The sequence below is a fragment of the Vitis riparia genome, chromosome 10 (genome assembly GCF_004353265.1).
Source record: "Vitis riparia cultivar Riparia Gloire de Montpellier isolate 1030 chromosome 10, EGFV_Vit.rip_1.0, whole genome shotgun sequence".
Lineage (NCBI taxonomy): Eukaryota > Viridiplantae > Streptophyta > Magnoliopsida > Vitales > Vitaceae > Vitis > Vitis riparia.
This window is the reverse complement of record NC_048440.1, coordinates 9,180,725-9,251,547: the sequence shown is the minus strand read 5'-3', so window position 1 is coordinate 9,251,547 and position 70,823 is coordinate 9,180,725. Positions and strand designations below refer to the sequence as shown.

At 31.4% G+C, this 70,823-nt stretch overlaps 3 protein-coding genes and 1 pseudogene across 6 annotated transcripts; 1 reads left to right on the top strand and 3 right to left on the bottom strand.

Moving 5' to 3' along the window:
* Nucleotides 1-35: 35 nt before the first annotated feature.
* On the bottom strand, nt 36-6,758 carry LOC117923068 (annotated as a pseudogene).
* Nucleotides 6,759-20,405: 13,647 nt separating this feature from the next.
* On the bottom strand, nt 20,406-22,254 carry LOC117923445 (mitotic-spindle organizing protein 1A-like). Of its 4 annotated transcripts, none has more exons than XM_034841732.1 (3): nt 22,079-22,254; nt 21,857-21,955; nt 20,406-20,901 (listed from the first exon to the last, which is right to left on the bottom strand). In XM_034841732.1, the coding sequence occupies exon 3, from the start codon at nt 20,829-20,831 to the stop codon at nt 20,610-20,612; it is 222 nt and encodes a 73-aa protein (XP_034697623.1). In that variant the 5' UTR covers nt 20,832-20,901; nt 21,857-21,955; nt 22,079-22,254; the 3' UTR covers nt 20,406-20,609. The 4 variants fall into 4 exon arrangements, with proteins under 4 accessions (XP_034697623.1, XP_034697622.1, XP_034697624.1 ...); XM_034841731.1 differs by having other exon boundaries at nt 22,141-22,254; XM_034841733.1 differs by having other exon boundaries at nt 21,878-21,955; nt 22,141-22,254.
* A 462-nt stretch (nt 22,255-22,716) lies between these two features.
* Nucleotides 22,717-37,862, bottom strand: LOC117923000 (pentatricopeptide repeat-containing protein At1g30610, chloroplastic-like). The gene is given in 10 exon segments (XM_034841257.1): nt 22,717-23,160; nt 23,664-24,095; nt 24,685-24,734; nt 24,737-24,841; nt 24,913-25,003; nt 28,608-28,721; nt 30,168-30,359; nt 30,805-30,886; nt 34,510-34,701; nt 36,818-37,862. Coding segments are annotated over 10 exon segments (2,544 nt in total). The 5' UTR covers nt 37,699-37,862; the 3' UTR covers nt 22,717-22,755.
* A 25,534-nt stretch (nt 37,863-63,396) lies between these two features.
* Nucleotides 63,397-67,793, top strand: LOC117923401 (protein CHUP1, chloroplastic-like). Its single transcript, XM_034841664.1, has 7 exons — nt 63,397-64,361; nt 64,585-65,529; nt 65,847-65,978; nt 66,467-66,648; nt 66,718-66,829; nt 67,032-67,175; nt 67,492-67,793. The coding sequence occupies exons 1-7, from the start codon at nt 63,597-63,599 to the stop codon at nt 67,615-67,617; spliced, it is 2,406 nt and encodes an 801-aa protein (XP_034697555.1). The 5' UTR covers nt 63,397-63,596; the 3' UTR covers nt 67,618-67,793.
* Nucleotides 67,794-70,823: the final 3,030 nt, after the last annotated feature.

The following is a 70,823-nucleotide window of genomic DNA, read 5'->3' as shown; positions in this document are numbered from 1 at the left end:
AAATAGCACATTTTAATTGGAAATAAACAAGTACTTTATTTGACTTTCACCTGTGGAGTTTGTTCTGTAATGGGCATCTTTTCAGGTTCTCCATATGTTGCACATGTACTAGAATATATCAATGTATTTACACCATGGGCTGCCATCGCCTCCAATACTACCAACGTATTTGATGTAATATTGTGATAATACCTGTGCAGCATCATCAAATATATCATTATTAAGAACATAGTTTTCAATTTTCCATCATAATATGAACCATTCTACTTATCAAGGAAAGGGACCAGAAGAAGATAATTAGAATCCTAATGATATGATGTTAGCAAAGTAAAATGAAAAGAAAATGACATGGGAAATTAATGGTTGATTAAAAAAAAAATCTAAAATTTGGAACGTTCAAGCTGATGTCCTAGAAAAATATTAACATTTCTAAATCCTCAAACCATACAATGTAAAACCAATGCTTGCATCAAGCCATAACCTCTATGATAATAATTCTGAGATTAATGCTGCTGTACAGTATGTAGAAGTTTAGTATTAACAAGAAACAGGTGTTGATGAAAGGATGTTTCTCACTATAATGTAGTTTTTCACAGTGTATTACTACTAATAATGACAAGGTTTGCATGCATGGTACTGGCTTTATAGAAAACAAGTGGGCACAGTTGTTGACAGCCAAATGGTAGTGTTATGGTATTGCTGGCAAAGGAGGTGAAGTTGTGGTGCTGTTATGCCGGTGTGTACATGCTTGGGCATTAAGTATATCAGTGGTAATGTATGGTACAGATAAATCGGGCGAGATCAACCTAACCACTGTATAAGTTCATCCCCTATGATGGATCAACATCAAGATGCAATTTTAGATACAAAGGAGGTCAGAATCCATAAAGAATAATTTGATAGTTCTTTAACTTCTATCTTAGAAAGGGTATGTAAGTTTAGGTATCTTTTAGTCTATAAGGCATTTAAGGAAATTTGTTAAGCTTAGAATGGGTTTTTTTGTTAGGATTAATTATACATTTGATCATCTGTGAGTTTAGGTAGAGTCCAGTAAATTAGTGTTCAAGTGCTGTGGGACTGAGCATGCTATGTACTAAATGACTATATAATGTTGTGTCTTGGAAGGTTAGATTTTGGAGAATAATTTTTCAAATTGTTTTATTTCTACTTCTTAGTCCTTCCTCTTCTATTCCTGCCATGGGCACGAATTTTCGGAAAATAGGTTGTGATTCCAACTGATAGGCTGAACTCTCTAACAAGGAGCTCCTAGCTAGCTATCAATCTGCTACCTGATTGTTGATGGCTGCCTCCCAAAAAAAAAAAGAGCATCTATCTCTCTAGAGGATAAATTTTACACAACCTAGCAGCTATTTCCAAAGACCTCTTCCACACCCAAGAAATAACCATGACATTTCCTCAGGAAAATGATATTTACCCTCTAGAACTTTTGCTACAGACAAGCTTTCCATGAAAGCTAGAATCCCTGCTTTATAGCCAATGAATCAAGCATTTGGGAAAGCCTAAATATAAATACAACCATTCTAGTCTAGTGAATCTTAACTAAAGGGCAAAGTTAACCAAAGCCCACAAGTCGCCTAGCTCAACCAACAGAAACAAGTTTGAGTTTGAACCCATATCCACTTGATTTTTAATTTTTTATTATGCTTAATATTTTTCCTAAATTTTTATAATGTTTCTTATGGGAACACTTTGAAAATAGATTTTATGTTCTCTTAATCATTTAAAAAAAAATGATTATTATCTAGTGGTAACAAGTCTGAGTATGCCCAAGCTGATTTGTTGCCAGGTCTAATCTCAAACATGCCACTAAAGGGTTTTTAAATACTAATAAGGTTACAATTTTTTAAAAAGCTTGACTACTCATAGAGGTTACATAAATTTTTATGGTAATGACTGCTCCAAAGTTCCTATGGTTTTCCTAAAATCTGAAACGGAATAATAGTTTCAATGGATTCAATAATATCTTCCATGTCCTGGTGTACAGAATATATTTTCGAACACGAAAAAACAATCTCAATTACCTGATACAAAAGGTCCAGAAGCATAAGGAATTGGTTTTACAGATGTCATCAGAGAAAAGCACTGTTTTCAAAATCTTTCATCCAAAATAACTTGACATGGTTTAGGTTATTTTGCCACTCTATCAGAATATATATAAATTTCAGTCATTTTCATCTCAGGCATCCTTTGCAAAATCCTCTTCTTTCTTTGCAAAATCCTTTTCTTTCTTCAAAAACAACCTATTCAAGGAAGATTTGTAGAGTTTCAAGAAAAATGAATAAATCAGTTCCCCCAATGAAGCATTTCCTTAAATGAATTTTCTACAACTCAGGTGCATATCTACCTGCATTCTATACAGTGCTATATCCACATAGTTATTCGGAAAATTTTATGTACATTTTATTTTCATAATTCTGAAACAGGAAATGACCTAAGGTCTATGGAGATGGGGCTTGCCCCTTCACAGATGGTGTTTTAATTCCTAAATACCATATTTTGTAGTATTTTGTCATACCATTCAATGAAGATTCTTCAACTTCTATTGTCACACAATTGGGACATTGTATGCAGCCTAAGACTGATCAAAAGACCCTCTAGTATGGTCTAGTCCTAAGATTACATTGAGTTAAATTTGTGGATGTTCTATGGATACCTGAAGGCACTAAGGATTTGAAGGAGTATTCAAAGACCATTAGAATAAATATAAGAGCTCATTCTAAGCCTGTGGAGACTGTTTCACTACTGAAGATAGACTCTAGCTCTATGAAGGGTCTTGTAGAAGCAAAATTTGGCCTTTCAATCTTCTGTGGAAGGAAATCCATCTATTATTTCTCAGGTGACTAGAAGAAAAGTGCTCATGGAGGTTTGATGGTGACTTTGCCAAGTTTTTAATACCACTACATAGTTAGGTATTCTTTCATTGGATTCTTCGCTTAGTCAATCGAATGACAAACTTTTTAGCCAAAAGACATCAACTTTTGGTTTCTTTGTAGGGAATCTTTGCCTCCCTGAATTACAATTAGTAAATCTTGGTTTGATCTTGGACTGTTTGTCTTTTCCTTAAATGGGCAGCTTGTCTTGCTTCACTTTCTGTAGCTTTTCTTTTCTTTTTTTTTCTTTTTTCTTCCCTCTTTCATCAGCTTTGTATACTAAGCAAGATGTCTCATCCTTCTTGACCTTTTTATTAATAAAATGAGTCAGTTTTGTTTTGATAAAAAAAAAAAAAACAAGAAAAAAAAAAGATAATTACCAATATTATCCAATCATTAGCTGTAATTCTAGTCTTCAATGAGTAACAACATAAGGTATCTTAAAATCGAAACTTTTTTATTTTACAAACTGTCACATGCAACAACTACTGAACACTTCTCACAAGAAGAACAGCTTGTTTGCCGCACGTTAACCAGCATTAAAACTAGATTACAGATACATACCTGAGGTTCAAGGGTGCTTCTCCAACATAAGCAACAGCTGCAAAATGCATTACAGCATCAAATGCATTTCTGAAATATTTTGTTACCTGAACTATGATAAAGGAAACAAATGGCATTATCCATGTTGACTGTTCATTTAAAGACAATCTTAAGCAAATATATCTGTAATAATAGTGTGATTAGATACAGCTTTTGCATCTCCGAGGTCAGCATAAATAAACTGAAGCCTCCCAGTTCTGGAAATTGTTCTTGTAAAACCTAATGCGCTAGGTTTCCCCTCGAGAGGTTATCCTGTTGAAAGGAAAGTCCTTTTCATGAAGATATCAAGGAACAAATTTGACAAGTGGCAAATGAATGGAAAAGAATTCCACAATTCTGAAAGAGAAATACCACTATAGTTACACGGTGTGAGTCTTGAGAGTCGTAGTGCAGCATGTGAACCAATATAGCCAGCACCTCCTGTTACTAAGACATGATTACCCCTGGTTCATGACGAGAGAACTGGAGGAAACAAAACAAGCAAGAGAGAAAACTGTTAGCCATCAAAATGAAATAAAGCTCATTTGGTTGCTGAAGATTGCAGAAAATGGAAAAAGCAATTGTAATCTTATAACAGCCACAACACACCACTTGCAAGAATCTAATTTTCATTTATTTCCAATATCTTCTTGCGATCTAGAGAGCATAAGTGAAATGAGAAAGAATATTATATTTGAAGTAAGAAAAAAGGTTTAAATAATCTGTAGAGTGCAAAGCAACACTTAGAAGAGCATACAAATTTCTTATCTCCTGGAGGGAAGGGAAAAAAGGAAAGTTACTGGCTACTTAATTCTATGCTAATTACAGTGAAGGGCATGGTGTATTTTGATGCAAGCTTGAAGGAGAATGAATTGCTTCTAGATAAATGCTCTCAATACCATATGCACGTGTGTGAGAAGCAGTATACATACACACAAACACTTGCAAAAGTGTCAGGATCATGTTTCTGTCTAGTGTTAACAGAGAACTCACACTTCCAAATGTTTCAGGATGATGTTTCTCTTAGTGTTATCAGAGAACTTGCATTTAAAGTGCTTCTATAACAGGCTATTGCATTCAAGTGTCCTATGCCTCAGTCATTGATAAGCAACAAATCTATCCTCTGAATTGATAACTACGCCTCCCAGTTCAACACTCATTCTCCAGACTAAAATCGTAATGTGAATAATTTTGTCATTCTTAAGCCAGGTTGGTCATGCAGACAGTAGTAGCAGACCAATATGATGAGGTTTGACATGGTATCAAACACAAAAATGATAGAACAATTTTTGGTAGATTTTCTGCAATAAATGGCTCATCACGAATGGCTTACTGAATAGGAGGAACCCTTCTTTGAGTGCATCACTGTTCAATGATAGCAGCTTAGCTATAAAACCTCCTTCACTTTTACAATCTAATAATCTCCATTCAGCTCACCCCTATCCCTCCAAAGCTAAAAAGAAAAGAAATGTGAGAGAGACACTTATATACAATCTAACAATTCTCCATTTAGCTCACCCTCTCACTCAAATCCGAAAAAGGAATGCACACACGTGCGAGAGACAATAGTATCATCAAATTTTTTCATATATCACTACTTCATACTCTATTAACTTTTAAGTTCATACTGTAAGGCTTGCCTCACTAAAACAAAAATGGGCTAATGCTAAATTATTGCAAGAAGAGCTGTTAAATATATCTTATAAAGAAATAGGTCATTCTGATATAATGGGTACTACATGCTACACTGATTTAGAAATTGGGTCAAGGAGTTACGACTTGGTGTTAAATTTGATGATTGCTTTAGCATTAGATACATAATGCTGTTAGAGTAGCAGCCAAAAGAATTTTTCCTACAACATTGCTCTTCCTTTTGGGTCTGCGTATTCCATACTACAAGCACCAAAATATAAACTCATAAACTTTTAAAGAAATGGATTTTATACACGCAAATCAAATTAGAAAGCCTTAAATCATACATGCCTAATAAAAAACAGAACTATGATCATATCATCAAGCTGATTAGAATCAACATATATTGGTAACTTCATTAGCAGTTAAAGCAATTTCCAAGTATTTATTTAACTTAATGCTTTGGATTACATGGTTACATTAATACATAAATTGAGTTTTGGTGGACTGTTAACCATGCTGCACCTGTTGCAACGTTGCATACTCACTTCAACACAGAATATACTTACTGTATTAAAAACCGAGCTTTTAAGAGAACTAAATTGAGTTCAACCAGAATAAAAGGGAAATATAGAAACAGTAACAACAATCACCAAGAGGAATTTACCAAGATAAAGATGGAGAAAAAAAAAAAAAAAGGAGAGATTTAAATTCAAAGGAAGCCCACCTCCAAAAGCATGGATCTACTGGGCCTTGGTTGATTTCTGCTCCTAGTAAAATTTAGCATTTGGAAACCTCTTAGATTCTGCTCCTAGTAGTGAGGGTCCAACTAAATGATCAAGTAAGACTCTCCTTGAAAGCCTTTGGTGTAATCTGCAATGCAAATAACCTATTATTAATAATCTTCATAAAACTAAATCAACTGCAAATCCAAGATAAAGCAACAATAAAATTGAACAAAAGAAATATGGCGGATTAAAACAAAATCAAACCTTAAACTGGTAGAAACAAAAAGTTTTAAAAAAACATACATACACTCAACAACCATCACTCAAATTCAAATATCCAATCATGTTTATGAGACACATTTAAAGAATACCAAAACAGAATTACAAGGAGTTACTCAAATTTTATAATCTAAAAGCAAAAAAAGAGGCCCATAAAGGCGAAATATGAAGGCAAGGGACAACCTATGATGGATCAGAACTCAAATATAAATATATTATCAGGGAAGGATTCAAAACAGTTCACAAACACCACAGAGGTGAAGCCATCAAGCCAAGAGAGAGCCCATGGAGGATCATCAAAAGTCAATTTCAAACATCATCATATGAAAAGGCATTGAAATAAAATAAGAACAAAACAAAACACATCCATGATAGAAACAGAGGAAGAGAACAAACACAAAATTTGAAATTTCAAGATCTAAAGACACCATTCGAAAGCCGACCTCAAATCACAAAAACAAAACCACAATCAAGCATACAAACCCTGCCTGAGAACAATCCTGACAGCATACAAATGGGTCTTTCGAAAAAGTAGACAAAAAAACCCAAGAAACAGTAAATGGTAGCCGACCAGGACGAACCCCCAAGCTTTAATAGCCAAGAAATACCACAAGGACAAAGCATTTAAAGCCTCATAAAGTACCATATACGAAGAGAAATTACCAGAAAATAAATCATACAAAAGAAAATTAGAATTTCCAAATCAGAAGATCTGGAACTGATCATTTTATTCCAAAGAAAAAAAGAAAAAGAAAAAGAAAAAAGCTTGCAATGAAAGGCGAAGAGAGGAAAGGACTTAACCAGAAAAGTAGAGAGACGGAAGGAGGTCTCCTGTCTTATGGTACGTTTGAAACAAAGGAGAGAGGGGCGTTCTAATAGCGGAGAATTCTGCTTCCATGTTGTCAAATGTGAAGGTGGCTACAAAATCAAAACACTCTTTCCTCCCACCTTTTTTTTTTCTTTTAAAAAAAAAAAAATTCAAATCGACATTATTTATTCGGGCCTTTCCGTCAACCCCATCAATCATATACAGTCGTAACATGCCGTGCGCGAAGATCCGTGTTTCCCCACGAATTACATGCCCACCCAGCCTTTCATTTCCCCAACATTCAAAGAAAAAAAAATATCTGTCCTCATTTTTGTGGTAAATTCTGATATGCTCACATATGCTGCTTCCAAATACTTCCAATTTTTTCCTTTACCGGAAAATACTAGGAAAAAAAAAATTATTAAAAAAAATATTTCCTAAATTTATAATAAAAAATCAAACATAATTAAATTTAATTACTTTCAATTTTTTTTTCTTTCTTCATATTTCCTTTTCAAAACCAAACATAATAGTAAAATATTTATACAATAAATTTGTACCACTAGCTATTAATGAATAAAATTAAAAATTGGACAATAAAACATAAATCATGGTTTAACTATTTTATTGGCTACTTTTTTTTGGTATAATACCTGGTATCCCACAAGTGATTTTGGAACCATAGTAAGATTCTTTTATAGATTTCTGAACTGTTTTTTTTTTCCATTTTTGGATACCATCTACCTCTATCATTATGGAAATAAAAGAAAAGGGAGATGTTGTGTATAAGCCATAATAAGAATTTTTTTATTATTATTAAAAATTGGATGTGAAGGATCCATCTTGATATTATCATTTTCATTAATATGGAATAATTTTTATATTAATTAAAAAATAAAATATAAAGAGTATTATTATTAGTCGAGACGCACGAAAATATGAAACACGAAAACTTAGAAATTGTGGTACCATCACCTACGTCATATGTACGTACCCCTATCATAGTGTCACAGTTTAAGGCAAGGCACGTGACGTATGTCACCACTCGTTCATAACGTGTGTCACAGTTGATCAGAGTGTGTTGTTCGTTGTATGATTCATAGAGGATTTAAGTCTTTTTCTTTTTTTTTTTATCAAATTTAGGTCAATATATTTTTATTAAAAGAAATCATATTTTAAAAAATTATTTTAGAAAAAGATGTTTTGATTTTCAAATGTGGGTGGGAGCACCAAAATTACGTCATTTAAAGAACATAATAAGAAAACCAATTATTGGAAAGTGAAGCTTCTTGTGTTATGATTAATGGGAAGACTTGGGGGATTGGGAAGACATGAATGTATATATAAGTCACAATTCCATCAACAATTAATTATAATAAAATATTAACAAATGTCACTTGGATACGCTTTCTTAAACACAATCTAATATTTTTTTTTAAAAAGTTATGAAATTAAATAAATTTTATCATCTCAAATTTAAATTAATTTTTATACAGAATGTTCCTACATTTATTTTCTTTCATTAAAAAAAAAAAATGAAGTGTATGTAACACAAACAATAGTTAGCAATGAATAGGGTAATATAAGGACATCATTAAAAGAAAGAACCATTTATGCTTCTGACTGGCGATTCCTTTTTGTTTGAATAAAAGACGATGGCTTAGTTAACATTCCCTTGATAAATACTACAATTAATCTTATAATTAAAATTAATAAGATAGTAATTGAAGGTGGGTATCCCAATGTACATTTCCTTAGACGTGTATGCATCAAAAGCATATGGGGGTTGGGTAGAATTGTTTTAATAAAATGCCAGAGACTTAGGTTATACAAATTTATTCTAAATTTAAATAATAATGAGGACAACCAATGTACCTTTTTTCTCTCTCTCTCTCTTTCTATGTGTCAGCTACAGCTACTGCATGTTCTGTTCATGATCGTCGGTATATAATATATACTTTCTTTTTTTTTTTCCTCAGGTCTCAAAAGTTCCGAGAGTATTTGAAGTACAAGAGTGAAGCATCCATGTTACCCATGAAAAGTCAAACAGAGAAAACTCCATGGAGACTGAGGAGGTCCCGAATCATTGCCAAACAAATGGAAACATTTACTCGCACCCAAGACTGGTCCGGTTCCTTAAAATATAATGAGTACGCATGTTGAAGTGCCCGATCCCAACACATTCAAATTTAGTTTGAGTTTGAAGTAATATATACAAATAATTTATTAATTTTAATTTTTTTTTTTTTTCACTTTCATTCTCTCTATTTTTTTCGTAGCATTTTTTAAAACAAAAAATAACCTAAAACATAATGTGGTAATTGTTTTCAAAAATAATTTTGAAAACTGTCCCTTATATTTTACAAAACAATGTTAATTTGAAAACATGAATATTTTTAATTTATTTTTATAGTTTTAAATGTATTTAAAAATAATTTTATATGTATTACTTTATTTTTAATTATTCTTCACATTTATATAATTATTTTTAAAATAATCATAAAAAATAACTAAAAATGTTTTTAGAAAACATCTTACTTCTGTTTTTAAGAGAAAAAAAAATGTCTTTTTAATCAACTAACATATTTTTTTTAAATATATATTAAAATAATTATCAAATAGATCCTAATACCCTATTTAGAATACTTTAAAACAATTCTCAAATATAAATTTTGAGAATAGTTTTTGAAAATATTTTTTTTAAAAAGGAATAAGATTTCAAATTCAGAATGTCTATAACTTTTTTTTCTATGTTTCAAATATTTTTAGAATAATTTTTTAGTAAATTCCTTTTCAAATTTTCCTTCAATCACACAAGCCTCTATGGGAGGTAGCTAACCGACTTCAAGAAAGACATTAATCACGGTGGCTATGCTACCCACGAGATTTAAGAGCTTTAAAGGAGTGTGAATCATTTGTTCCACAAAATGTCCTTCTGTGAAGGTTGTATATTTTTCCCTTTCAACCTACTCAAATCCAAAACGTAGGACCCAAGGAGCATTTGGATCCCAAAAATGAATAGTTTAATTATTTTTATATTTATATAATTACTTTTAAATAATCCTTCAAAAAAATATCTTGTCTTTGTAAAAATTATTTTATAAAAAAATTACTAAACTGTAAGAATAAAATACCATTTTTAGATAGTTTTGTTAATTGATTAGACTCTACTTAAGGTTGTTTTAGTCCTATTTATATAATTGGTTTTTTTTCTCTTTTGTCGGTTTGACGGTGAATATATAGGTATTGTATTTGAATTCTCCTCTTAATAGATCTTTACTTTACCAAATAACTATTTTAAATTTTTTTTTTTATTTTTAAATCTCAGGTCATTTTCACCCTTACCATGATTGGAGAGGGAAAACAATAGGTTGGGGGACAAGAAAGGAAAGAAAAGGTAAAGAAGAAAGGGTTAGGGGTTTGAATGGCCATCTTGACGTTGAGAGGAATGAGAAAAAACAAAATGGATGGAAAAAGATGAGGGGGCAGAAATCAGATTATGTTTGGTTCTAAAAATATTAGTAAAAATAAATAATATAATTAAAAGTGATTTAAAATGATATATTTTATAATTATTTAGTCTTTATATAATAAAGAAAATAAGTAAAATAAGTTTAAAAAATCTATAAAAATAATTTATTTATTTTAAATTTATTTTTTATTTTTTCTTTCTCTTAGATATTTTGAAAAGCCTTAATAAAATACAAATGAATCTCTACAATTTGATGACACTTGAAAATCTAATACTTAAATGGCAAAAATCAGACTTTGGTATCCATCCATCCCTAGAGGCTGCTGGCTTAGTGCAAGTTGCCCCACTAATTCTAATTTCTAAAATGGTTTTGAATGGTTGAAAACTAGTACTAATATTAAAAAGCCATTGATTTTGTCATATGGCGTGGAGTAGGTAACAGATCACCTTTCCCTTTGAATATTTGAATATTCTTCTTCCCAGTCTTTGTGCATACTGCCTACCAAATGGTGTTGACTTCTCTTCAGTGGCCGGATATCTTCGGAAGCACCCAAAGGGGACTCTGAATTATGATCTACTCAAAGCTCTTAGGACTGCCAAAAGGTTAGGTCATGGGTTTATGATCTTCCACCAATAAACCCACCCTTTCCACTTTTTTTCAAATTCAAGTGAGAATTTACCTTCCCATTAAGACTGGTTAGTTGACTTCTATTTATACCCACTTAAATATTTTAATATCATATTTTTTTAATTAAATTTAAGTTATTTCTATCTAATTAAGTATTGATTGATTAAGGATGGACTAACGGGTTTGGTTTTTTAACTTTTAAGTCTTCAGCCAAGGTGCTTTAAGTATTTTTTGAGCCATCTGTTTTCTAAGTTATCACTTTTTTTTAAGACAATCTCATCTTAATAAAAAATATATATATAAAAAGTTTACTTTTAACATAATGAAAAAGTTACTTTTCTCATTTCACCTTTTCAACTTTTTAATTTCTTGTTATTATACTTAAATTTAATTTCTCATACAAAATAAAATAATTTTTTTGAAAATTTTAATAACTCTTGTTTTAAAAACAAATTAAACTGCCTCAATTTTTTTTACAATTTGATTGAGAAATAAATTTATTATAAATTATCAAAGTTGTTATAAAAGAAATCAACTATACATAATTAGAAATCCTAATTATTATCCAATTATTATTTTTTTCAAATGAAATAATTAATCATTATAAATTTTTATTATGGTAATAAATACTCATATTTTAGGATATTTAAAAACATGTTTGCAAACACCTAAATAAATAAATAAATGAAGGTGGTCCCAATGTTATGACATGTGTGATAATTAGAAAATAATCATATCTCAAATTCAAATAATTATTTATTTGAATTTTTAAATCAATCCATCTTTATCTATAACTCTCTATAAAGAGACAAATTATTTGAGAAATGACAAAAAATTAAAGAGAAAGTTTGCTTAATTTCACAAGTGCAATCAATATTCCCCTAATTTGCTTCAAGCTTAATTTTCTTCTTAAATTCAAAGACGATCCTTGAAGGAGAAAAGTCAAGAATAAGTTTAATCGAACCTGAGTTAAGTCGATCAAAAGTACATGATTGATATTTTTTGAATCATGATCAACTTAGGAGATCACATAAGAGGATTACACATTCTTTGTTTTAAAGATGATCATAGAAGAACGTACTCAAATTCTTTTCCTTTTAAATATGAATTTATCTACTATTTCTTTATCCTTTAATTTCATAGGAACAATAAGTTTTTAGACTTTTCATTTATTTTTATTAGATTTTGATACCTAAATAAGCTTTAACACTATTTCCTTGTTCTTTAATTTCATAGGAACAATAAAATCTAATAAAGCCTTAATTAATCTAATTTCATATTTCAATTAGAATAGGATGTCATATTTGAACAACAGACACATTCTTGGGCATTTGACTCTCAAAATAATGGAAACTATAATTTATCTCAAGACCTACTCTAGGGTTTGCACATAAATAATTAAATTAAACCTCCAAATCAAGCCCTCTCATGGTAAACATTCAATAAGAAAATAAGCATCAAATATGTTTTTGAAACCTTATACGGAGGATTATAACCAAGAAAATACATAGAGTAGATTTGTATTCAAGATTGTCATCATTATAAGGTCTGATAAAAGGGAACATTAGTAGCTAAATACCTTTAACTCGGAGTAGTTGAGCTTAACTTTGAATAGGACTTCTAATGGACTTTTGTTATCAAGAATAAGAGTTGGAAGTTGATTGATGAGATAAACAATAGCACCGAATCTTACATCCCAATATTTTGATAAGAAGGTTGGCTTGAGTGAGTAGAGTGGGACCCCTTTCAATAATGTCTCTATGTTTCCTCTTTGCAACCCCTTTTATTTAAGGGTGTGAAGTTATGATAATTGATGAACAACTCAAAAAATGTGAAATTATCATGAAGTGAGAGAATGAAATTCCTCATTTTAATCTACAATTAAGATGAAGTTCTAAAAATGTTTTGAAATTATGAAAGATATACTTAGATTTTGCTTTAAGGAAGTAGAGCCACAAGAGCCTAGAATAGGTATCTATAAAACTCACATAATAACATTCAAAATCATTTGAGGAGATGATGGGACATCTCAGTGAACAAGATCTAACATAATGTGATAAGAAGTACTTGGAATTGGAAAAAAACAACTTATCACTCTTGAAAAGAAAAATGAAAAATGAAAAATTTTATTTCTACAAAAAATTTCACTACATTGATTCAAGAAAATTTTGACAATCTTCACTGCTAGATGGCTAGGTCTTCGATGCCAAAGATCTAAGTTGGATATTGACCCTTGATTATAAGAAATTGAATGTGGATTTAAAATATAACTTAAAATGGTTGTGTAAGCCTTAGAGATTGAAGTTGTGGAAAACTTATTAGCTAAAGGTGAAATGGAAAGGTGATGGCAACTAGCCAAATTGGTGATTAACTAGAATTGAAGGAGGATATACTTTTGTAGAGGATGAAAGCCTTAGAAGAGGAAATTGATAAAGACTATCCTTAAAAGTCCCTTTGGGTACAATGGCTTCAATGACCACATCCTCTACAAAACAAAGAAAGGAGTGAAATTCAAAATAAACCTCATTATCCTTTAAATTGTAAGACACTAATAATATTTTTGGTGATATGTGAGACATGCACTAAATTTGTTAAAATGAAGGATGTAGAAGAATGCAGACTTAAAAATATTAAATGTCTAACATTAGCAATAGGCACACTTGTACCGCTACTCAAATGTAGCTTGTTTTTGCCCTAGTACTCATCTCTTATATTTAGGTTACTAAAGTCATTGGTGACATGTTGGGTGCACTAGTGTGAAAACCATACCCTTTCATCTAGAGTGTTTGGTGTTGTGAGCATAACTTGCATTTGGATTGCATTGTAGAGGGGACGATTCAAGTGAGATTCAATGTTAGATCCAACTTGGGAGAGGGAGCAATGTATGGATAGTTATCTCTCAAGCGTAGGTTGAGGTTTGACCTATGGCTCCTTCTTTAGTGAGATTATGAGTAAATGCTTAAACCAAAATATGTTATTATTATGGATGCCCTATAGATGTCTACTTGAGATTGTCTCTTCACACATAAGTCTTGACATAGGATTAGAATTCTATCTCTTTTAGAGTGATATCTCACTTATAGTTCAAGCCCCCTCGAAAGGAGGCCTTCTTCACCCTCCACCTAAACTATGCAAGGAAGGCCTTGGAGACCAAAAAGAATACCAATGACGAAAGCACTTTGTTGGGTTGACACTAACACTAAGAGATGAAAGTTAGGGTAGTCATCATTGCTTCTTCTTAGAAAAAAAAGTTCATGACTTGAGGGCTTCTACTTTCATGCAACATTGCTCCTCATTAAGTAAATGTTCAATTTGAATTGGGAATTTTTGGTGTAGAGTTGATGATTTCAAAGCGTATTCCCCATTCATTAGAAAGAGAAAATCATTAGACTTCATGATCTACTACTAAAGTTATTCCAGTTCTAAGATCTCATATTGAATTGAATTGGGAATTTTGTGGTGTAGAGTTGATTTCAAAGCGTGTTACCCATTCATTGGAAAGAGAAAATCATCAAGACTCTGAGATCTACTACCAAACTTATTCCAATTCTAAGATCTCATATTGAATTGAATTAGGAATTTTGTGGTGTAGAGTTGATGATTTCAAAGCGTGTTACCCATTTATTGGAAAGAGAAAATCATCAAGACTTCATGATCTACTACCAAACTTATTCCAATTCTAAGATTTCATATAGTACTAGCATATGAGTTAGAGTTGTTACAAAAAAAAAAAAACAAAACCATAAAGAAAAGGTCAAAACAATGGTCACATTTGAGAATAGTGTGGCATGTCTTGCCATAAAGTTGACATGACATTAAGGACTATTACCGCTTTTGCCACCATTTACCTATTGCCTTGACTTCTATGAAATTGTTAATTCTATGTTGAATTACCTTGACTAGGAGGATTGAATTTCTTTTATAGATTTTGATATGCTGCATTAGCTTATGCAATAACACCATAAGAATTGATATTATATTGCTCAAGCCATTTCTCATGTGCAAGCAATAAAGTAATTACATCAAATTATTTATAAACATTAAAAATTAGATGTAATAAAACCACTAATTTATAATCATGGCTTAAACCACCAATAACATCATGTATTTGATCTCTTTTGGATAGAATATCATTAATTAAGGCAAGCGAATACAATGCAGTCTTCAATTTGTCAAGATAATTCCTTGTAGCTAAAACAATGAATTGCAATATAGATCTCCTACTTCAAGAGGAGTAAGTTATCCTTATTGAGCTTTGCTACAATTGGCTATGCAGTTAGATTCACAACTTGAATGAATGAAATTGATAAACTAGGAGGTGTTGACAAAGTCATTTGCTAGATGAGAATTAGTAAGTGGGGAATTGGCCATTGATGAACTTGAGATTGTAAAAAGGTATTGATACCATATAGAGAAAAAAAATGTTAGAAGAATTATGATAAATTTACTATTGTATTGAAGTTCACTCTTGCTTTCTACTATCATATTTTAATAGGAAAGTTAAATAATGAACTTTGATAAATTTTCATATTTTAGAATTGGTTGATTGCATAATCATTATTATTCAATAAATTAAGCAATTTAAGCTTTAACTAGAAAAGAAAGAAAAATATATAAGGCATCAAATTATTCAACTAAAATGAAAAAATATATATAGTAAAAAAGGGTTTTAATTTTACACTAAAAAAAAAATGCAAATTTTGAAGAAAATTTTGAAAAAATTTGGAAAAATAACAAGAAAATTTACTAAAAAGTTTTCAGTTTTCAATAATTTTTAATAAATTTTATAGCAATAAAATCTTATAATAAGAAATTTTATAAAAAATTCAATAATTTCTCTAATAAATTTTAGGATTTTCCAAATAAATATTATAAATAAGTTAAGAGTAATGAGTTTTTTGTTTGCTAATTATCTATAATTTGATAAGTAAGAGTCATTATAAATTCACCATTATTTTATCAGATATCAAAATTTAAAATATTTAAATATATTAAAATTGATGAGAACCTACTATTAAAAAATTATTTGATACAAAATTACAAAACTTTCAATATATAAAATATTTTTTTGGAAAAAAAATTATAAAAAAACAAAAAATTTCACATGCACAAATGAAAAGTTGAAAAGGTTAAATTTAACACTTTGAAGAAATGAAAAATAAATTAGTTTGAAAAGGAAAAAAAATAATAATGATAAGTATGAATATTAAATAGAATCTATAAAAAAAAATTACTTATTTTAATTTTATTTAAAATTTATGAAATTGCTTTTATTTAATATATATATATATATATATATATTAACTCAAAAAACATGTTTTACAAACTATTGATACAATATCGTTTCCTTATAATTTATTTGAAAAACATTTTATTTTTTAAAACAAATTTAAAGATTTGTTTGGAAGCTATTAAATAATTTTCTATTCTTAAGGAAAAAAAAGGGAAAGCATGTTTGACGTCACTAATGGTTTTCTATTCTTAAAAACATAAAATAAGACATTTTTTTGAAAATACATTTTGGGCATTTTAAATTGTTTTTACTTATTTTTACTTATTTTTTAAGATTTATTTTAAAAATAATATAAATATAAAGAATGATTGAAAATAAAATATAATAGATAAAAATTATTAAAAAATATAAAAAACCGGTTGAAAAATTTGAAATTCCCTTAATTGTTTTCACTTATTTTTTAAAAATTGTTTTAAAATAATTATATAAATATAAAAAATAATTGAAAATAAAATACTATATATAAGTTATTAAAAAATATAAAAAAACAAATTAAAATCATTTTAAATTATCAAATAAATTTTTGTTCCCATGTTAAATAGTTCCAAACATAATTCTCAAAAATATTTTTCAAAATTGTTTTTGCAAGCACTACTCCAAGTCTAGGTGTTTTGAGTTGTTTTCTACAAAGTGTTATCAATAATAATTAAAAATATGAAAAATAATTTAAAAAATTTTCATTATAGATGATTGCATAGCACCATCATTAAGAACAAGCCAAGGAAACTATTTTTTATCCTTGAAAACAATGAAAAAGTGTTTTTAAAAATATTTTCAAATATATATTTTTAAGAATTTTCAAAAATCTTCCCAAGCAAATCCTTGTTTTTTGGATTAAGAATTTTTTTTTTTTTTATATAAAAATGTGGTTTGATATGGAATTTTGGAGGAAAAAAAAAAAAAGAAAAGAAAAAGGAAAATATAAAACATTTAAAAATAATTTAAAATTTATATTCTCTCAAATAAAAGTTATTAATTATTATGTATTAAAATAAAAGATAATAATAACAATTTAAAAAAGGTATATGAAGAGATTATGCCTAGTTGAGGTGTATTTTCAAATGAGGCCGTGAGAGAGACCCTTTTCCCACCTTCTACTCCGTGAGTGCTACATCAATGTCAGCTTTTATAAAGACGGGAAGAAAACACACATGATACACCAAGACTCCACTTCATTTTCCTTAAAAATTCAAATCTATGATAGAGAGAGGTTGCCTCAAATCATGACTGCTTCTGTTTGGAGCTCTCAAATCGCAGAGAGTTAAAAAGGTGGTCTGGACCAAAAGGGTTCTGCTTTCCAGTATGAACTTTAGGCAGTGATGTGAAGAGTCGGTTAAAGTCGGGCCTCGCCGTATCGGTCGGGCCAGGGCAAAGAGAGGAGTTGACTTGTTACTTGTAAGTAGAGACAACTGAGTCCAGGGGATGGGCTATTGTGAAGCAGCAATCGCATTTTGGGGTATAACCGTATAAAGGCTTGGGATTGACTATTGCACCACCTCTTCAAGAATAGCCATCTTGGTAGCTGTTTTTAAAAATTATTTTGAAAAATAGTTTTTATGAACCATTTTTGAAAATTATTTTCTAGTGTTTTATAAAATAAAAGTATGTTTGGATATTTAAAATGTTTTTAATTTATTTAAATATGTTTTAAAAATAATTTTTATTTTCAATGTTTTATTTTTAATCATTCTACATGTTTTTATAATTGTTTTTTATGACAACCATAAAAAATAAAAATAATTAAAAAATATTTCTAAAACACTTTATTTTCTGTTTTTAAAAACATAAACAGAAAACAGTTTCTAATTATTAAATAAAATTTTCTTTTATTATTATTATTAACAAACCCTTAATAATTTCTATTACTTAGAGATGACAATCTTTCAAGGGTAAATAATCCTGTCATTTTAAGTAAAACCTTTCCATGGGATCATCATTGGGTAAATTTAGGGTATCATCAATGACATTCGAACCCGGGACCATTTGCTACTTATTGAGATCATATTTTCCAATGTTCGTCTTAACCACTTGGGCTCCTTTGGTGGGTTAATTTCATTAAAAATAAATCGGTCCATGGTTTATTTTATTTTATATAATTTTGATTTATAAAATGGATAATTAATTAATGAAATGAAGGTACTAATTAGGCAAATTATTATTTCAAATAACTAAACAAGATTTGAGAAAAAAAAAATGTTTATATTAATAACATTTGAGTATGAAAAATGTCTAGTGAGATTAAATTAAACAATATTAGCATATGTAGAAATATTGAGATGCATGGCTTGCTTCTTCGAAATGTTGGGGTGGATCTGACAAATATGATATATGATGTTGTAGATTGCACATAACCACTAATTTCAAGGTGTGGATCCAAGTGAAGAAGAGTAGAGGAAAATAGCTTTCTATTTGAATGTAGTGATGAAGCATCCTCCGCTATTCAAGGTGTCTATGCTATGTTTAAATCCATCAACAAAAGGTTGAAAATCATACATCAAGGGTCGAATGATTCAATTGTTGCATGGAAGACAACAAATCAAATCTTCCCCCAACTCCATCCCTTTCTCATGATGATGGAGCTTATGGAAATGATGACAAGGATATCACTGGTGGAAAGGAAGTTCATGGGGGTGACACTCCTAGTGATGATCATTAAGAGGTTGTCTTATGCATTGTTTGTTGATGGAACTTTTTGGTTGACTAATATGGATTATATTAGACTAATGTTTGGTGTTTAATCTAAATGCTACAATATGCTTTTGTTTAGGTTCTTTTATTAAGGATTTGACTCATATGGTTGATAGTATTATGGAGAGACAACATTTCTTTTGGCATATCTTTCAATGCATGTACACTTCAAACCAAACTATCATACCACAAATAAGTGATCAATTCGGTATGAATTAAGACATAATATCGTATTAAATGTGCCTAGTGTTGGAAGATAATTTGAATAAAATCAAATCATTCTAATTATAGATAGATTTTGTTTTAAATCAATAGTCCAATAATTAGCTATTATTTGAATCGTTATTAGACTTTTTAAATTTTAAATAAATGTTGTTGATTAATAGCAACAAAATCTTAGGAGATATGTTTTATTATTTATAGAATTAAGACCTATTTCACATTCTGCTTTGTATGAATTAGGTTTTGTATCTCTCTTTTATTTTTAATAAAAATTCTTGGTTTTTTTTCCTCGTAGTTTTTACATAAGATGCATATATGAATAAAACATATACTTAGCAAAACAAATTGTACAAGTTGATTTCTTCTACTCCAAATTATTATGTCATGTTTATGAAGACATTCCCAAACATAAGTATCGATATGGTATAAATCATACTAACTTCAAGGATGTATCCATTTTGCTATATATTTCATTATTCATGCTATGGTTAATGTAAGATAAAACATTTCTTTTGGCATATCTTTTTGTCCATACATGCTTTGGCCAAACTATCATGCCATGAATAATTGATTAATTTGGTAAGGATTAAGTTTGCCATGAACAATTTAAGTTGAGATAGGGGCCTCTTTTATTGAATTTTCCCTCTATAAATAGATTACATCATTTATGATCAATGCAATGAAAATTTAAAATCATACACAAGCCATAGCATATAACAAATGGAAGATTTATAATTTATTTTATGTAATAGAATCTATATTTGATGCAGCTTGGTGACATGATTAGATAGCCAATGAGGTCATTATTTTTTGGCATGGAAATGGTTTCTTGTTGTTCCCTATGTGGGAATGGGGAATTGCATTAGGGTGGTAAATGGGTTGAAATTAATCATAGATGCTACTCCTTTCATGTTTTTTGTGGCCGCTTGATCATTGTTTCCTCTTACCTCTACTTGATACAATTTTTCATTATCCCAGTCATGAACACTGGTTGGAGCCTTGATCTAACAATTTTAGAAACTTCAGTAGTTCTTGTAGATTTTCTACATTGGAAGAGTTCACGTTCCCAAAGTAGCTATGGTTGGTGTGTGTGTGTGTGAGAGAGAGAGACTAATACATTTCTTCTCGTGCCTCCTACAGTGTTAATACTAGTAATAGGGAAGGAACTGAACAAACAATACATAACAGAAGATATGACTCAGGAGAATATAAGCTCTTAGACTTAATGCATCGGCCCCTACATGCTTGGTGAGTATGCACAGTATAGTCACTACAATAATGCAGATCACATAAAGGGGAAGATGCCCTGTTCTACAACACTGCTTGAAACAATGGTGAACTACAATTCTTTTCTCTGGCAGTTTGCAAACTACACCACAAACCTGTCTACGAAGCAGATGATGGAGTTTCTGGCATTGGGAAAGAGGAAAATGGTTCTCTTCGAAGTTCCTTGACGACAGCAGCCAGTGCCTCAGGGTTCAGACCCAGGTCACAGAGGGCAATGAGGACTGAAACGGTGTGGCGATCAAGTCCTGTTTCAAGAATGTTCGACATGTGAAATGTCAGCTCCAGAGATTCTCGGGCAGTCTGTGAAGCCTCTGGATCCATATGAAGAGACTGAAAAGGATTTCTGTTTTTGAAAGGTTCACTTCAATAAGCCAACCCTAAAAGATGGAGCCTGAAAATTTAAGACAAGAATTGGAATATACTGTTAATGAACTTCAAGACATGAAAAACAACCTAAAAATGTAAGCATTCAGATGAACATATCTATGAGAAGATAAATTATTCTTAGCTAAGGATAGAAAATTAAGTTAATTTAACAAACACTATCCACTAGTTGACAATGGAAATGAGTGCAACATAATTGATGTTGATGGGTATGAAAGAAGCTAAAAGGCTAATTCAAACAGTTACGTCTAAAGAAGGCAACATCAATGCCATCTAAGGGACCAAAATTGAAATAAGCTAAAAAGCTAAGAATCCAGGCAACCATAGCATAGTCATATCACTAGGCCATTTAATCAATCCTCTACGTTTACAACCATACAGGAAATATCTTTGCTTAAATGTGTGCAGCATACCATAAGGCTTCTTCATGCATGAACTTCTAACCCCTCATATCCAGTTTTCTTATCATTAAACTTTAAAACAATAATTTTCCTCCACAACCCAACATCAGCTCCCTCCCCCAACAAATCAAGCCCCTTCCCCAAGCTGCAATCCTAACATTCTATGTTACTGATGCCCTCAACAATGGGCTCCATACAAACATGTGACAGCATCCTATTGGCATTCTTGAAACATATCTGCTAAAGGTCCTTATTTTTATATGCTCCTTACTCCAGCTTCCAGGAAAAAATCAACTAATTTAGACTAGAACAAAATTTAAGCTGTCCAAAATGAGTGTTTACCCGCTAAACCTGGTCTAATCATGCAAGAATTTCTTAATTTGTAGGAATTCTTTAGTTCAGAATCGAGTTGAACAGTTGCAGAGGCATTTGATCTTGAAATTTAAGAACCAACAAACAAAAAAAGTAAATAATGAATAAAGATATTTGAAAAAGGACACGAGGCTAGGTCTCAAGAAACCCTCTGAAAACATAAACCCATTTCTCATACAATGATCAAACCTTTAAAACCTTGATATATACCCTGAATCAGCAGCAATTAAGCAACATTATGAGTTGCAATTGATCGAACAAATGACCAAACAGGATCCCCAATTTCTTCTGCAACCAAAACACCAAAAAAGAAAATGAAAGGAAAATATTCCTAATCTTCTCATCCTTTCCTAGTCTTTCCCGGCAACCAAATCAAAGATTGCAAAAAAAAAAAAAAAAACCTTGGCATACCTTGAACCAATTTCAAAATTTTTTAAGAGAATGAGAATTTGAAACAATGAGAGAGAGATTACCGCCGGCAAGATATTGGCAGGGGATTCGCAGAGGATCGTGTGGAAAAGGGTTTTTCCGTTTTCGTCGAGGGGGAAAGAGAGTGATTGGGCACTGGGTTCCGCTATCCCAACCAGGAGGGGTTCCATTCCGTTTCGGGTTAAATTGATAAATCCAAACGCCCCGTAGGCCTATTTTCATTGCCGCTAACTAATAATAAAATATAGGTTATATAATTCAACTGTGGTTCAATAATTGGTCCACGATCCGATTTTAATCTTTCTTAAATACTAAAAACAAAGATTTTATTAATATTAACAAAAATAATAAATAAATAAAATTTTAAATATTATTATTATTTAATATAATAAATTTTGTTAGACATATTATTTTTTAAAAACAAAACAACTTCTGTGTATTATTATAATTTATTTTTATAACATTTTTTTAGAATTTCTCTTAATATTTTAATAATTTTAATTAACTTCCATCCCATAAAAAAAATTCCCATAATTTTCCGATAATATTTTCATAAAATCTAACCACCAATATTTCACAAATTTTTAATATTTTTATAATTGATTCTACGTAATAGCCAATACAAAGAGGAAAATGAAACAAAATTGTCATTAAGATTTTTAGGCCACTTCAGATTGAATGGCCGTGGCAGTTTCTGTTCGGCTACTCTCAGAAGATACTGAAGATACTGTCATATGAGTCCTCAAGAATTCTTTACAAGATGCAAATAGATTCTGTAATACCGGGTTTGGCATGTCAGCTCTGGCAATAAGGACACTAGCCTCATGCATCAACTCCACAAGACTCTCCGTTTGAAACCGACCAGCATTTTCCGTAAATAAATTCAACCATGCCCTCTTGGAGAATGGCTCCTGCAGCTCCTTCATGTGATGACCCGTGATGCTGGATACAGCAGCTGCACAGTCACCTTTCTCCAGTTTCATGCAAAACCTTTCTTTGATAAGAGGAGGTGGAACCCGGCCCTCCCCAGCCAAGCGCTTCCAAGTTGTTTCCAGCAGCTCTTCCTGAGAAGTATGCATCTCTTGTTAGTGGATGGTCATGAAAAGCTTTCAAGAAGAGAAATGAGATTATTATATCCATCAGCAGTTTTCGTTTCCCCATTTTTTAGCAGAAGGGGTGTAGGGTGGGCTGGGAACTGGCAGTGAGTAGTGACCACCCACGTTTCAAATATTAAGCACACAGGCAAATCTAACAAAGCATCTAAAAATATTTTCAGTAAGTTCTAATGGTATAAAATCGACTCAAATTTCCAAGTACTGGTGATTCCACTTTCACAACTGTTTTGCATTTACTAGAACTTTCGAACAGCCTACTTTTGCTGGGTTCAAGATTTAATATTAGAACATTATTTCAGTTTTTCATGGTTATTGAAGCAATAGCCCCAGTTTCAGCAATTGAATGATTCGAGGAGAAGGAATTGTTCGTTCAAACGGTCGAACAAAATGGAATATTTCTGCAGAATATCCAACGCACTAACCAAATGTAATGTTTAGAAATAGGAGAATACCTTTCCAGCCCTGGAAGCATCCAGTATTATCCGTAGATGTCGTTTAGCATTGAAGTGGAACCCATGGCGTAGCATCCGTTCATACACATACTCAAGATCATGCCACCTCTTCTCTGCATTGCATGCATCTATCATAGTGTTGAATGTGTAAATATCTGGTAGTACCCTATCATTGTAATCTGATTTACTACTGATACGATTCCCATCTCCTAACATTTTCCCAAACAGTTCTTTCGCTTCTTCAAACATCCTATGTTCCAGGTATGCTTTCAGCATCACATTGCAAGTGATCAGATTTGGTGAGCAAAACTCATGCATTTGATTGAATATAAATGCTGCATTTTGAACGTTTCCAGAGTCCAGACAAGCTTGAATTAAACCAGTGTATGTTACTACAAGAGGCTTATTTGCAACCTTACATATCTTCTCAATCTGTGAAACAAAAGGGATGTAAAACAAAATCAAACTGTATGACCACAGAATGACTAACTGAGAATAAATCAAGCATAAATACATGAAACTCAGTCAGATATGATGACTACAGATCATCCATAAAATCCTCAATATCATTGCCAAAAATTATCAGCTCAACGCTCGTATGAGCAGAAGTAACAAAAGTGCAACACTGCAGCAATGTACCTTAATATCATTGTCACATTATTTTTTAACCTGTTGAAATTCAGGGTTGTATCCATATGGATCCCCAATAACAACAAAGAAAAGCCACCAGAGTACATTATAAACCATTTTTCTAGGCTTTTTGCAGTCTCTAGGCAATATCACATTTCAGTAATGCTGTAGCAATGCTGAACTGAAATGAGTGACTGACCATTTGTCATATTCTTAGGTTGGGTGGGTCTGATTTAAGTGAGTGCATGATCCAGAGAGCCATACTGTACACAAGTGCAAGCACACACAAAAATATATTCACCTTCTGCAGTTGAAGTTCTAGTGCAAGTCCTAATAGAAGCTAAGGAACAACTAGGTAATGAATATATAAAAACCTGAGCAAACAAAATACCTGCATTAATGCTTCTTGGCACCTTCCTGCACTGCAGAGACAACGAGCAGATCATAATAAAGAGCAGCAGAACCCACTACGCCTCGTTTTTCCATGTCTTGAACAGCCAAAACAGCCTCATCCGTTTTACCTTCTCTCCATAGGGTATTCACGAGAACTGTACATAACAGGAAATCATTGTTGTAATGGTTCTGAGAAACAAGTAAAGAAGCGCAGTTCTCTAAATACCTTTATATGTCAAAGCGTTAGGAATAGAAGATTTCTGCACTTTCCAGAAAAACTCATGAACCAAATTGTACTTTCCACATACAAACATCACCTGTTCAAATAAACAACTTCAGTGATAGAATTCATTTATAATTTCATGGGCATTACTCAGAAATTGAAATTTAAATTCAAGGTAAATCCAAACAAGCATCTGGCAAACAATTCCTGACCCGTATTTTTCTTCATTGATTTTTTTTTTTTTTTTTTTTTTTGGCATTTTTTCAAGAGCTTACAAAATTTATTCTCCAGCTGCACTGGAATAATATGGCATATCATCCATCTAGATCATAATGTCCATGATGAATCTCACAACATGACCCCAATAAGGTTATCAGATGGGGCACAAAACCATGGAACACCCTGTGATGCAAGCCAGGATCTTACTAGAAGGAACAAAACCAATTATACAAAGAAGCTTTTACTCAAATCGAAACAAAGGAATAAGAGAAAACTGTCTTTGTTTTCTCTGTTGATCATTTACAAATAATAGCTAGCAATTGAAATTCTCACCTAATAGAACTTAAGCCCTACTTATAATTTTCCTACTAAAACACCAGTTACATAGTTCAAATAGAATCCTAGTCATGCAATCAAATAAACTTGTAAAAGCGACTAGAAGTAAAATGGAACGTAAAAGACCACTTGCTACCAATTGTGGCACATGGAGCTTGCTCTTCAATGGCTTTCACATCATATTATGATGCATTATAGCCATTAACTAACTAAACCAGAGAGCACCAAAACCATTATAAACCACCATTGTGGCAATAAAGAAACTCATAGCACAAAAACAATCCAACACCCAGCAATTACAAGAACATATCAACAAACTAATCAGGGAAATGACTGCCCATTTTCTTATTGATTTTGACTGTCAAGCTCAAAGCTTGATCGACCAAATTTATGATCTGAATAGAAAGATCAAGTTCAAATCAATGATCAAACATGCTTGAAGGTCCAGTTCATATTATTCTTCTCTCTCTTTATTTTTTATTATGCTTTAATATTGCATTTCTAACCTAGATTTACCTCCTTTAAGGTTGAAAACTGAGCCCTAGTATTGAATTGACAATTGGGAGATCTTGACCCTTCAGGAAAGCACCTCATAATCAGATTTAATGAGAGAGAGAGAGAGAGAGAGAGGGAGAACAATCCTCTTTTAGAGAGCTTCCACTCTGACTATGTCCTCTTTATCATCTATTCTCATAAATACCCAAGAACTCCCAATCATGAGACCTTCTGAAGAATCTTAGATTCCAATGACCACTCTGTTCCTCCAAGCACTAGCAATGAGCTACTAATGCATCTCTATTTGTTGCCATATCCTTAAGAGGAATTTCCTCACAATAGACATCAAATCAGAATTTGTTCCTTCACTCATTCTCTACAAAGATGATAGCCAGGCCATGAAAATCATGAGGCCCAAACCCATAGCCTCCAACTCTCCCTTGAGCAGAGCATGGCCCTATCACTCCCCACAAAGAACATCCAGACTTGTTCACCATATCTATCCTCCACAATCTAGTCCAAACCTAACGCCCCCAACTGCAACACCCCACTCCCCCACCGCCCCCATACCCCAATGCCCACCTCCACAATACATTCCAGACCTTCCTCCCTCCCAAACCCAACTAAATTTGTCAGCCATGACTTTCCTCCAGAATCAGTTTCTATTAAAGTAACTACCTGCCTAAGAAAGCTTTATTTAAAAACAAGTGGATTTCTTATTTCAAACCACTCTTCTGCTTTAGGGGTTAAATGGTTGACCAAAATAGTGGGTTTTCTGACGTCCCTAGAGTCCCCCACCTTCTCTGAAGCTTCTTTAACCTATTGCTTAAATTGTAAAGAGGACATAAAGTAGATTAAAAAATCTGAAAGGGTACTCCTAATAAGCATAAACCTTTCCACTTAGAGAGAGATTGCCTTTTAGAAGAAGCTAACTTCTCTTAAAGCATTTCACCATTGAGTCCCCACAGATTTAGAGGTAAATCATACCCAGCAGTGAACCTCCCTACACTCAAACATGGAGTGATGTCCACTACATCCTCCACATTCCCCTTTGGGATAAGGTCATTGCTTCAAAGAATGAAAGAGTACATATACAATAGATGCACTGTATTAGCTTCCTAGAATAATGCAAGGTCATCTGAGAATAATAAATGAGAGATCTCCAACCCTAACCCACACTCCTCCATACCTTAAAACCCTGACAAAAGCTCCAGCCATTTCTCTCTAGCAATAAAACAACTAGAAAAAGACTCCCTCGCTAATTCAAACAGGTAAGGGGAGATACAATCCCCTTGCTTCAATCCTATGGAACTTTGGAAGATGTGTGGACGATAACCAATTAAAAAATCCAATCAAGTAATCACACCAAGAGGTCTCAATTTATGTGATCAAAGCCCTTTTCTATATTCAATCACCTTGAGCTCTTTGGCCTTGAATCAATAATTTCACTAGCAATTAGAAAAGCATAAATTTAACTAGCCTTTACAGAAACATTGTAGACTCCTGCATAACTTCCCCAACTACACTCCTAAGCCTGTAAGCAAAGATCTTGTCCAAGAGATAAACCCTACACTTAGCAGATAGGCCTAGAGTTCCTTACTGTTCTCCACCCTCCATTTTAAGGATCAATGTTTTGAAGATTGCACTTAAGATTCTGTAGAAATCTTTGAAGCATGCAAATCTGTCAGAAAAATCCAAAACTTTCTCTCAACCTTTATGACAAAATTTCATGGAAAAGCCATCAGGACCTGGAGTCTTATCCCTTGAAGATCATATATAGCAAAGTCCTCCTCACCAAAAGCCCCCCCAAGGTTACCTCTTTCCTTCTAACTCATAGCCCTGAAGTTCAGTCCCCTTAAATTGTGGTCCTCCAAGCCCCAAATTCAAGTACAGCTGCTGAAAGAAAGATGAGATACTTGACTGAATACATTAACCAAACCCATAAACTTTTAGCTTGCTCAAATAATTGCCATTTTTGTGGACATTCCCTGTGAGAAAACCAAATGGTGTCCTATCCCCTCCTCAAGTCACAAGGCCATAGATTTTTCTCATCTTGCTCATCTCCTGGAAATCTGTTAAGAGGCTATACATCCATAGAGCCAATCCTTTAAGACCCACATCTTCATCAGATAAGCTTCCTCTTTCCTTCGTATCCCATAGTTTGATCAGCTTTAGAGCAGTTGCATAGAGCCCTCCACCAATACACTCTACATCTTCCCACAACCCTCTAATAGCACCTGACTCTTCCTATGGAACTCTTCATTCCCATTATAACAATAGATAATGGCAATGAAGTTACAAATCCATAAAACATCCCAAAATCAGCAAAAATATTTATTGAAATCACCCATAGCCAACTTGCAAATATGCATTAAATCCACACATAGAAATGCTATCAGTCATATCTGACCCTTTTCCTTGGATTTACAGTTGGGCAAAGTTTGAATATTAGAAGGATAGTTGTATTTCTGAGTTGTGAAATCAAATGAAAATCCATAAAATCATCTCAAAATTAGCAAAATTATCGTTAGAACAAAAACAAATAAATATTGAATATCATTCAACACAAAGAAATAAAATTCAGTACTACATTTCTCTTAAGGCCATAAAACTGGCAGTATAAAATACCAACAATCAGCAACTCTTACCTCCATGACAAGTCCATATGTTGTGATAGAAGGTTTTTGGCTTTGTTGCTTTAATTGTTGCAACACCCAGAATGCTCCTTCCCATTGCTTCTGTCGGACACAAGCATTTAGCACCTATATCCACAAGCATTACGTATAAGTACCAACACATTTATTAATGGACATAGGAAAAAGTTCATCAAAGCTACTTAAGATCAACTTTATCAAAGAATAATTGAGGTTTGAGATTGTTTTATAACAGTGATGGGATGAGCTCTTTAAAATTTACCCACAAAATGAAGAAAAGGGAACACATAAAGTCCTAAGTTACTCCAATGACTTCATATAACTTTTAAACTTTCCAATCTCTAAAAAATTTCTATTCTATGTTTTAGCTCCATCATTTGGAAGGTTTTGGAGTTTTAGTAAAGAATTAAAATCCTAATAAGTCACAACATAAGTTGCATTTCTTTCGTGTAAAATTTTAAATTCTTTGGAATTTTGTAAAGCCTATGAATTAAGGTTCATTGATGTAAAACAAAGACAAAGATGAATGAAAAAAAATTGTATCCTTGCATGCTTCTATAGTGGAACTCCATTAATTCCTCCTCTAGGTGAGAGACCTAGAAGGCCTTAGTGAGAATATAAGATTTTTCTGTTCTTTTTTCTATAAGATTTTTCTTTTTCTTTTTTCTTTTCTTCTAGGTGAGAGTTCTAGAAGACCTTAGTAAGACTATAAGGTGTTTTCTTCTATCTTTTTCTTCTCCATTTTCTCTTTCTTGTTATAGCTTTTATTTTGCTTCATCATCATCATAACCTTAATTCTTCATCCCCTCCTTAAACCCTGAAAGAGTGGATCCCTAGTCCACCCTTATGTGATTGCAAGCAACCTTCTTGGGTAGTCCTACAACAAACCGGCTTTCAACCTGACACAACCTCTATCAATTGAGGCTAGTTTTCAATTGGTGGCAGAAAAGGGCATATCATTCACCCTGACTTAAACCATAAAATGATCCTGTGGATAATAGAAATAAATGCATTTCAAATTATAACAAAGTAAAATGGCATCATTCCGTCCACTATGCAAGCAGCATTTAAATTAGTTTATCTCTAGGAATACCTAAACACCTTAATTCATCCAAATGCAATACCATGTGGAGAAAATTTTTAATGACTTCATATACACATCAGGGGAAACCAGAGAACCATAAAAAAAAAAAAGATGGAATTAATAAAAACAAAAACACACAAAAGCATGCATGCAGATGGAGTGAATGTAAAGCCATCAGACAAATTCCAAATGAGAGCCTTCTACGTAATTAACCATAAACATCAGATCATATAACAAACAGATTTAGCAACGTGAAAAACATTCATATATTTTCTATCTTCACAAATGTGTGATGAATTAGATGAAAAACAGACTAATCAAGCTGATATCTGATGTAGGAAATGTGAAGGGGACAAAAATATTAAGATAGCGAGATCAAGTGCCATGTATAAGGTTCTAAAGGTAAAGATCAGCATTACGACTTCAGACCATTATTTCCCAACCATGGATTGCAAACAGATATTACTCACAGCATTGTAAACAACAATATCTGGTTCCAACCGTGGGTCCCACTTTTCAAGTGCCCCTGTCTTGAACTTCTTCCTGGGAGGAGATCTCATGCAATCAATCACATCAAAAAGTTCCTTCATATGTCCTGCTTGTCCAAGAGTGACTGCAATACAATGATAAGCTACTAGGTCGGGGTACGAGGACATTTGTTGCTGGAGTTAAAAAGAAATAGAAAAAAATGAAAAGGAGTTACAACCTGTTTGATAATCAAATTAGAGGCAAAAAATTACAATATTAGGGGTTCTGCCCATTTGATTCATTCGGTAACACACAATTGGTTAGCACTTAAAGAGGATTTTACGGAGTAAAGGTAAAACAATTCCAAATGCACAACAGTGGATGGCTGGATGCAGGCCACTTAGTAATTGACACTTCAAAATTTTGAGATAAAATGATACTTTACACTTAAGTATTCCACTTCTGCACATACGTCTTTGGTGCTTAAAATTCTTAGCACAAAATATTGAGTTCTATCAGTCACTGCATGAGTCAAGGTTTCTTTTTTTCCCTACTTACATTAAGGTGCACATTAACAGTTAGGAGAATGTAACAGTGAGTAAGGAGAATGCCTCCATAATGAAAATTTATGTGCATTACCAGCATTGCATAGAATACATTGAGTGCCTCCACAGGTCGCCTTGCCTTTCCAAGTACATCCAGTGCAGCAGTGTAAATGTATCTGGATTATAAAGAAGAATCCAGTCAAAAGTTATCAATAATTGAATGATCAAGTCACTTACAATATTAAAATGACCATGATTTTTTAAAGTTGTTATAAGACAAGATAGGGTTTTCAAGTAAGCAGTACTATTTAAAAACAAAAAGGGGAGGGAGACAAGAAAAACTATTTATCCAGTTTAATGAGCAGGGAGCATTGGCTTTCTGGTAGAACTTAGTCTGTCTCTAAAATTTCCAGGCAAGTACTAACAAGAAATTACTTGGGCCATATAACAAAAATAAGTAAGGGGAAAAAAGGTAAGAAAATGGATGGCCAATTTTTCAAGTGTGTAGACAGCAAAGAAAGAATGAAAAAATAATCTGCAAATATATAATGCAGCCACCCAAGTCAGCTTTCCTCGATCCTCTACTCCTTCAGGTGTACACTCCAAGCCCAAGATTACAAGTGACAGCACTAACAAAATGCCTACCATTCTTCCATATTTGCCCTCACCATAATGAGCACTTTTTTCTATATAAGAAAAATAGAAGGATTACAAACATAATTGTCCACTTCTTCTGAACACTTACTTCTGTTGGTGCATGCATATTGCACATGCCAAAATTGTCTAAAACCCCAAAAAAATATGACTAACAACCCCTTTATTAAAAACATCTATAAGTTAATTCTCAATCTTTGCAAAAGTAGTACAAATTTGTTCAAACTTAAGTTTTTCCTTCATGAAGCCAGTCCATCTCTATGAGCTTAATGTTATTGTCATGCTAAAGTATGAATTATATCAATACGCCTAGTTGTCATGATACAAACTTAAAAACAGGTAAGCCTCTACAGGCACCTGAGGTGACTTTTTGACCAAGTTAGCTTAGACATCCTAGACCATTACTCAAAACCCTATTCAGAACTCAACTTGGTACAACTAATTCTTCTTACTCTGGCAAGTTACCAAATTGCCACCTATGAAAGTACAATACATGATGTGCATGTGGTCCTCTTATGATAAACAAAACCAATCCAATCCACATCATAAAAGCCTCCACTCTTATATAAACATCCTTCACATGGATTCCATAACCAAGATACTTCTTCATTCAACATGACAACATATACTGTTCCAAATGACAAGCAGCAGAGGAATGCATAAGGCAGCTTTTGACACCCCTGACGTAGGCAATACAGGCCTATTAGTGGAAAACTATAAACTCTTCCTACCAAGATTGAATAGACCTAGATCATTAGCACCTTCATAGCCAAACTCATATTGATCTCCACTGGAATATCAGCAGATTAACATCCTAACATCCCAGCTTCCTTCAAAAAATCCAAGACACTTTCCTTGTGACAAGCAAAAATTTATTTCCCTAACCAGGCTATTCTAACACACAGGAAATATACATCCTGTTATTTACAATGATCAATTTTTTCAATGAGCAAAAGTCTAGTAAGAATTGATATGTCAAGTAAATCCCTTAGCTGCTATCCCAGCCTTTTAATGCTCAATCTCCATCTACATATGTTCAATCTGCGCTTTTGGCTTGTTGATAGATAAGTCTCTTGTTCATAGCTGTGCAGTCTCGTTTCCGTGCAATATTATTTGGAGTCCGTATGTTCCTACAAAGGTGAGTTTTTTTGCTTGGGAAGCTTCTTGGGAGAAGGTCCTTACTCAAGATCAGCTCAAGAGGAGGGGCTGGATTTTAGCCAATGGATGTTGCTTGTGTTGTGTTGAAGAGGAAACGATAAATCATATCCTCGTTCATTGTTCTAAGGCGAAGATTTTGTGGGATCTTGTGTTTTCTCTTTTTGGGGTTAATTGGGTTCTGCCGTTTACGGTGAGAGACACCCTATTAAGTTGATATGTTTCTTTTAAGGACAAGAAACATAGAAAGGTTTGGCGGGCAGTTCCTCTTTGTTTATTTTGGACGGTTTGGAAGGAAAAAAATAGGATAGTCTTTGATAATGAGGCTTTGTTAACTCAAAGATTGAAAAATTCCTTTGTTTGTAATCTCTTATCCTGGGCTAAATCTTCTATAGCTGTAGGCCCCTTAACTTTGTTTAACTTTGTGGATTGGTTGGGTTCTTGTTGAGGGCCGGTGAGTGCTTGTGTTTTTGTTGTTTTTTTAGGTGACACTTGTATACTCCCTGTATGCTCCGAGTCGCCTTTCAAGCACCCTTTTTCTAATATATCTTTGTGCTTTTGCCTATCCAAAAAAAAAAGTTCCATGCTTTTCTAGAGTTTTCACCATCTTACATGATTTCTCTTGATCGCTGCTTCTCTAGAGTTTTAGAGACTTCCAAGATGGTAGATCAAGGGGGTATTCTACTTTGTATAGAATATCCATCAAGTGGGGGTGTGCTCAACAGAGAAGACTTCGCAACAGATACTTTTTTTTTATATTAGAAACGAAGAAGAATATATTAATATAAGAACAGATACAGGAGAGATAAAAGAAACAAAAGAAAGAGAAAAAACCAAGGGAAGGATGAGAGGTCCTTCCTACACAAATTGAACAAAGGAGAAAACTCCCAACAATAGAACTCTAAAGAACTTTTAAATTCTTTTACAGAACATATTGTGCAGGACAGTTGATGGTTTCTCAATGAAGGAGATCTTAGAGTTGTAAGACTCCTATAAAGGTGGGTTGTTTTGTTTGGACAACAGTGCTGGCAAAAAGACTAACCATTGATCGGTTTATGCAGAGAGCAAGTGGATTCAAATTTGATCAACCACTCAACCATGTACAACACAAAAACTGATAAATAAGTACAAGTCGATGCAATGGCTTCCCCAGAGGAGCATTTCAGAAAGTGTTTTATTAATATTTACCCATTGAAGAATTACAATGAGAAAAGTTATAGAATAAACATTCACCAGTTCCCACTAGCTCCCTCACCTATCATAGGCGCCATCACCAGTTGGTCCTCACCATCTCCTCTACTAGCACCATTACCTCAAAGACTACTAAACTTCCATTTTCACTGATACAACTTCAACACCATGCAACATTTTCATAACCAAGGGCAAAGTCAGTGGCCCCATCAGTCCTCAACCACCAACATCCCTACCATCTTCTCTTCCAGCACCACCATCAAGCTTAACTCCCATTATCAACTCCAGAACTACCACAACCTGATCTGTGCCATTGCTACCTCAAAAATTGCCTGCTGCCACTACCAGTACTATGAAATAATTAATTTCACCCCTATCAACTACACTCAGTATCTGCGACAATATTTTCTCTACATCTACCATTGTGACCTCGTATCAATAAAACCCTCACTGCAATTGCCACTACGTCAAATTAAACAAATAGCATTTAATGTCCTCAATACAAGGCCTGATACTATTTTCTAGCAAATCCGAGATCCATCCTCTGATTGTAACACATCCCATTCAAATTTGATAGCTGCATTCAAGCATATTCTGGTACATGATATAAAATATGACATAATTTTACTGCTTATAGTTGAGCCAATCTTAGAACATCATCATCATCATTAGAAAGATAAGTCAAACAAACTTTTTTTTAACTGAAGTCTTATTTCCATAATCACTTATTTCAGGGGGAAAAGGTGGTTTTATATAACATTCATCTTACCAAACAGAAACTAGATAAAAAAAAAAATACCTGAGCTTGTGGGATTTGAAGCGTTCACACAATTGAAGCCACTCAAGGACTTGCAGTGCCCGCCTCCAATTTCCTAGCTTACCCAATATCTGGATAACTCTCAAAATAGAGTGATCTGTAAATCTTATTTTTGCACTTCGCATCATCTTAGAGAACATCCACTCAGGCATATCAATGTCTGCGCCATTCAACCTATCAAAATAAACTACTTTAACATAAATCAGACCTTGAGAAAACTACAACTAAAACCAATGTGCAATAAAAGTGAAATCTTAAGATTAATGTGTCAATGCAGATAGAGATAGATAAAGATCAAAATGTGTCAGATCTTCCTCAATCCAATATATCAACTATCAAAGAAACAACTTATGCATTTTCTGCACAAAAAAATCTCATTTTTAGATGATATAACAGGAGTCCCAGCAGGAGAGAATCCTAGTTCAAATTTTATAATAATTTCTGACCCAAGTGACACTAATCTTGAATAATACAAGTTTCACCTCAAACAAATAGTTCATTTCAGTATGAAAAGAGGAAATAACAAGTAGCTACTGAGAAAGACAGAATTTAGAAGGATGCAGATTAGACAAATGGTGAAAATAAATAAATGAATACAACAGAATTGCTAGGTGGGACAACGAGTATCTGTTGGACATAACAGGTTACTTTGCAACAAAATTATGAAGAAACTGGAAGTAATGATACAAATAATTTTAAAAACATTGTGCATGCTTGTAAAGCCAGTCTAATCATTAAAATGGCAATATATTGAGCTATATATCACTAATTTCAAAACTCCAATAAACAAAAAAGTGGATATATATATATGTATGTATGTATGTATGTATGATAAGACATATTGCAATATATTGTGATATTAAATCCTCAATGCATTTTTCCTTACACGTATCTGCAATATAACCAATGGAATATGTGATATATCCAAAAATATTGCCTCCAAGCACATGCAACTACAAATTCAAATAAAAAAAATATCAATTCCAAAGTCCTTATTCTTTTCCAAAATAAATATTTGCTCAATTTTTATTACTTATATATGTCATTCTTTTGATTAATTGATCAGAGGTTTTATGTATTAAGGAGTGGGCAGAAACCTTGAATCCAAATTGAGCATAGTTCATCTATTTGAAAGGTCCTAACCTAGGATACAGATGCCATAAAGCTGGTTATTGTGAAGCTCATAAATGCCAGAAAAATTTAGGTAAAAACAAGTCAGAATCTGGCAATATGATGGTTTGAATATACTGGTTAGGTAAGAGGGTAAGAGAGAAAAGGAAAAAGTATATAGAAAGCCATGGAGAAGCATAAAAAGAACATGGTGTCCTAGATGATCAATCCTCGTCCTAAACACGTGTGTGTGTGTGTGCATGAGAAGAAAAAGATTCAAATTACACTGTTGCATGTATTTAATAATAGAAGTGCACACTCAAAAGTGCCCATTAAGTTGGTGTGTGTGTGCGTGTGTGCACGTATCACACAAAGTAGTTGGAGCCAGGAATCGGGTTGTCTCTTTCCCTTGTCCTATGGGGGCTAGAGGAAACTCAGCTTTTGCACTTGACCTTTCCACTACATGTTGCTTCTCGTTTTAGCTTGTTACAGGTTTTACCACCAACAGAGGCAAAATAAATGATAGTAGACCTCCTATCAGTAATAGAACTGACCAGAATCATTGAACACATCAACCCTCATCTGGCAATATCCCATGTACAAAATGCCTTTGACAAGACCTGTCACCAAGTAACTCAACATTTTGTATGAATGATACAAGTGGCAAAATTGCACCTTCAAATGGACCAACAAAATACGGCTAAATGGGCCAAAACAAATTGGCACTTCTACATGCGAACAATACAACTGGCAGATAAAATCTTGCATACAAGCATACCACATAAGCACAAATGACCAATAACATCTTGTACACACACATATTATTACATAAGCAAAAATATAATGGAATGCATCCTCCAATATAATGACCTTCCTCTGCTCCACTATATTCTTTATTTGCAAACTGGATTACATCTTATTACAGCAAGGACTAGAATTACAACCAAACAGTTTGATATATCAGAAAATCTTCCAGTATAAAATCGTAGATTAAGCAATACAATTATGTGCAAGAAGATTGAAATATTCATAAATAAATATGTCTTATAAAGGCACACCAACCATAAAATTTGTGATAAATTGTTGCTCATCAACAAATATAAGACAATTCATTTAGCAAGAAAAAAAAAATACTTATCCAATATTTGTACAGTATAGAATCAAAACGTAGAATACTTACAACTTTGCTAGCTTCTGGATTCGTTCTTCCATTTCCATCTTTGAAACAGGTTTCTTGACTGTAATGTCATTGAATGCCTCAAAATTTTTGAAGGCAGCCCTTTCTATCTCCAAAATGTCATCACCACCTTTCTCAAGGAAACCCTTCCTGCTCTTATTGAAGTTTCCCTTTTTAATACCGATTTTTTCATCACCTACTTTCTTGACTTGAGCCCCATTCATCTCATGTCTTTTCCACATTCCTTTGCTTCCAAGACCACTGCTATCTGCCTTAAAGGCACGTCCTTTCAATTTATCATCCCTTCGGCTCTTGGAAGACCCCTTCCCTTCCAATATTTCAGAGGAATTTTCATCATCATTTTCCCATCCCAAGTCTAGTTCATCTTGAACCAAGCCCCGGGCACTTCGACCACCAGAATTCTTATATAATTCATCTTGCTTCCCGAATTTGGATTTCTTTTCTTGATATGGATGCCCTTCAAAATCCCCCAAATTCACATTCTCTTCATCTCTCTCCAAAGATGGCATCCTCAGAACACCTTTTCCCCTTCTTGAACTACTCTTAGACCTATTTAAATTCCGTGATTGGTTCTTCCCCCTGCCAGTTCTAACAGACTCCATAGTCTTCAAATACTCACCAAATGAAGGCTTGAACTCAAGCTCTTTGTCTAGAAGCCCGTTATCGGCCGACCTGCCATTAGACTCTTCTCTCAACAAAGTATTAACTGTAATACAGTTGGGTCTTCGCGCATTCACTGCAACACCAAAACTGGGTCTCCAAGAAACCGAAAACCCAATTGATGAAGATGTATTCCAGTTGCAATTCGAAGAGAAACATCCGATTCCTTGCAAAATAAAGCTACCCATTTGCGCATTTACCATGATTGTCACCCCCAGTTCGATTCACACCGCACAATATACATAGAAAATAGAGTCAGAAGAAACTGAGATTTCACCAAATATCCCTTGTAACTCAGCGAAAAGAGCATAACATATGCTGTTTTGAACGTAAAGAACACTCACATCAGCGGTGGCTGGAGAGGCCAAAGATTTTTTTTCGCTGTCCCTGTATTTTTATCTGCTCTGTTGTTTGAAATAGCCGAACCGGCGCGTGGCCCGTAAAAGGAACCGGTTCACGGTTCAACAGCCTATCTCGGTGGACCGACTGTTAAATTTTAACAATGTATTTTATGAAAACATAAAAAGAATGAGACGAAAATCTAAATAAATGAATAAAAATTATAGGATAAAAATTAAGATAAAAATATTTTAAAAAATTAAGAAATAATAAAACAATTAATAATACAAATATTACAGTTATCTTATTTAAAAAATTATATATAATGATAAAATTTATGAGCATAGTGATAAAATAAGGAAAAAATAGGTGTTGACTCAGTGATTTGAAAAAATATAGAAAAAAGAATTTTAATTTTTATAAATTAGTTTTATTTTCTATTGTTTAAAAATATTTTAAAATATATACATCTTTTAACTTAAGTAATTATTTCTTAAAATAACATTTTTACCTGTGATGTTAATAACACTAATTAACCATTATTTTACTATGAATTGATTTGAGGTTAATAAAATAAGAAATTTTAAAAATTAAAAACATAATTAAAACTAAAAGAATTAAAGCTAAAAATATAAAAATAAAATATTAACTTTCACTTAATTAAATCACTCAGACAATATAGATATGGAGAAATAACTGAAAATAGAATAAGAGTATATATTTTATTGGAAAAAGTGAGTTTTAATTCACTTATTTGAAAAAATATAGAAAACTGAACCTTAACTTTTATAAATCAATTTTACTTCATTTATTTAAAAATATTTTAAAATACATGTACTTTCACACAAGTCAAATAATTATTTCCTAAAATACCATTTTACTTGATAATATTAAATAAAATGATTAAAAACTTAATTTATCATTTTAATTTGATAAAAGTATGTTATAAATAAATATATTATAATTTTTTATTATATAATATTAGATACAAATTATTTTGGAAAATTTCCTCAAGATCCTCAAGTGATAAAATATTTGTAATTCCCTAATTGATAATGATTTTATATAGTATACTATATAAATTCACTCATTTTTTTTTAATAAAATTAAATAAAAATTTTGTTAGTTGACGTCAACAATAAAATAAGAAAATTTTAAAATTAAAACTAAAATACTTAAAAATTAAATATAGTTAAAAAAAAATAAATTAAATTAAATACAATTAAAACAAAAAAATACTTTAAAATTTTTTAAAAAAATTGACTTTTATTGTATTTCCAACTCGTTTTCGATATCTATATTTTTTGCTAGTATAATTTAGTGAAGTGAAAGTTAATATTTTGTTTTTATATTTTTAATTTTAAAGTTTTATTAGTTTTAATTGTATTTTTAATTTTTAAAATTTATTATTTTAATTAGTTCTCATGGTACAAAAAAAAAAAAAATATCAACCGATGTTATTAATTTAATAAGTAAAATGTCATTTCAAGAAATAAATATTTAACTAATGAAAAAATGAATGTATTTTAAAATATTTTTAAAAAGATGAAGATAAAATTGATTTATAAAAGTTAAAGTTCTTTTTCCTATATTTTTTCAAATTAGTAAATCAGAACTCACTTTTTCCTATTTTATTTTTAATTTTTAATGTTTTTTGGTTTTTAATTATATTTAGTTTTTATGTACCTTAGTTTTAATTTTATTTTTAATTTTTTAAAATTTTCTTATTTTATTGTTGATGTTAACTAACAAGATTTTTATTCAATTTAATTTAATTTTTTTTTTTAAATATGAGAAGGTGAGGGGATTTATACAAAGTTTTTAAAGGCAAAGGCGTAAGGTGTGGTGTTTTTGTACCCATGAGACTAGACATAAGCCTTGAAGTGTTGAGGCATAAGCTTTGAAGTGTTGAGGCATAAGCCTTTTAAGACCCTTATTTTATAATTAATAAATATTTTAAAATATATAAAAATAAAAATAAAATAATATAGATTAAAAACATGAAAATAATCCATTAGAATTATAAAAAAAAACCTTACTAGTTCCATACTTTTACAACAAACCATGACTAAGTCACAATAGAAAATAAAGACAACCATAACCAAGTCACAAAATATCAAATAAAGTTCAACACATATCACTAGAACGTTTCAACTTAAATCATCCTCTCCAATGTCATCATCATCCTTATCCAATGTATCAATAGTAGGAAAGTTCGTACTATCAAACCCTCTCATTTCATCTAACTCCTCATCTTCCTGAGTTGGTGTCAAATTCAACTCTTTCCATTTGCCTTTGTCTCCACTTTTACCTAACATAAAGTGTAAATTAGGTGTAAATATTATAAGTGTATTAATAAATTTAATAAAATTTATAACTTCAAATTTTTAGTACTTGCAAATTCACCATGTTTTCTTTTGTTGGAATGTGAAGAAAACATTTTGTTCAATGACGCTTGAGTCTCTTGGTCTTGGGATGACAATTCTAATGACATCAATATTAAACAGTCCATTATCTTCAAGCCAACAAAAATTAAGCGGAAGAAGGGGATTTTTTTTCTCCACAATCCACTCATCATCTGAATCAATCTCATCTACCAAAATTAGATCAACATTTTGTTTCATTTGTAAACTTTGCTTTCTTAATTTAGTGTTATACCTCACATACACTAAAACATTTAACCTTCTATATTTGAGTCTATTTCTCTTTTTGGTATGAATCTACAAACAATAATAGAAACAAATTTATATGTTGAAATTAAATTAAAGTTCTCTAACATTAGAATAAAAATGTATATACTAAAAATAAAAAAATAGAAATATTACCAATTCAAAAGTGTTCGAACTTCTCTCACATCCAAAGCACTACAAGTGAGGCTAAGGACTCGAACAACAAATTTCTACAACTCTGATGTGGAACCCTCAAAATGCATCCACCAACTTGTAAGACTCTTAATTTTAAAGAATCAATTGCAATACGGTTTCCAAATCCACCTATTGATTGGTCATATGAGTCTAACTGAATGTCAACTTTTAAACATTCTTGGTAATCTAACATCTATCCATGCATTCAAATAACCCCTTTCTCACCTCATCCACATTAGAAAACTTATCTTTGTAGTGCAATTGAGGATTAAGATAACAACTTGTTGCGTGTAAAGGTTGATGAAGTTGCGAAGTCCATTTTATGTATATTTTTCTCCAAATTAGGCGATATTTCCTCTCCATGCCCTCACAATTAAGTGTAATTTTCTCTTTAGTTGAGTCTATTAACTCATAAATATAACCCATGGTTGGTCTTTCCCCTGATCAACCTCTCTCAAGACACTTACTAATGGAATAGTGGTCTTAATACAAAAAGTAACGTGAGACCAAAAATTTAGATCAGACAACACTATACTTCGAGTTTTTACACCTTCTATCTTTTTGGCCCACATACTAAAACACCATTTTTCAGAGAAGAACGTTGCTATAAGAGCTTATTTTTACTTATAAAGACTTTAGAAAGTAAGAAATGTAGTAGCAAACTATGTAATGTTGGACGAATAAGTTCATGATTTTTTTGTAAATGTTCTCATCAAGTTAAGAACCCAAGAATGTCCATATATGAACTTCATCACTTGCCTAGGATGTAAAAGTGTATTAACATGAACATTTAGCTTCCCAACTTCCTCCAACATCAAATCTATGCAATGAGCAGTACAAGGAGTCCACCACAATCTTCTCCTCTTTTCCATAAGTCTCATTCCAACGTTCATATAATTAGATGCATTATTAATAATAACTTGCACAATATTCTCTTTTCTAATTTCTTCAACCACTTCATCAAGATGTTTGAACATCAAGTCTCTATTTTTTATTTTTTTTATCATATCAGATGCATTAATTGATTTCAAAAGCTATGTGCCAATAGAACTATTCACCAAATAATTTATAAGACATCAATTTTTTTCATTTGTCCAACTATCTGACATAATTGAACATTCATATTGCTTCTAAGCTTTTTTGCATTCTTTCATCATGATATTTATATCATTCACCTCTTCTTTCAAAATCCATGTCCTCAATTCATGCATAAATGAAAGCTTAAATTCAAACCCAAAATTTGCAATTGCAGGTGGTTGATTTTGTTTTTAATGGTATAATTGATAGATCTGTGATAGAAAAACTTAACCCTAAAACTTTAATTAAATGATTTTTTCTTGAAAAAAAATTATAGATTTTGTTGTTAGAAGTTAAATAGGTAATATTTGTGATACAAGAAATTTTATTGGATGATTTGGGAATATTTTTGGAAATTTGGTGATGACGAGAATTTTTTTTGTTGTTGTTGATAAATGATTGCATTTGGGTTGCTAAAATTAATGGGATTGTTGAGAATAAATGATATTGTGGTATAAATTATAATTTATTTATATGTGGATTTTTTAGAATTTATCGAAATATTTTTGGTAATTTTATTGTGGAAAAATAATTATATTTGATTATTGGAATTATTGGAGTAGTTGGAAAATTATGGAATTTTGGTATAGATTATGTTTAATTGAGATTTGAATTATTGAAAATTTATTTGGTTGTTTTTGGAAATTTAAGAGTGGAGAAAATAATTATATTTAATTATTGAAATTATTGGAGTTGTTAGAAAATTATGGAATTGTGGTATGATTGTAATTTCAATGATATTTGGACTAGTTGGAAATTTTTATTTGATATTGTAATAATTGTGAATGATATAATTGACCTCATTGCATTTCATTTGCATCATGGTTTTGTGAAGAGAAAAAATAAAAATTGAGAAAAGTGCATGAAATGGAAAAAGAAAGAAAAATGAAATAAGTATGAAAAGTAAAGGCCCGTGTGAAGTGAATTAAGAAGGGTGAAATACCCAAAAATTTACCTCGGGAAGACTTTGAATGGGGGGTGTATTTGGGTATGAATGCGTATCATTCGGTAAAAGCCCGAAACGACAGTGCATTGTATGACTGACTATGTGTCATATATCCATATGCATTTTATTTAATTGTTGAAAATTGTGGAATTGCTATAATTATAGAAATTAAAATATGTGGGTTGATCAATGCTGGTGAAACATTTCTTTTGTGTTCACTTGGAACTTAGAAATCCCAATTAACCCCTTGGGTGTAAGGCACCCTAATGAGCAGTGTGGAATGCTCACCCCTTTCTTCTTATATCTTTTTAGATGCACATGTGACTCCCGAGGGTCCATCGATGGGGCAATGAGGGCTTTAGGATGCCCTAGGAGATTTTGGAACAACCTAGTGGATTGTAGTGTATTTGTTATGTTGGCTATATTGGAACTTGCATTAGTAAACTATGAACTATATATTTGTAATGATACCTTATTTTTATTAATTTGCTCAATTGTGAACTTTTATTTCTAGACTTTAATGATAATTATTATATTTGGTTGCTTTTAAATAGTGGTTAGTATGTTGATAAATTGGATTGTTAGTTGGAGAGAGCTCTAGTGTGATTATGTGTAGAAAAAAAAAAATCAAAGCATTTTGGTTGACTGCTCAAACCTTTGACCTAGGGTCATGAGCTAAATTTTGGGTCGCTCGAAATTTGGATTGTGACAAAATCTCTTCATGAAGCTTTCAAATAAAAGGAAATCATTCTTAAAAATAATAATAATAAAAATAATCAAATTTCATTATATAATTGACCCTAAAAAAAATATTAAGACATAATTGAAATATCAAATCAACAATTAAAAAATAAAAGTAAAGAATGGAAAAGTGAAAGAATAGTGTTGGGTACACTATTTAAAAGATCAATGCTAGGTACATTGTTTAAAAAATACTACCATATGAAAATAATGTTATACATTGTTTAAAAAATGGTGTTGTGTGCACTATTTAAAAATTAATGTTGGTGCAATGATTAAATGAACAATGCACTATTACTCATTGCATTGTGCATGTTATAAGTGCTACTGCTAGGTGCAATAAGTGTTATTGGGTGCAATAAATGCTGTTGTTGGGATTTATTTGAGATTATTGTGAGAAAAAAAAAAGTAAAGAACCAGAGAAGAAAAATAGTGGGTAGTTGAAGCTACGAGAAATTGGACATTGAAGATAGTGAAAAACAAAAAGATAGAAGAAGAGATGAGAAGGGTGTGATTGCATGAGACTAAGAAGAGGGTGAGTGACAGAGAGAGAATAAGAAATATGAAGACCTACCTATTGAAAATCGAGATGAAGAAGATGCAGTTTTTCACGTTGTGTCGTCGTCGAATGAGAACTTTGGTCAAAATGTAGTCGTTGGAGTGAGAAAGGGGAGCAACACTTCAGTTGTTGCGAGGTTGTTGCCGACGAAGAAGTTGATATTTAAGTGTGGATATATTGATGACAAAGTTTGGGAGCAGGTTCGAATATATGTGATAAAGAATTATGATGAAGTTTTGACATTTCTTAAGTATAGCAATTACCTAGATTTATTTCTTGCTTATACCATAATCTTTATTTATCTAGTTTATCTTTATTTTTGTTTTTATTTAAGGTTATAAATATATCTATTTTATATAGTGAGTATGAAGAAAAAATAAAGAAAGAAAGTTCACAAAATACTATAAAAAGGAATGAATATAGGTTCCTTAAATGGTTTGAGGAGTATGTAAGTTTCGTATAACTTTTGTTTTTTATTAGGCTTGATTACCATAACACTAGTTTATTTCATTTTTATATTCATTTGCTTGAATAGGTTACATAATTGTACAATTAAAGGAGTGCACAGGTAAATAAAAAACTTCTTAATTTAGTAATAGATCTAGACAAAAGAGTCACATAATATAAGAGTTGCATCATTATGGCTCACGCTTTCATATGAAGATCATAAGATGCTTCGAAAAACTCAAAATAGTGGTGTGATGGTAAAGAGAGATCATGAAACTGGGAATAAAAATTACTTTGGTATTTTGACTGATATAATTCTTTTAGATTTTTTTGGTTAGAATAACGTTTTTCTATTTAAATGTAATTGGTGGGATGTTGGCCATGAAGATAAAGGTTTATTTGATGTATAAAAAGTTTGGTATCATTTTTAGTTTAAAATATTTTTAAAAATGATTTCTCAAAAAGTAAGGAACGCTCAAGTAGTTAGAGTGCTCAGGCGGTTAATCTCACTTAAGCGATTAGAGCACTCAAAAGATTAGAGTGCTTAAGCGATCCAAGTCTGCTCAAGCGGTTATGATAGTCCTAACGAGTTTAGAAACGTATTTTCAATGAATTTCAGTCCAACTCCAATTTGGAAACTTGTAATACCAAAATCCTTATGGCTTTTGCCTATAAATACCTCTCTTATAACCCTTTAAGGGTTAGAGATTCGAGTCAAGAGATTAGAAATCATAAAGATCTAATTGTTAGAGACTTCTCATTCTTTAAAGGTACTCTTTGGTGAAAAAAATCCTTATTACTACACCATTCCTATTATTTTATTAAAGGATTTGATTATTTGAATTGTTGATTGAAGACTGTAATTCCTTCGAAGAGACCGAAGGATCTGCTAAGGAGTAATAGGTAGTTGTTACATCACAAACGTGGATCAAGTTGTAGGTATTAGAGTGTTAGTCTATAGAGTAAAACGACAAAGTAAAACTATGCGACTTGATTTTGAATAGTGGATTTTGATTGATAGGTTTTAGACCTTGTGATTTTTTATCTCCACAATTTGTGGGGGTTTTCTATGTAAAAAATCTTGTCCTTCATTGTCTATCTCTTTGATATTACATTTGAATTGCCTAGAATAGATTAATTTATTTTAACCTAATATCTTGTAGGGTTACTCTAAAATACTTAAATTCATTCTTGCGTATATTCAAATTGAAGATATTAATTAAATTGGATTAGTGATTGATTACTACCCAAAAAGTGCTATTTTACACATTTAAGTCATTATGTTTTAAGCACTTTTGTGTAGTAATTCTTCATCTTTATTCCGATTGGCATGTTAAGGACCTAGCAATGACTTCTAATCATATTTGTGGCTAGTTTTAGTGTTTTGACATCTTTTTGGATCATTAAGACAAGCCAACCAAAAAAGAAAAGCAAAGAGAAGCAAAGAGAAGCAAGGAGGAAATCAGAGGACAGTAGTTGCAGTCTTCTTTGGCACTTTTGGAGCACTTCCCGAAGTCCATTTTCTACATACTATATACCATTTCAAAGCTCAGTAAGTCAAGAATCCAACGCTTCAAACTGTGTATGATTTGGAGCTGAAACGAGGAAGTTATGGCCTTCGGAAGACAACTGCTCCAGGTGTGCGAAAGGTGTGTGAATGGTGTGCGAAATTCGCACACCCCCTCAGCTGTGCGAAAGGTGTGCGAATGGTGTGCGAAATTCGCACACCCCCTTCAGGTGTGCGAAAATTTCGCACACCCCATGCGTGGTGCGAATTCTCCTCTGTTTTTGCCGACTCCACTTTAGATATTTTCTTAAGTATTTTTTGATGTAATTTCCTTTCTTCTCCTTGTAACAAGCCAATCACAAGCTTTGCTTTTGTAAAAACTATATAAGGGGTGGAAATCACCTCTTGAACCATGTATCACGCGTGTTATGCTTAACACTTAGAAATATACAGAGCTCTCTCGTTTTCTATTTTCTCTTTACTATTTTCTTTTTCTTGGAAGCCAAACAACCTCTGAGGATGTTTTCTCAGAGGATGAGAGGCTAAACTCTTGGTTTCTTGGAGTGAAGGAAGCTAGGTGAAAAGTCCAGATGCAAAGGTGGAAAACGCTCGTGCCTTAAATACAGGTAGTTGAAGTTCATAAATGGCTTTTAGATCCAAAAGTTTTGCTTTAAATCCCTTAGAATCACTTTGAATGGCCACTACATGGTAAGCTTCAGGTCTCTGTGGATGCTTATTACTAGATCCATATTAGTCCATTAGTTATCATGTACGAGCCATTGGAAAGTGGTTCAAGGTGACCCATAGTGTCTAAAGCCATTAATGGACCTTGACTACCATTTCTATTGACCTTTTATGGATTAAATCTTCATTGTTAAACCTATACCGGTTCGGGAAATAACTATAGGTTAAATCCCCAATGCGAGGAGAAAATCCGGAATTTTCCACTTTGCATTCTAAACTTGATCCTAGCAATCCTTAGCTCCGAGAAACTTTCTTTCTTCCATTTTTAATTAGTTTATGTTAATTTAGTTTCAAACACTTTCAAAACAAATTTTATTTTCTTTTAAACTTTAAGTTTTTGATAAAGGAAATCGTTAAATTCAATTTCTAATCTCGAGTATATCACTGGTAGAATGAAAACTCATCCCAGAGTTTAACCCTAGAGCCACTATACTATAGTAGCTTTGCTACACTAGTATGAGGTCATAGGTTTTATAAATGTTTTTGATTAAATGACCCGACTGGATCATCTTGCGCGAATCAGTGATTATGGTAGTTATACTTATAACCAATTATTGTTATCTCTAACTTCTCTTAGGATGTCTTTGATTGATTTGTTGGGATTGTTGTTGAGTTTGTTAGGTTGGTTATGTTGGTAGTTATCATTATTATTTCTAACATATTTCAACATATATTGTTAATCTTAGGATATTAATTAACTATAAAAATCATATTTTTATTGGGATGAAATTCTTTTTGAATATAAAGGTTATCCCCATAATATCTTGGAATAAGAAAAAGTTATTATAATTCATAAACATTGATTTAATTTTTTAAATGACCCATTCACACCCTTTTGGGTGTTTCTTATTGGACTTTTAGTTATTCAAGGGGTACTAAGAGGAATACCCATATTTTTTTCAACTACTATTAGCATCATTTAATGTTGGTCTTGCTATAGGTTAGAATGAGTTGGTTGTATATAATATCAAAATTAAGTTAACATGGTCAACAAACAATTGATAAATAATACAATTTAATTTGCTTTTAATTAGAGATGTTTCATACACCAAATTTAATATGTATTAATTTGTCTCCTATCTTAAATTTCAATACCATTGCATGTTAAATTAAATTTAAGTTTGAGGATATTATTTTATGACTTTGCATTAATTGAATTTTTGATATTTTGTTGTGTTGATAATCTTTTTATTCTTTATTTGTTTTTGTTGAAAGTTAGAGACATGTGAAATTATGCATTAAGAAATGTTATTGGTTATGATTTTATGTTTTATTTGAATTTTTTTTATCGTGTTCAACTCAAACATATGATTTAATTTTATATAAATTTGAACAATATATTTTGGTGATTTAAATGAGTTGAGTATGAAAACTTATATATAAAATTGATGTTGGTAGTGAATATTTTATATTATCATTAACACATAAGCAGATTTTGGATAAGCACACATATGAAATGCAAAAGCAAATTCAATAATTTAAAATTATTTATTTTACGCAATTAGGGACAATGTTGAATTGTCAATCATATTCTCTTTCATGAGTATATATATTTATATATATAAGCAGTGTAATTTTTTTTTTAGCAATGACACATAGTTGTCGCTAGGTATTTAGTTGGTGACATTGTATAAATGAAGTTAAATGTACATTATTAATGTTACCATGTTATAATAATTAAAAGACATATTTACTAATTATACATAATTGCACCTAAAAATACATCTTTAACAATAATGTAAAATTGTAATAAAAAGTGTAGCATATATATAGTGGTGATAAATAATTGTCACTAAAACATTTCTTTTAATGGTAATATAAACTTGTCACTAATTGTCGCCAAAAATATATCTTTAACAACAATTTAAAATTGTAGTAAAAAGTATAGCATGTATATAGTGGTGATAAAAAATTGTCACTAAAACATTTCTTTTAGTTGTAACATAAACTTGTCGTTAAAAGCATAACTTTAATGATCATAACATTCATAATTGACTACTTTGTGTGGCAATTATAATTTGCAACAGTGACAACAATTATTGTCATTAAAAACACACTTTTACCTACAAAGAAAATCTTACAATTAAAATTATAATAATTAGCGACAACATTTTAAAGTGACAACCACAACATTTAGTGACAGTACTTATAGCGACAGTGTTGTGACAATCAAAATATTGTCACTAAATCTTTTAGTGACAACTTTTAAGATATTAGCTGCAACTTTATTTGCAACTAAAAGCCTAATATCTAGTAGTTTGCAATTCTTGTAATTTAAATTCATGACCTTTAACTCTGAAAGTACTTTTTATCATCTTTTCTATAAACAAATTGATGTTAAACATGTATACTATACTTTTAATTGAATTCAACATTATAACTATTTTCACACTAATCTTGAATCAAGATTATTTTTCATAGATATATCAATGAGATAATAAAGGATTGAGAAAAAAAAAATTAAAGATTTCAAGTCAAACTTCATAAAATTGTCATATTATCTTTAGAAAAATGCTAAAGAAAAAACATTTTAAATTTAAAAATAAAATTGTTCATGTCCAAAATGAGAAATCAAATTTTAAATTTGTCTAAGTTTTATCTTTTGTCATTACAAAATAACAAATGTTATTGTAATGATATTTATTCATCATGAAATATACATAAATTTCTAATATTACTTTTATTTATTTAATTAAAATGTTATGATTAAACATTATACGATATAATATGAAATACATATTTGATATAATATATATGTTAAATAAATTATATAATATATATATATATATACACACACACACACACACTCTTACAAATAATTTTTCATATTAAAATATTTGTTCTAAAATATGTTTGTAAAAATATAAAAGTATTACTATTCTTTGTCACTAACCATTGTTGCCACAAAAATAAATAAATAAATAAAACTCTTAATGACAAAATAATTTGTCATAAAAGAGTAAATGATTTTCTAAATTAAAATTAACTTTTTTATAATACAACAATATATCATCACAAAATAATAATTATAAATAATAAAAATATTTTTGAAAAAATGATTGATGATTTGTTGATGAAAAATATTTATCATTATAAATTGAAAATTAGTGACAAATAATTTCATCACAAATATGTCTATTTCATCATTGATGATGAAACTTATTCATCTTTGAAAATAAAAAATTAGTGACAAATAATTTCATCATAAATATGTGTATTTTATCATAAAAAAAATTCCTGCCATATGGTGGGAGCATCATTTTTTTTGTGTTAATTCACTAATGAAAAATTTTAATGATAAAACGTAGTTTTGTAAAGAAAACTTAATAGTACAATATTCTATGACAAAATCTCTTTTTCATAGCATCAAATTCATTATTAGTGATGAAATTATAGTCGTAGACAAAAAAAATTATTAGGGTTATGGAGAGATTAAATGAGAAGAAATGGAGGAAGAAAAAGAGGGAGATGAATGTGTATTTTTCCTTAATGGTAGTTTGGTTATTTCATCGATGAGCATTTTTGTCCTAAATTTTTTTATTATTTAGATGGATGCAAATATGATTTCTCTTTAAAAGAATGTTTCACATGATATCCAATTTTAAAATTATTTTATTTCAAATGACTATTTTGATTTTCTTATTAGGAATTTTCACGAATTAACATAAATTATGGAGTTATTCTAGATTCAAAATGCATGCTCCTCTCAATTGATCCATTATCACATGTACTCATAAAAGGATCAAAATATCAGCTTTCACAAAAATATCAATAGTTAGATTTTACGAATATATTGAAAAATATTAATGAAAATTTTGACAAAAAATATCAACAAAATAAAAATGGATCAAAACTTATAAAAATAGTAGAGAAAACTACAAAAAAATGATTAGAAAAAATAGTAATACATGTATTAAATTTATTTGTATTGTAGAACTAGAAAACACAATTAATACTTAAGTTGGATTTATTTAAGCATATAAAGAAAATAATGATGAATATATGCATAATGATTTTTTATTTAATTTTTTTTTATAATTTTACTTACAAGTATTTATTTTTTCATATTTAATGACTATATAAAAGATACAAAGAAAGACTTATTAAGATACGATGGCTTTATCTTTTTAACAATAATTTAAAGATAAAATAATTAAAATTAATTTATTAATTAAAGTTTTATGTCATAAAAAAGGTTTAGGAAATAGAATTACATATATTTAATGCATAACTTTCTATTGAGGTCATTCTTGTTCATTTGATTAAATAGCAGGAAACCTAGGTTGCAACACCTATTTCGACCCCTATTTCTTCCTTTATTTTTGTAGAAAGTGGAGAGAATTTTAGGCCAAAATGGCCTTCTCCCCAAACTTAATACCAAAGTTGGGCTTCAGGTCAAACTAATGTTCAAAATAACTTCATTTGTCCACATTAGCAGAGCCAACAATTTTTTTATGTTATTTTTTTTTTTAACTTTCTCAATTGCTTCATCCCGTGGTTGGCATTTTTTTATATTATTTTTTTTAACTTTCCCATTTGCTTCATCCCGTAGTTGTTTGTCTCCAGAGGTTCTCTTCAAACCCTAGCCCCACTAATGGGCCACTGTAAAAGACATTTTTGGAGCTGCAAAGTTGAGGTTGGTTTTGAGTTTATGCGTGAGAAATGTTTTTGGGTTATAGGTTGTGCTCCGTGCGTGAGAAGATTTTGTGAGAAATTTTTTAGGTTTGTTTTTGTGCGTGAGAAGTTTTTTTAAGAAATTTTTTTGGGTTACAAGTTGATAAAATTTTCTGAGAAAGTTTTTTGCTTATAGGTTGTATTCCATGTGTGAGAAATATTTGTGAGATTTTTTTGGCTTACAAGTTCTGTTTGTTCGTGAGCAATTTTTGTAAGAAATTTTTTTGGTTGTGTTCCATATGTGATAAAAATTTTGTGAGAAATTTTTTTGACTTACAAGTTGTGTTCCATGCATGATAAATTTTTGTGAAAATATTTTTTGGCTTACAGGTTGTGTTCCATGTGTGAGAAATATTTGTAAGAATTTTTTTTTGGCTTACAAGTTCTATTCCATTCGTGAAAAAATTTTGTGAGAAATTTTTTGGTTGTGTTCCATGCGTGAGAAAATTTTGTCATAAATTTTTTTGGCTTATAGGTTGCGTTTCGTGTGTGAGAAAAATTTGTGAGAATTTTTTTTGGCTTACAAGTTCTATTCCATTCGTGAGAAATTTTTGTGAGAAATTTTTTTTGTCTTATAAATTCTGTTCCATTTGTGAGAATTTTTTGTCAAAAATTATTTTGGTTGTGTTCCATGTTTGAGAAAATTTTGTGAGAAATTTTTTTGGCTTATAGGTTGTGTTCCATGCGTGAGAAATATTTGTGAGAATTTTTTTTTAGCTTACAGGTTGTGTTCCATGTGTGAGAAATATTTGTGAGAAATTTTTTTGGTTGTGTTCCATGTGTGATAAATTTTTGTGAGAATTTTTTTTGGCTTACAGGTTGTGTTCCATGCATGAGAAATTTTTGTGAGAAATTTTTTTGGCTTACAGGTTGTGTTCCATGTGTGAGAAATTTTTTTTAGACTTACAAGTTCTCTAGGCACTCACTGACATTCAAAGTTGAAATTTAACTATTCAACATTTTTTGCCATAAAAAGTAACTTCTTCGTAGGCACTCACCAACATTCAAATTTGAAATTTAACTATTCAAGTTTTGTAAAAATATTTTATAAATTTTTGTATGCTATATAAGTATGTAGTAATTAAGACATACTAATTAATTTTTATTTAAAAATCAATAAAAGAAATTGAACCTAAACCGTATACTATTTTATTTTAATTATTGAAAAAAAAAATGACATGTGAATTTGTTGCCATGCTCTCATTTTCTTCAAATCCTAAATCCTAATCTTAAAAAAGGGAAAAAAAAAAAATTATATCCTAACCTTAGAGAAAGAAAAAGAAAAAGAAAAAGCAGATAAAGTGATAAGAAGGGAGGAAAATGAAGAAAAAGTAAAGAATGATGAGGAGTAAGAAGTAAAGTTAAGGTTTTGATGTATTTAGAATTTCCAAGTGTTTTCTATTTAGACATGAAGTTTTGTTCCATTTCAATATTTATTTGGTTTATTATTGTATTTTATGAATCATTAACCGTAAAGTATTATTTTTTATGTAATAACCTTTTTTTATTATTTAGGTGAAGACAATTATGATTGATTCTACAATAGAAGTGTTATGTTATTGGAATGGAACAATTTTGAGGACATAAATGGATTTGAGATATATTGGAAATAATGTAGAAATTGAGTCCATAGATGTGCCCATTCATACGACCTTTGTGGAGTTGCTGAAGATGATATATGATATCATTGGTGTTGACAGAGACTATCAGTTAGTCTTGAAATGTCGACATCCAACTGAGATGAACAAATTTCAACCACTAGTGGTGAGAAATGATCGGACAGTTGCACGTATGCTAGTGGTGCCATCAAAGTATGGAATGTCTTTAGTTCAATTATTCATAAAGCAAGCTCCCAACCACTATCATTTGAGTAATGAAATGAGTCATTTGACACAATTGTCAACAGGTGATACTAATGTTGATGACGAAAATGAGAGAGATGAGGAAGATGATAGAGATAATGCAATCGACATAGATGAGATTCATTTACCTAATGAAGATGAAAATTGTTGTTAAAGAGAAAATATTGATTTGCTGATGGTCCAACAAGTTGTGGAATGTGAAAGCACAAGATTTGTGAACCTTGAAGTTGGTGATAGGTCTAATAATCCATTGGTTCAGTTTAAGGTTGAAAACAAATCACCAGTTGCCTTCCCACATGGCACCCAATTTAATATCTCTAATGACAACCTAGATGAAACATTTGCACCCATTTCATACCATATGCCACCTACACCACAACTTTTAAATATGGATGAGGCAATTAATTGTGCTGTAAGTGATTGGACTCCATGGAAAAAGCCAACTTTAGAAAATGTTGATGGGGAGTTATCAATTGACCAAATATTTCCCTCAAAATAAAATCTGCAACATGCTGTGAAGATGTTTTCCATAAAGTCGCACCAAGAGTTTACTGTTTATAAATCAAATGCAAGTGTGTTAGTTCTTAAATGTAAAAAAACACTAGAGTGCCAATGGCGACTAAGGGCAATGACGGCGAAAGATATGGGTATGTTTAGAATCACAAAGTACAAAGGTCCTCATACATGTGCCAATCCATGTATTAATCAGGATCATTCACAATTGGATTCTAGCTTTGTATCTGAGTATATTGAAACATTGGTGAAGACATAAATGACCATTACAGTTGCTGCAAAATTCAAGCTATTGTTGCGGAATAATTTGGTTATCAAAAAGCAATGAAGGCAAAAAGGAAAGCAATGACTTGATTATTTGCTGATGGTATAAGTCTTATGCAGAGTTGACTCGTTTCTTCATTGCTTTGGAGCAGTCAAATCCTGGATGCATCATGTATTCCAAAATGGTTCCTGGAAACAACCCGAATGAAGAAATTTTTTAGCATGTTTTTTGGGTATTCGCTCCATCTATTAAAGGGTTTACTCTCTATCGACCAGTTCTTAGTATTGATGGGACACATTTGTATGGAAAATATAAAAGGACTTTGCTGATTGCTATGGGATGTGATGGTAATAACCAATTGTTTCCACTTGCATTTGCCATTACAGAAGGAGAGAATACAGATAGTTGGAGTTGGTTTTTTGCATGTATTAGAGTTGGAGTAACACAAAGGAAAGGCTTGTGATTGATTTATAATCGTCATCCTGGCATTATAGCTGTTGTCAATGAAACATATTCGAATGAACTGAGCCAGATGCTTATTATAGATTTTGCATGCGTCATTTAGCGAGTAACTTCAACACAAAGTTCAAATATAAGACTTTAAAGGATCTCATGTGTAGGGCTACTATGGAGAGTAAAGTTAAAAAATTTATTTCTCACATGGATACAATTGGTCGAATAAATGCCGAGGCTAGAAATTACTTAGAGCAAATTCCTCTTGAAAAATGGGCACTCTCACATGATGGTGGGCGGAGATATGGGATTATGACAACTAATATGTCTAAAGTTTTTAATGGTGTCCTTAAGGGTGCTCGTAACTTACCAATAACAGCTTTAGTCCAGTTAACTTTCTATCGAGTTAACAGTTACTTCACAGTCAGGCGGGAGCATGGTGACAGTCGACTTGCTTCAGGTGAAGAATTCACTCCACATATTGACGTCAAGATAAAGGCTAAAGTTGTTAAGGCAGATTCACATGAGGTTGTTTTGTATGATCATGTGGAGGGACGTTTTCATGTTAAAACTAGACACTCTGTTGGAAGCAGCAATATGAAACCCTGCACTTATCATGTTAACCTTCAAAGGGGGTCTTGCACATGTAACAAAACACTCTTGTTAGGATTCTCATGTTCGCACATTCTTGCTGCTTGTTATGGTTGAGCAATTGATTTTCGACAATTTGTACAAGGTTATTACACTACACGTGTTTACCTATCAACATGGGCTCCCTTGTTTTATCCCATATTTGATGAGTTGGAGTGGCCTCAATATAATAGACCGATAATTGTACCTTCGGACTCAATGAAACGGCTAACTTTTGGTCGACCAAAATCAGGTCGTTTGCATAATAAGATGGATGCAAGGGAAACTAGAACTCCACAAACATGTGGACTTTGCAAGCAATCGGGTCATAATTGACGTTTTTGTCCTAATAGAGAAACCAATGATAGGAGGAGTTGATGTACTTCATGAACATCTTATTGTACTATTTTTTTTTTTAATTTACTAGTATTGACCCTAATCGTTTTAAGATATATGTAGAAATTATCTTATTGAACATCTTATTGACGTTTGTTTATTTGAAATTGTTATTTTTTTGTCAATTCATTCATATTTTGCTTATATCAGGTTACATGGAAAAAATATTAATCTCTATTGTTTAAGGGATATGCTGCTTAAATTTTAAAAATTTTAATCATGAATTTCATGTTGTTAGAAATTGTTGTTTTTTTTCAATTCATTCATATTTTGTTTATATCAGGTTACATTGAAAAAAATTGAATCTCTACTATTTAGGGGAAATGCTGCTCAAATTTTTACAATTTTAATAATGAAATTCATGTTGTTAGATATTGTTGTTTCTTGTCAATTCGTTCATATTTTGATTATATCATGTATTGATGTACATTCAGACATGGATACTTCGTTGTTTCCTGCTCATCCTGACCCTGAGGATATATCTGTGCTTACTCTTCAGCATCGACATCGATCATCCACCATTCGTGTTGATCCAAATATGGGTCATGTTTTGACTTATCAACACAAGTTTCGTCGAGAGTGGGTTTTGGATGATCGTGTTCGACCATACATTATACAGTCAGGATTTTATGTCTTTCATCAAGTGGGCCATGTTAAGGTTGATGAGCCTTTGATTACTGCACTGGTAGAGAGATGTCGCCCAGAGATGCACACATTCCATATGTCAGTCGGTGAGATGACCATCACATTGCAAGACGTAGCCATCTTATTTGGACTATGTGTACATGGTCATCCTGTCACTGGTTCTACAAATATTGATTAGCATGCACTTTGTGAGGAGTTATTGGGTGTTCGGCCGACAAAGATTGATATTTGTGGAACATCCCTTAGAGTTTGTTTTATTACTACCCATTTCTCCCACTTACTACTAGGGGTTGTAGATGAGGTCACATTATAGCGCCATGCTAGAGCATATATTTTATTGTTAGTTGGTAGTTCATTATTTCTAGATAAGAAGGGAACCTATCTCTAATTAGCAATTCTACCCATGTTAAGAGATTTTGGTGAGATTGCACAATATAGTTGGGGGAATGCAACACTAGCACATCTTTATCGAGAGTTATATCGAGCTAGCTTAGATAGTGCAAAAACTATTGCAAGACCATTACAGTTGTTGTAGGTATAACTACAAGTCTTATTAATTATGTAATTTTGTCATAATTATGTGCATTTAAACATAATTTTGTTTCATTTTTAGTTATGGTCATGAGAGCGATTACATGTTGGTCATCCTAGTAGATCACTTCCCCATGCACCAGTGCCTATAGATGAGAGATTCTCGTCGGATGCACTAGGGAGTAGGTGGAGAGTTCCCTTATCTCATATAGACACTCCTCATCATGTCTTGGTTGCATAAAGAGATGAGTTTGATAGACAACGCTCCGATTAGGTTTAGGCTAAATATTACTATTCTTTAACAAGATTATTAATATTAATATTATAATTGAACTTTATTAAATACATACTAAAATTTGAATATATCAGGTATTGTGGCAGCCTTACACATATGATATACTAGCATTGCTTCCATACATTTGTTTAGCTGATCAGGATATTTGGCGGACGATGTCACCACTTTTTTTTTTATATTGTTGAGTGGCATCGTCTTGAGCGTGTGTTGCGATAGTTTGGACTCATACAGGGTATTCCTTCGACATCCTATGTAGATTCTGACCTTCACTCCATAGATCGACGTGGTCGACCTCCGTTTGATTGGAGGTTGTATCATGAGCGCTACGTGGCATTATGGGAGGTTAGGGGGGACCACATTGTCACTGCAGAGCCTATAGAGCCTCATATGAACCACCATGCTTCGTACATGACATGGTATCGTCGTATTACACGTCGTTTTATTACACCTATGGATGATTTTGAACCTATGCGGTACTAGGCTACTGCCTTATCTGCCTCCTTATTGGTTTGTATCACTTTAATATTATGTACATATTGTGTATAATATTTATTCCAAAAAATAATTATATATCATTTTATGTGACATATTGAGACTATGACATCGATCATATCTCAAGGAGGTCATGCATTGGAGGACTCTGATAGCGATGCTTGCCGCACTGGTATTGTTGATATTATTCGTATGGCCACTGATGTTATGTGCATTATTCGGGAGGATTATCATATCCCACATGTAATGCATGGAGGAGGTAGATCACCAGCTCAGTCGATAGTTGCTCGACTACCACTTGTTCAATGTCGGTTGACATCTCGAGGGAGAGGTAGATATATTAGTTGTCATTCCATCACATCGTCAGTATCAATATCATTACAACCCCCTACATTTTTATCCTCACGATTAGTACAGTCACCCATCTCTTCAGACTTATCATCAGTGCAACCCCCTACCTCTTTAGACCCGCCACCAGTGCAACCCCTTATTTCTTTAGACTTACCTTCAGTTCAAACCCCAACTTCTTCAGACCCACCATCAGCACAACCCCTACTTCTTCAGACCCACCATTAGTACAACCCCCTATCTCCATTACAACCTCCTACCTCTTTAGACTCACCATCAGTGTAGATTGACACATCTACTCAGCTAGATTTATTGCAGCCATTCCGAGGGGTAGGCGGGGCCTACGTCGACCTAGATTGCTACCTCCACTACCACATCTATTTCCATCTCCAGCCTCATCACAGAAAGATGTTCTTCATGTGTCACATGCAGTATCTGCTACAGTTAGAGAGGAGCGTCCAAAAAGGAAAAAGTACCAGTTACACATAGATTCTCTCCTTGTTGAGGCATGTGAGATTATATATGTTTTTTTTTTCACTATATTAATGTTTACTGGGTATTTTTTGTGACTTTGATTAAACTACTAACAATTACATTTTGTAGTAGACTTTTTCTAATTAATTTCATTAACTAATTTTGTCAAAAAATCTATATATGACAACTACATCTTAAGAGTATAATAATATTTCAATAAAGATAAATTTTTCATAATACAAATAAATGAATATATATAAAAAAACAAAAAATTAAATATCTTAAATTAATAAATTATGCAATTTTATATATTATTTATATGTTATATAAATTTATTATTTTAAGATTATTGATTTATTAATAAATAAAATATTCATTTATAATATCTTCTATTTATCAATTTATATTTGTTGAAGTAATACTAGATTCTTAAGTTTAAATATAAATAATTTATTATTAAAGTATATATTTTTAATTTCAATAATAAATTGTAATTTAATATTTTTTAATTAAAATTGAAAGTAAAAAAAAATAAAATTGAAATCTTAGTTGGCAACTGCGACTTAAAAGTATACTATTATTTTGATAAAGATAAATTTGTCATAATACAAAAAAATTAATATCTTAGAAAACAAAAAATTAAATATCTTAAATTAATAAATTATACAATTTTATATATTATTTGTATGTTATATAAATTTATTATTTTAAGATTATGAATTTATTAATAAATAAAATATTCATTTATAATATCTTCTATTTATCAATTTATGTTTGTTGAAGTAATACTAGATTTTTAAGTTTAAATATTAATAATTTCTTATTTAACTATTTTTTTTTATTTCATTAATAAATTTTAATTTAATATTTTTTTAATTAAATTTAAAAAATTTTAAAAAAATTAACTGAAGCCTCAGTTGGTAACTGCGGCTTTAGTTAAAAAATGAAGTCGCATTTGACAACTGCGGCTTTAGTTCAAAAATGAAGCCTTAGTTGACAACTACGACTTTAGTTAAAAAATGAAGCCTCAATTGGCAAATGCGGCTTCAGTTCAATAATGAAGTTTTAGTTGACAACTGTAGTTTAGTTCAAAAATTGAAGCTTTAGTTGGCAACTACGGCTTCAGTTCAAAAATGAAGCCTCAGTTGACAATTGAGGTTTTAACTAAAATGATAAATAAAAAAATATTTTTTTTATGATATAGCGCCTACGTGGCACCAAAGAGGCCAATTTGAACATAAGTTTCATAAAGTGGTTGGATCCTATATTTTATTTTTTTTTAATGAATGGGCCATTTTGACCCAAAACTCAAGTAGAAAGTGTAGCGTTTTCTAGACAATGGAGAGTGCAACATGTGGAGCATTGACCCACATTGACCACCCACAAAATTAGTGAAATATCTAAAAGGTCATCAAATTTTCAACATAAATCTGATAAAATCTAAAAAATTAGGAAAGTTTTGATAAAATGTTGAAATTTTGTTCAATTGGTTTTTCTCTTTATCTTTTCTATCAAATCCATTTAATATTCAAAATTTCTTTGAAATTTTGAGAAATTTTAATCTATACTCATACTTATTCATGAGTCATTGATGCAGTGATCCCCAATAAGATTTACTTTGGGTCTTCTTTCAAAGACTCAATACTATGACCTTTCTCAATTCTTCAAGAATTCATTTTGCACAACAAAAATGGATTAAGCAACATAATCATAAGGGTGAGAAAATTTAGTTTTTTGATATATATATATATATTTGTATTGATCATGCTTGAGCAAGTGACAACCACAAAACAACTTAAGTTATATGCTTAAGACTGATCGATCATTCCATGAAATTGAGCTATTAACAATTGCTAGGTCTAATAGATTTACCAATTGATCGATGCATTTCTCTTAGTTCCTTGACTTCTAATCCTCGTTCTAGCAACAATAAAAGTTATAATACTCAAAAGTCATTTTTTATTTAAAATGTCATCTATTAAAAAATGATCCCAAATCCTAAAGTACATAATTGAATCATGAAGTCTCTCTAAAAAGTCTTGAACTAAACCTCAAGCTCCTTGATGAGTAAGTATTTGAAAGTATATGACTCAAAGTAATTTGAACTATAATAACTAACACTAATGCATACACAAAGTAAACAACCAATAAAGCTAAACATTGAATAGAAGATCATTAATATGTTGAAAATAAAAGGTAAAATTATGTAAGTCAACGACTAAAAGATAAATGCAAAAGCGTGAAATAAAAACTCCAAACCTAGCCTCAAGATGATACAACTCAAAACAAACATGACAATAATTCATAAATTAAATGCATCACAGGTACTGACTATATGCTTAAAGTTAATACCATCTAAGCAATAACTTGAACAATCAACTCCATTACTTCTAGAAGGTGAGAAAAGAATGAAAAAAGGGAAATTAAATATAATTGATCAACTAGTAAAATCATAACCAAAAGAATATTCTAAAAATTAAGGTTTTGAATAAACTAGGTCCATCAATAACATTATCTATTGGTACATCTTCAACTAGAAAAGTTTACTAGTGTTTTCCCATATTACACAATCATGGCCATCCCTCCAATCGATCAACTTGAATCTTACTTAACTATTGTTTTGTAGCTAGGGAGCCCAACAATTGGTCCAATGTCAAAGCATGCAACTGTTGTCCAAAGAATATGCAATTAAAAAAAAAAAGTTAAAATAGGTGTCCTATACTCTTTGCAGCATAACCAACATTAGTTAATTAGAGGCATATGCAAGTCAAGTACCCTACTTCTAAATATCATGTAATGGCATATATCCATTACCCAAAGGTAAATGGAGGGATAATATAGCTAAAGTAATATCAACTAATTTTTATAAAAATTTAAATTGATTTCTAAACAATTTTAAATCATGAAAAAAATAAATAATAAAATTTTATGTGTATCCTTTTTCACTTTGAATGTATAATCATCATTTTTTTTTAAGAGAAGAATAAAAAAAAAAATCACATTACCCTTTTCTTCAACTTTCATCCACTTCATTCGAACATTGACTCTAAGCCATATTTGGTTAGTGGGATATAACATGAGAGAGGATAAAAAAAAAAGGGATATTATATCTTATCCTATGTTTGAATGGTGATGAGGTAGGATAATTTATTTTATCACTTATTTATGTTCATCCAAACATAGGATAAGATAAGTAGTGAGATACGATATCCATCATTTTTTATATATATATATTCCTTCTATATGAAATATGTTAATCCTAAGCTAAGATGTAGGATATGTATATCCCATGCACCATAAATTTATTTATTTATTAATTTTTTATATTATTTATTTTTCTAAATAAAAACTTTTTATTATAAAATTAAATTTGTGATTAAAAAAAAGAACTAATATATATATATATATATATATATATATATATATATATATATATATATATATATATATATATATATATTCTATATTTTGTCCTTCTTTTAAGATAACATTACTATCATTTTGTGTGAGATAGTTATACCATCATTCTTTTAGTTGACCTATAAACCTGTCAACAAGTGTCTAAGTTACAACATGATCTAATACTCTATGTTTAACTTATAGGTTGTGCTAACCATGGGCATTTCTTGAAAATTAGTATGTCGTACTTAATCATACCATCTATATTTCATTCATAAATGGTACCACTAGTGTAAGAATATATATATCATAAAGTTTAAATATTTTAATAATGAATATTGTTAAAAGTAATATAAATTTCATTTTTTTTAAATAGAAAATATTAGAATGTAATATAATTTTTATTTTAAATATTAAAAAAATAACATATATTTCATGTTATTTTTTTATTTATTTTGTAAACTAAATATAAATATAACAATCTCATTGGATATGTTACTTTAGGATATCATGAGCATTAGATATAATATTCAAAAATATCATATCTCATTAAAAGTATTTCTATCTAACGAGATATGATATCTTAAAATATATATATTCTATCATATCCTATCTCACCAACCAAACGTAACCTAATTTCATCATTCTCATTTTTATTGAAATTTTTATGTACTGATATGATATTTTAATATATACATATTCTATCTTATCCTATCTTGTTATCCAAACATAACCTAATTAATTTCATTTTTTTTTTCATTTTGATCGCTTTCTACCCTTCATCATCTTCTTTTCCTCTCACATCTTGAAGCTAATTTCAATTCCCTACTTCAAATTTAGAGAAAAAACCAAAAACATTGATGAAAAACCATTTGACTTAGTTGATACTAAAATTGAAAATAAATTTTTTAAAATGATTTTATTTATAAATTTAGAAATAAAAAATATGTTCATTTCTTAATTATCAAATTTTTAGAAAATTTTCAAAGTAAAAAAAAAAAAAAAAAGAAAGAAATGTGCTAGGTTGGAGCTCACTATTTCCACAAAGACCGATTTGTGAGACTTAAAAGAGCTTTCAGATAATAAAAGTTCTTTAGTCTAGTGTTTGATTGTAACTAAATTGAGTTTAAAAAAAAAAAAAAGCATTAGGACTCAAAAGCTAATTATGAAATTTACAACATTAAAAGAGTTTTAAAAAAATTATTTGTTTTAAATACAAAAGTTTATAGGAATATTTGTAATCTCACTAAATATAATAATTAAAAATTAACAATTTTTTTAAAAAAAAAGTTTTTCCATTTAAAAATCTTTAAAAAAAGACTTCCTTTATAAGCTTAAAATTAAGTCAAATCAACCATAAATAAAAAAGCTTGTTAGGTTATCATCTTAAACAATTGATTACTTTTTCTAAAAATGGTTTGCAAAGCTTTAGCTCATTGGCCAACGTGTCATGGGAGAAAGCAAAGGAGGGAACTCCGCCACTGCTAAATTACAAGAATGCGGTAATCTCTAAGCATATTTCACACAGACACTACCCTAAACTGTGGGGCCCACCAGCACAATCTGACCGTTGCCTGGGCACTCTCCACAGCACTCCTCCTCTCTCACCATTCAAATTTCAAAATTTCAAATGGTAAGAACGGAATAATGGAAAGCTGCCAAAGCATCCGCTTTTTTAGCAAATCTGCCTATTCCTCGATACTCGACATTGGAGCTCCCACTCTCATCATCAGTCTCCAGTACCACCCCCAACCCATTATGTTTTTCAACCATTAAGCCAAGTTTTTGGACCATTCTTTCATTCAGATACTGATGGGTCTGAAACGATTTTGGCTGTAGGGTGTGAAAGTCTTGTTGAAAATTTATTTTGTCTGGTGTCAATCTTCGAGTTTCGTTCACAATGAGAGAAGAAAACCCATCTGAGAATCGAGTGAAATCATTAAAGTTTGCCGATCAAAATCAGGGGAAAACCAGCAGCAACCCCTCAAGACTGCGGTCTGCTTCTTCGTGGGGTTCTCACATTGTGAAGGGGTTTTCAGCGGACAAGAAGAACAAGTTGCAGACCGCTGCGGCTGCCAAGAAAGTGCCGCTCACTAGCTCAGACATTGTCAACCAGAAGAACCCATTAGTGACTTCGCATTCCCGTGTCAAGCGGTCGCTTATCGGTGACCTATCGTGTTCTGTGAATGCCAGTCAAGTTCATCCGCAGTTGTACAATAGCAACCGCACCAAGTCTTCTCGTGACTTGTTTCTTGAGCTTGATCATTTGAGAAGCTTGCTTCAGGAGTCGAAAGAAAGGGAATTCAAACTTCAAGCTGAGTTGTTGGAATTTAAGAGGAATCCGGAAATTTTGGATCTTGAGAGGGAACTTGAGGTGAAGAAGAGCGAAGTTAATGAACTATCTCAGAAAGTTAGACTTCTAGAATCCGAAAAAACAAGCCTCTCTGAACAATTATCAGGCTTAGCTTCTATTGCAGAAAGGCGGGAAGAAGTACTGAAAAGGGAAGACCTTGAAATTTCATCAGCACCATCACAGCGAACTCTTGAGATGGAAGTCGTTGAGTTGAGGCGCTTGAACAAGGAGCTCCAGCTTCAAAAGCGAGACCTTTCTTGCAGACTTTCTTCAACGGAATCCCAATTGAATACACTCTCCAAAGTTTATGAGGTATGATCACTAACCCATGTTTGGCTAGTGAGAAAATATAAATAAATAAATATTTATTTATTTAACCATTCTTCTTGTGCGTTTTTATTGATCATTTTTGTCTGATGACCTATTCTTTCATTGATTTTTATCTTGGGTGGCTATTGGAAGTATGATATTTTTATCCTTTTATTGAACTGATATATTTCTCTTTGCTTACTCCCTTTTCTTGAATATTAAGCAGAGTGATACAGTTGCAAATATTCAGGCCGAGGCATCCTTGTTAAGACACACAAATGAAGATTTGTGTAAACAAGTTGAAGACCTACAGATGAGCCGATTGAATGAGGTGGAGGAGCTTGTGTACTTGAGGTGGGTCAATTCTTGTTTACGGAATGAATTGCGCAATTCATGTTCAGTGACAAATTCAGACAAGACGTCAAGCCCAAATTCAATCGAAGGGAGTCGTGAATCTGACAGCTCATTTTCATGTCAGACTGATGATTCCCTAGAATATAGTAGCATCAAGAGGTTAAATTTGATAAAGAAGTTGAAGAAATGGCCTATTATTAGTGAGGATTTGCCAAATCTAGATTGCCCTGATAATCTTTTAGAAAAAAGTTGGGTAGACCCGGAAGAAGGAAGAAGTCCAAGAAGAAGACACTCTATAAGTGGATCAAAATGCAGTGCAGAAGACCTTGTACAAAGTAAGAGGAGACAATCTGATGGTTTTATGTGCCCAAAAGAAATGGAAAAGGAAGCAGAGCCATTGGTTTCTCAAAAATATGAGTTGGGTATAGTTCAAAAACCTCAACTCTGGGGAAATTGCCAGGAAACTGGTAAATTTATGGCTTCTTTAGATGTTGAAAAGAGGGCATTGCGCATTCCTAATCCCCCTCCTAGGCCTTCTGGTGCCCTTTCAAGTGGACCCAAAGAGGAGGTTTTGGCTCAAATTCCACCACCCCCTCCACCTCCCCCTCCACCACCACCTCCTCCTAAGTTCTCAGCAAGGAGTACCACAGGAATTGTGCAGCGAGCTCCACAAGTTGTCGAGTTCTATCATTCCCTTATGAAGAGGGACTCTAGGAAGGATTCTTCTAATGGAGGAATCTATGATACCCCTGATGTTGCAAATGTTCGAAGCAACATGATTGGTGAAATTGAGAATCGGTCATCATATTTGCTTGCCGTGAGTACTTGCTAATTTCTCACTCAATTTGTCATTTTTCAGCCCATTTGTCCTCGAGCTAGGATGTTTTAATGGAAAATGATTGTGGGTCCCAAATTCTCTTTCTAGCATCAGTCGTCTGTTTGTTACCAAACAGACAAGGAAAAAGAAATGGAAGCTTGGAATCTTTATGTCATGTTGGAGTTTCTGTTTCTTTTCCAATGTTTTCATGGAAATAAATTGGAATATAACTAGAAGTTGCTGCTTGAATAGGTTTCAACTGAGTTTTAGTTGACCAGTTCAGATCTTTTTGTTTACAATTGTCATTGTGTATGCAGATAAAGGCAGATGTTGAGACTCAAGGAGAATTTGTGAACTCTTTGATAAGAGAGGTCAATAATGCAATTTATCAGAACATTGAAGATGTTGTTGCATTTGTGAGGTGGCTTGATGATGAGCTTTGCTTTCTTGTAAGTTGATCATTATCATATCTAAGTTAACCTCGTGAACTTTGTTGGCTAAATTTTGGAAATTATACAAATTCATTTTAGGGAAGTCAAATACATAAACAAGGGTCATTGTATGTTTCAAAATGAAAATTTCATTGACATTACTACTTGATTTGTGCACAATTCACTTGAAGTTTTGCCTTTCTATGAAATAAACAAACCCCTTCAACTATTCTATCTTGACTGTTTGTTCTGTACATGCTTGTTCTTTTCTAGGGAATCTATTGATAGCATTACCATTGAAGAGGTTTCTGTTAGCATTATTTTTCAAACATTAAATGAAGTGTGCGTTTGGTAGCGATTTTAGGAAGTGTTTTTAGTTTTTTTAATGCTTGAAAGATAAAAATTTTCAAGTGTAAGAAAGTCTAAAAACAATTTCTAAAATCACTACCAAATGCACTCTAAGACTGATACGCAGATTTCTTATGTTCCTTAAAATGCTTCCAAAGGTGGATGAAAGGGCAGTCTTAAAGCACTTTGATTGGCCAGAGAAGAAGGCTGACACATTGCGAGAAGCAGCATTTGGGTATAGAGATCTCAAGAAGCTGGAATCAGAAGTTTCTTATTACAAGGATGACCCGAGAGTGCCCTGTGACATTGCCCTGAAAAAAATGGTTGCTTTATCTGAGAAGTAAGAACCTGAAACTCTATCCTTTACTCCTTCCTAAAGTTTGTAACTTATCATCTGCTCCCATGCCAGGATGGAGCGCAGTGTATATAACCTTTTCCGAACAAGAGAATCATTGATGCGTAATTGTAAGGAGTTCCAAATTCCCACAGATTGGATGCTTGACAATGGGATTATAAGTAAGGTAAAGTAATCTCATGTTGTGTTTATCATTCAAAATGATCGTGAAGTTATTTTGAATCCGCACTTGGTTTATGCCATGGGGTGAAAACTACATAGGCTTGACAAGATTCAACTTATTATCTATCCAGCCTCAGTTATATATCCTCCATCCATTCACTTATTCAGCCTCAGTTACATATTCAATCACTGTACATTGCCTGCAGATAAAGTTTGGCTCGGTCAAGTTGGCTAAGAAGTACATGAGGAGGGTAGCTATGGAACTTCAGTCCAAGGGGGCATTTGAAAAAGATCCAGCAATGGACTATATGCTGCTCCAGGGAGTGAGATTTGCTTTCAGAATTCATCAGGTTTGTAAAATGCATTAACAATAAAAATCGAAGATACTCCTGTTTTAAGGAGCAGTAGGGATGGCCCCCTGCAGCTACATCTCACTACAAAACTATATTGTTGTTTCAAATTCCTTTTTGTTTTTTCTTATCTTAGAACATTAAGGGACAGTTTCTAGGCTTCTCAACCATAATCCCATTAACCATGACCAGAATGCATAGCAACCCAACCTTTAATTTGCTGTTACTAAATCAACTACAAGCAGAGAGTAGGTTAGCTCCTGTCCAAGATACATAGAGGAGTCATAATATCATTTTCTTTCTCGCTTGATTGCAGTTTGCAGGAGGATTTGATGTAGAAACAATGCATGCATTTGAGGAGCTTCGCAATCTTGCACACCTTCTTAACAAAAAATACAAAGATCAGAAAGGGAAAAACAATGTGGGCTTACCATCTCAGTAAGTCTAATACAAAGATGAGTTTTCAAAGTTATTCTGGTATGAGTTGCCTTTTTTGTTGTTGGGACTGTTATAAAGTTGAAAAGTTGGTGTAACAGAGAAGGATTTAAAATTTTGTAGAGTTTTTGATACTCATATATTGTTCATAGTATCTTGATGAAAATGCAGTGTTGGCACTCATCTCTGCTGATTTGTGTGAAGCATAATTATTTAAGGAATAGTGTATTTTGTATTTAGGAAAGCCAAATTTGAGTAATGAATGATCTGTTTTGAGTTATTAATCCTATTTTGAAGCAATTTTACGCAAATCATACATTGCAAAAAAGGAATTAGAGGGCATTCAATTTTCCCTCACAAGTAGAAATATTTGGTTAAGAGGGATGAGTTTGAAATTGGAAAAAGGACCCATTTTTTTCATTCTCTAGGGAAATTACCAATTTGGGACATTTTTACCCTTCTTTAAGCCCTTTAAAAACACCATTTCTCTCTCATTTCTAGCCTTTTTTTCTTTTTCCTCCTGTTTTTTGCTACCCCTTTTCGTTGAAGTTCAAAACCCTAAAGAAAATATTAACGGATTAAAGATTAGAATCTTACTCATGTCAAAAATCAAAGAGCGAAATTCTCTCGTATTTCATTTTTCTTTGAGATTCTTCACGTCCTCCATTTTTCTCTTTGTTCTTGGTTAGGATTTTTTGCAGTTTCAAACGAATGTTAATAATGTTGAAGATAAAATTGAACTGAAAGCTATTATTGGTTAAATATCTAGATTTTAGTTGGTGTTGTCATTTTTAAAATTTGCTGATTTTCAATAGGATCTTTAATGTTGAAGAGTAGGGATTTCAACTTTAATTCCTCTTGATTTTGGACATAAATGAAACTTAATTATATTTATGTTCAAATAAACATTCTAAATAAAAATATAACCTTAATCAAATTCTTTATAAATGTAATGAAACTTAACCAAAGTTAAGTTTTTTTAAAATGAAACTTAACTATAATTCGGTTCAAGTGATCATTATGATTAAGAATTTAATCATTATATATCATAAAAACTTCTTTTTCTTTTTAATTTACATCAAGTTTATGGACTGACAGTATCTTGAATGAGAAAAAAAAAATTGTTATATGTTTCTATCAACTTTATTTTTTATTATTTATTTAGTTTTTTAATAATTGCAATAATGGTGAGAACATGATTTATGAGAGGAAGCATCGTAAAAAACATCATAAAATGAGAGGAGGTTTTCCTAGAACATTATTGATTAAGAAAGAAAGAGTAGGGTGATGTTTGTTTTTTTATTTTATTATTATTTAATTCTAAATAGAACTTAAGACTAAATAGTGTTTAATAGAATTAAATATTAAGTTATTTATTTTTTAATATTTTATCTCTACTAAGAAGTTAAAAAAAAAAAACGTATCGATTTACTTTAGTTATGGTGGTTCACTTTTAATATTTAGAAAAAATAAATATTTTAACTTTTTCTATTTAATAAAAAAATTTAAGAAATAAATAATAAGTCAATAAAAAGTTAAAAAAAAAAATCATTTGAAATTTGAAAAAAAAATTGCTTTCAGTAAAAAGTTCAAAAAACAAACAATACCTAAGGGGATGTTTGATAAAACTTACTACTTATTATTTAATGACTTAAGTTAACTTTAAATTAAATTATACTTAAGCCATTAACTTAAAACTTATTACTTAATTCTTACTTTAAATATTAAGATTATTTGATAAAATTAACTTAAAATTTATTCTAAATCATCAAATTGACATATTGATCCTCATAAATTATAACTAGGGTAAAGAAGGTCAAGTAATAATAAAGTTGTAGAGTAGTAAAAGAGATCATAAAAGTAACAAGGGTAAATAAGGGTAAAAAGGTTCAATGAAGATGTTGAGTTAAAAATAAGTTAATTATTTTTACTTATTATCATTATTTTAAAAACTGGACTAGATTGGCCAATTGGACCAGTTGAATCGTTGATCGGTGGCCTTTCTTGTTTTATTTTTGCAAAATGGACCAAATTTCACCCACAGCCCAATATTCCATGTCCACTCCTATTCTATTCTTGCAAAATGGGCTGTTATGTTAGTTTTACCGCTGCAACAAGGGAGCTTGAACTAGAACCTTAAGTTTAAGGTAGGATAATCTCTCCACTATGCTCGTATTTACTTGTGTAAAAAGCTAACAGGAACAACTACATAGGCTATTTCAAAAAAATAATATATATATATATATATATATATATATATATATATATATATATATATATATATATATAGATATATAGATAGATAGATAATACAATTTTTTCCATTTTTAATATATTTTCATATTTAATATGGTACATATTTTGTTTAATAAATTTAAAATATTAATATATTTATATAAAATGAATATATAATATTACAAATATTATTAAATTTTAATTATATATATTTTAAATATTTTAAATTTATTTTTAATTTTAATAATATATAAACTATATATTTATGATGTCATCAATTTGATCACGGTTCGACCAGTGAATCATAAATCGGTAATTTTTTCAGTTCAATGCTCAGTTCAAGTTTAAAAATATTGTTTATTACTTAATTTTTTTTTTTTTTTTACTTTAAATTATATCATTAAATTATTTTACCGAACATATTTGATTTACTTAATAACCTAAATTAAGTTATTAAATGACTTGAAGTTATTAAGTTAGTTTATCAAACACTCGTTAAGATCACGAAGAATCATCAATTAAGAAAGAAAGAGAGTATAAACTAAGAAGGAATGAAAGAAAGTTAAAAGGTATATGGAAAAAACAAAGTTTTAGTGTTGAGAGGCTAGGTTAAAGATGAAGTTATGTTGGGTCCTGAAAGCTAGAGATACAAATGGGTTTAAAGAGGTTAAAGTAAATGAAAAAAAATGAGAGAAAAAAAAATTTTTGGAATGGAATAAAACAAGGGAGCAAACTTGTCCAAATATGGTCAAATTTTAAGAAAACTAATAAGAGAGTCATTTTTGCTATTTTGCAAGTATTTTGACTTATTTGTCTAAATAACCCTAACAAGTAATTGTACAACTCACTTCACAAAATTATCTTCTCCTATATTAAGGAATAGAATTATTTTGTGATAATAAATTATCAACTACTGTTTGGTTGTGTTTGGGTAATTCAAATCTTGGACAGATTGAGTGGTCATGGGTGGTTACCATA

Bases quoted from the DNA above. Each gene is read 5' to 3' on its own strand.
- LOC117923445 (XM_034841732.1), bottom strand. From the start codon at position 20,831: ATGGATCCAGAGGCTTCACAGACTGCCCGAGAATCTCTGGAGCTGACA.
- LOC117923401 (XM_034841664.1), top strand. From the start codon at position 63,597: ATGAGAGAAGAAAACCCATCTGAGAATCGAGTGAAATCATTAAAGTTT. The intron at 65,979-66,466 runs GTAAGTTGATCA...ATGCTTCCAAAG, and splicing joins ATGATGAGCTTTGCTTTCTT to GTGGATGAAAGGGCAGTCTT. The intron at 66,830-67,031 runs GTAAAGTAATCT...CATTGCCTGCAG, and splicing joins ACAATGGGATTATAAGTAAG to ATAAAGTTTGGCTCGGTCAA.